Source organism: Lates calcarifer, linkage group LG2 (genome assembly GCF_001640805.2).
Source record: "Lates calcarifer isolate ASB-BC8 linkage group LG2, TLL_Latcal_v3, whole genome shotgun sequence".
Taxonomy (NCBI): Eukaryota; Metazoa; Chordata; class Actinopteri; family Centropomidae; genus Lates; species Lates calcarifer.
This window is the reverse complement of record NC_066834.1, coordinates 26,232,497-26,304,585: the sequence shown is the minus strand read 5'-3', so window position 1 is coordinate 26,304,585 and position 72,089 is coordinate 26,232,497. Positions and strand designations below refer to the sequence as shown.

At 39.7% G+C, this 72,089-nt stretch overlaps 4 protein-coding genes across 4 annotated transcripts in view; 1 reads left to right on the top strand and 3 right to left on the bottom strand.

The window, feature by feature from the left end:
* Positions 1-24,022, bottom strand: part of tspan15 (tetraspanin 15) — a 28,242-nt gene extending 4,220 nt beyond the window's left edge. Inside the window, exons 1-7 of the mRNA XM_018666986.2 lie at positions 23,830-24,022; positions 15,398-15,583; positions 14,548-14,622; positions 11,830-11,925; positions 3,813-3,929; positions 900-950; positions 219-335 (exon numbers count right to left, since the gene is read on the bottom strand). Of these exons, the coding sequence (XP_018522502.1) occupies positions 219-335; positions 900-950; positions 3,813-3,929; positions 11,830-11,925; positions 14,548-14,622; positions 15,398-15,583; positions 23,830-23,919 (732 nt within the window). The 5' untranslated portion in view covers positions 23,920-24,022. The remainder of the gene's footprint in view (positions 1-218; positions 336-899; positions 951-3,812; positions 3,930-11,829; positions 11,926-14,547; positions 14,623-15,397; positions 15,584-23,829) is intronic.
* A 4,891-nt stretch (positions 24,023-28,913) lies between these two features.
* tacr2 (tachykinin receptor 2) lies at positions 28,914-38,024 on the top strand. Its single transcript, XM_018666801.2, has 8 exons — positions 28,914-29,191; positions 30,033-30,184; positions 30,655-30,950; positions 34,065-34,259; positions 34,920-35,070; positions 35,234-35,353; positions 35,440-35,516; positions 35,614-38,024. The coding sequence occupies exons 2-8, from the start codon at positions 30,050-30,052 to the stop codon at positions 35,948-35,950; spliced, it is 1,311 nt and encodes a 436-aa protein (XP_018522317.1). The 5' UTR covers positions 28,914-29,191; positions 30,033-30,049; the 3' UTR covers positions 35,951-38,024.
* Positions 37,635-56,818, bottom strand: LOC108876951 (hexokinase-1). The gene is made up of 21 exons (XM_018666800.2): positions 56,412-56,818; positions 50,264-50,426; positions 46,807-46,955; positions 46,589-46,708; positions 46,182-46,277; positions 45,908-46,007; positions 45,577-45,760; positions 45,032-45,187; positions 44,820-44,907; positions 44,406-44,551; positions 43,953-44,145; positions 43,720-43,831; positions 43,411-43,559; positions 42,682-42,801; positions 42,389-42,484; positions 42,197-42,296; positions 41,930-42,113; positions 41,585-41,740; positions 41,262-41,349; positions 40,650-40,795; positions 37,635-39,685 (listed from the first exon to the last, which is right to left on the bottom strand). Exons 1-21 carry the CDS (start codon positions 56,472-56,474, stop codon positions 39,538-39,540), a joined length of 2,757 nt encoding a protein of 918 aa, XP_018522316.1. The 5' UTR covers positions 56,475-56,818; the 3' UTR covers positions 37,635-39,537.
* Positions 56,819-60,945: 4,127 nt separating this feature from the next.
* LOC108876950 (hexokinase HKDC1) lies at positions 60,946-71,839 on the bottom strand. Its single transcript, XM_018666799.2, has 21 exons — positions 71,562-71,839; positions 69,798-69,960; positions 69,548-69,705; positions 69,246-69,368; positions 69,038-69,133; positions 68,617-68,716; positions 67,272-67,455; positions 67,003-67,158; positions 66,690-66,923; positions 66,131-66,272; positions 65,880-66,036; positions 65,463-65,611; positions 65,045-65,164; positions 64,734-64,829; positions 64,156-64,255; positions 63,534-63,607; positions 63,150-63,316; positions 62,788-62,943; positions 62,581-62,668; positions 61,590-61,735; positions 60,946-61,432 (listed from the first exon to the last, which is right to left on the bottom strand). The coding sequence occupies exons 1-21, from the start codon at positions 71,622-71,624 to the stop codon at positions 61,297-61,299; spliced, it is 2,808 nt and encodes a 935-aa protein (XP_018522315.1). The 5' UTR covers positions 71,625-71,839; the 3' UTR covers positions 60,946-61,296.
* Between the last annotated feature and the right edge of the window lie 250 nt (positions 71,840-72,089).

The following is a 72,089-nucleotide window of genomic DNA, read 5'->3' as shown; positions in this document are numbered from 1 at the left end:
ACACATGCCGCAATCATCACGCAGTTAACAATAAATGAATAAATGGACTTCATTTTTAATCCTATATCACATAATAAAGTTTTGTTTGAGCCAAACATTAACAGATCACCTTTCCTTTTATATATGAGGAACAAACTGTGCTGAGAATCCCAAATATTGCAAAGCATAGTGTGACAAAAGTTAAATTTGTGTGTGTATGTGTGTGTGTGTGTGTGTACCTGAGGCAGTAGGATTCCTAACAGCAATCCAGCCATAATCTTATAGTTGTCCATCAGCCAGATGAAGAAAGCATCAGTGCAGCCTCTGATGTGAATGATATCGATCAATTTCAAACGCTATAAGATACAAAACACCCATTGTCAGTTTTCACAGTTTCATAATAGTTACAGCCAGCACCTGAGAAAACACAACAATCAACGACTTTACCTGTAAAACTCCAACAGCACCTCAGATATGAAGGATAATGCATCCACATAAAGTTATTTCTGAGATTTGGTTTTTACTTTCTGTAAGTTTCCATACATGAAATATAACTAAAAATACTGTTGCTGTTTTTACCTCTGCTTAAATTAGGGACGAAGATACCTTTATTTGTGAGTTGTACTTTGCTCAAGGGCTTTGTGACAGTAATGGTGACTACAGAACAATGCACATGCCAGCCACAAACACTACAGTCACTGTGTCACTACTGGGAAACATCCTGCTGTGAGGAAAACAGCACACTACTCACAACACTACACAAATGCACAGTAACTGTCCAATGTATTTGAAACAGCCAGTTTAAATTATTAAACTCTGGCTTTTAGCAGGCAAAAACAGAGGAGCTGCATGTTAATGAGGATAAAGAGACATCTGTCTTTTCTTGATTCAGTCATGTGAGTCAGTCTTCGTGGTCTTACCTCTTTGTCCAGCACCTTATAGCCACACAGGGTGTTGGCCACTTCTTTAGGCTGGAGAGGAGAGAAGCAGAGAGACAGAGATAAAGTTAAGAGTTCGAAATAAGAGGTAAGTGGGAGACAGACAATAGCCAGTTAACAGCTTCAAGTACCAAGATGAATCAACAGCAGACAGGAGAAGACACGCTTTCAATAATTTATCTTTAGAGGTGGAAACTGTACAAAAACCAGAGCTAGACTGTCACAGAGGCACACACTTCACCTGCTTGAGACTGTAAGAAGTGTCTGTGCGTGTGTGAGCATGTGATCCAGGCTTTTCCATATTTAAATATTGAAATATATTCATATATTCAAATAAGATAAGATAAACTGCCAATCTCTCATGGCTGTCTGGCACAGGAGGAAGAGAAGGGAAAGAGTGATCACCCTTCTTAAATTATTGTACAAGTTTCAACTACGATGGCATTCAGTAGAACACACACCTCCACCAAGGACCAAATGGCGAAAAAAATGCCCAATCTCGCAACGTCAAGGAAAGTGAAACCGTCATTAACCGGAGTCGCAACAAAATTTGATGGTTTCTTCCCTGGCCCATCCTCAATCCCTCCACCAAGTTTGGTGCAAATGGCATGATTAGAAACAGGACTGTGAGGGTAACTCACAATATCACACTGTCACTATATTTTCCAATGATTCTGCTAAGCTGCAATACACTCTTCTATAGATCATGATTCCTTATGACTGAAGAGAAAAATAAACTACTGTAAGCGCAACAGTCAGAGTACAGTTACGTCTAAAAAGAAACACTATGCTCGGTCAAGTGGAGTTAATTACTGCATCATGTTAACGTGAACATGCAGGCTTGCAATTACAAGCATAACTGTAAAGACTACAAAGTAGGCAACTGAACTTTTCAGCGACTGTCGCCTGACATTGACCAGTCACTGAGGTTAATACTCACTGACTGTTAGGTCATCAATAATGAATGTGAGACTACATATGGACATCATAAATTAACTAAATGATATGCAATGTTAAGCCCAATTTACATGACCATTTTGTCCAAATGATTACACAACTGATTCAACAAAAAAACAGCACTGCTGCTTGCTATTTCTGAAGAAAAGTATTATAAATACTTCACAGTTGTCAATCAGGTGTAACAAGACATGCTTTCTACTTCTGAGCTTCTCTTGCTTAATGTGTGTCATCTCTGACACTTCATCAGTTTTTCCTCATCCATCACCTACCCTGTGTCAATACCAAATTGAATTTGTTGATATCTTATGATATGGGAATTTTGTCTTTATACACTGTGAATGACAAGAAACCACGCAGAGAGTTAAAATTAAATCTTGACATTGTGGTAACAGCAGGCCTGACCACAGTAATAATATTACACTGGCTGCATTTAGGCTGCTTAACAAGGTTTCCTCTACAGTTAACAGAGGTGAGCCACTACTGCAATGAAAAGCAATGTCAATAGAGAAGATAGGATATTAAGACAGGGGAGCGAAAAATAAATTAGAACGATTGAAAAGTGACAGACATCACATGATGCTGGTTAATAGGAAAACAAATACTTGACAATTTTGTCGCTTAATATACCCTGTTATCACAACTGACTCACAATAATGCAGAATTGTGGATTAAGAAAATCTTAATGCATTGCTATGGCCACTGAATTTAATATTGAGAATACAGGATGGGAAGACTGGTGGTTTCATTTTCATGAGTTCAGCTACAAGGGAGTTTAAGCTTGTTCATCAAACTGTTGCCTGAAAAAAAATTTTGTTTGTTCTCTTGTTAGAAACTGAGAGAGTGTAGGTGTTTAAATTAAAGGGAGCACATGTGATGTTTTGTGTGGGAGAAATTGCCTGTGACTGTGTCTGGCATGGCACAGGCTTAATCACTATCATAAGGATGATGAGATGCATTTTAAATGTAACGCCACACTATTACAACTTATTACTATAATGACATACAAACTGAACTCTGAGTGTTCAAGGCTTCACAAACCTGAAATAAATAAATAGAGCCAGGGATGATTAAATGTTTGCTTTAGGTGGTACTGACAGGCACAGTTAGCAGGGACTGTAACAACATTCATTCATTTAGAAAGAACATTTCTATCCAAAGGAAATTCTGATGGTTGCAGCATTTAACACACATGAAAACTGCATGTTACACTTATTTTATATGATGAACAGTTAAAAAATGAGTGCAGCAGAACCACAGGTCTCGTCTTTTTCATTCCTTTTAAAAACTTGGTGCCTACATTACCCACAATACAACTTGACCACCAACAGTTCTGTTGAGGATTCAAGCATGCTATGCTAGTGGCAGCCTTGGTCCTCTAGCCTCAAGGACAGACAGGGGACAAGCTACAGAGGCTTCACTTCTTTTTACCTCCACACCCTCAGATTTTTTTTCATTTTCAAACTTGTAGATTTCAGCCCAAACTCATAATGTCTCAGGTTACATCCCTTGAGGCATTTTATCAAGTTTTGTGCTGCTCCCTCTGAAGCCACAAGAAGCTTTAAACAACTTTTAAACAACTGTTTTCCCCTATCTGATTTTAATGCATAAAGGTGGTGCACCTTCCTTTAATGTTTAGTGAAATCCAAACATGAAAAACACTCTGAACATTATGTGTGCCTGTAAACATTTAGCGCTTTGACCTCATGATGACACTGATGTTTATACCTCATTTTCATGGCTGTGTCTTGGACCTGAACAGAAATACTGACCATAAGGTATTTCAACAAAAATTCATATAATTTACCACAAACTAGCATGTAATGCAATAAAACAGTAGCACTGACAGATAGATAACATGCAACTATATAACAGAAACATCATTATATCAGTTAATGTTGCAATAATACAACCAGTGAAAGTGATGATGATACTAACCTTAGTAGTAACGCAGCAGGTATATGGGACACCGCAGGCCAATGGACCGGGTGCAGAACAGTTGTGGTACATGTTAACTGCCCAGTCTTCATACTCTTTACCTCCACAACACTTAAACTGTCAGAGATGAGAAAAGTAGCAAAGGAGAGACAAGTGCAGAATTTGGAGGTAGGAAAAAAGTAAAAAATAGAGATAAAGATGATGCATAAGGTGAATGAGAGATAGAGAGCCAGTGGATGGGAATGAGAGGGAGGGGAGAGATAAAAAACTTTGTAAACAACATTATTTCTGCTGTGTGCTTGCAATGCCAGTAACATTTTGCAATGAAATGAACCATAATTAACGATAATTTGCATGTAATTATGAGGCTTTTTTATAAGTGTGTGTTTGTCTCTCCCTTGCTTTGCAAAGCCCTGTATACAGGCAGTGGTAAGGCTGGGCATCATGACTAAAATCAATATTATGACACAAAAAAAATCTGTGAAAAATCTCTGAATCATTAATTTGAACAATAATATTAGACAATAATAGACTATTTGTAAATGATACATTATAAATATTATTATGTCACTATAATACAGTCACACTTAAAGCAGACAGTAAAGAAAACAGTGAACACCTGAAAATATAATCCAATTCAACACTGCAATGAACCCTATCTTTGTATAATGCTCAGTTTTCAAGTCCATGGTTGTGTGGTAAGGATATGGTATGGACAAAATAACAAAAAATAACATGTTACCAAATAAGTACATAAATAAATACTGTTTTGATTTTTTAAGTCTAGATTAGGACCACAAAGTACCATGTGTCTACTGATTTGAAAAACACTAAAATCCAAAGTCAAACTTTCATCTTTTCCGATTAAAGGGTCTCTCTGGTGCATCCTTCACATTAAGCCGGCATTTGAAAGCAGCAACCTCACAGACTGAAGTGTGTCTCCCTGAATCAATAACACTTGCAGCCCCAAGCAACAAATTGATAACTGCCAACCTCCATGCTGTTGGCTCTTAGGCACAAAATGGTGTGACACCAGCCAATTATCTTTTATTGCCATCTATTTCAGCCATAACTGAGAAACCCTGAAGAAAACAAAATATCATTACTTAACAGTGACAATGGATGAAGTTTGATAAGCTATCTATAGAAAGCTAATGATTATTGCTGGTGGCTGAGAGCTTTGAAGTAACAATTAAAACGCTGCTTCAAACACCTTCATTATTAGGATTGATTGTTTGTGTCACACCATTCGAAGGCTGTCCAGCAAATATGATAATGTCCATTTTAACTGAATTACTGAACTAAAACATTTATTGTGTTGGACATTTGACTTCTCATGGTAGTAAGGCACAAGTGTAACACATGACATTAATAGGAGATAGTTGTTATTAATATTATTAATTTTGCCTGTTGGACAAGTCAAAATATGAGAAACGTTTGTTAATAGAATAGATATGACAACCAACCTGAGACCAAATGCTTTTTGGTATTTGAATAAAAAAAGAAAAATGTACTGCCTCAAATGATAGCACTCAAAACAAATTACAACAACCCTCTAACGTCTCCATTCAGTAATTTCTCTTTCATTTATACTTTCACTGGGTAGATAGCGGCTGCACAGCTGCCGCGGAGAATAAGCCCTCAAAAAAAAAAAAAAACAAACAAAAAAAAAAAAAAAACACACTGCTAGCTAGTCATTTACTGAAACAAATATTTTATTGGGAAGGAGAAAGTGAGTCAGAAAGGCAGAACGAGAGAAAAAGACAAATGGGATGGAGGGTCAGACACCAGGGGAGACAGTAAGAGAGGATGAGACAAGAGATAAAGAGAGAAGATGAATAAATGAATAAAAATGTGGCTGATCTTTGCCAGGCAGTGTGATCAGTATGCTAACACGATACCAGTGTGCCAGGAAGTTAGTCCCTCTTCTCGAAATCCCAGAGCACCAGCACTGGGTCAGGACCCAAACAAGGGTCGCAGGAAGGCAAAACAATTATGATGTGATTTATGTCTGCAACAGGAGTATATAAACCAAAAAAAAAAAATTACAAGTTCTCACTAAGTTACCAGTTTAGTAGGTTCAGCTGTGTAGTACAATGCAAGCCAACAGTCCTGCAGTAAATCCCTCTCCTAGGAAGATTAATATCGATGGCAAGTGCAGTTCAGGGGTTTTAGCATCCTCAGGGGACCGACCTGAGGCTCCAATCTCTCAAAACACCTGTCAACACCAATGAGACTGAGATGAAACAGATGAGTGAGGTCCCTCCATCCTCTCAGACTATAAAGAGACTCTCACCGCAGTTCAAAATGATGACTGATTACACAACAATTTGTTGACATAAAGTAATGACTAGTTTTTCATGTGTTTTGCTCTACTGTTATCCCTGTCTCAATCAGACTGTTCTGCTTGTGTCACTAACCAGACTAACCTTTCTTTACCATTTCCTCTTTTTCTTTTTCTATTCTTCCTGTGGTTTTCAATCCTCTTTTTCACTGTTGGATCACAAATGTTCTTCAGATGTCAATTAGCAGGAGAAAATCCTCAGAGTCAGAAGGAGTGACTGATTTTGTTGCCAACTGCCTAACTGATTGATGACCTGCTGTTCACTGGCAGACTGACTGACTGAGTAACTGGGTGGCAACTGGCCAACTGAGCTGAATGCTCAAAGTGTGGGCTGCAAGACACAAGTCAGACCAACCTGTGCTCCCTGCCTTCATTATTACATGGCACTCATGCAGTAACACTGTGACATGCATTATTATAAGCAAATTCAAATGTGTTTTTTTAAGGCTTAAACTAGCAGGCTCATTCACTCCCCTTCCACAAATTGTTTATAGTGGCACCATAAGGTATAAGAATAACTCTGGAGGATTTCCCACTACAACATCAGTAAACAGGGTGTACACCATCGTAACAAAAACTTGGCCATTTTTTGAAAGATGTTCTTTATATTAGTGTGCACTGATTCCTTCTAAATTGCAGCAATGATGAAAGTGATGACTTTAGTCCCATAATCAGGAACCCGTTTTCAGTATAAACAGTGCTTCACATGCACAAACTTGTCAGCTGTGAAATGTATTAACTTTGCTGCAGCTGCTTCACCATTCAAAATCAGACTAACATCAATTGATTTGCATGAAATGTGACATTGCAAGACTGAGTTTCGTAAAATTTCAATATTTTTTATGGCTATAGTTTCAACCTCTGTGAACTAAAAATTATTATTTCTTTATCATGTTACATTACCACTATTTGATGTAACCTGATTCCAGGTCATATACTGGAAATGTACTATCAGGCTTTGGATTCTTAAGCATACAGTGTGTTTCTGTCTGTAGTCGCCTCAGTTTAAACATGGCTCTGACGCCTGCACATGTACCTTTAATTGCACTCTTGTCAGGCCAAGTGAGGTTGTATTTTCTGGGGAGTACTAACAAACCATTATCCATCATCCTGCCAAATGTCACCTTTCTGTCCTGTGTATCCCACAGCAATTAGAGCGACCGCGGAAAAGGAGGCAAAGGGATAATAAACCACCAGAAAACAAAGGGGTCTCAACCCCACAAATACCTGACATCACTGCAACATCCGCTGATCAATAGAAGATGGACACACTGGAGGTTCTGGTCAGAAATATATCAAAGGAGCGGGTTGTTGCTTTTTATTTTACTGAGGGTGTTTTAAGCATCAAAAACCACCATTACCACCATTGTACAATGTGCACATAGTGTAGCTATGGGTCTATCTTTGGTGTCTATTTCTTCTATTATTTATATATATATTTTTTATCTTTATACTTTATTTAGTCTATTTAGTTATTGTGCAGAATTTCTATCCACGCATCCATTTATCTATCTAATGTTCTCAGGTCAAGAGCCACTTCAAGGACAGCTGCTACTGTAAGTGGTGTTGGTAAAAGAAAATAAATAAACAGAAGAGCTGTTTGGTGGACACAGGACAATGTTTCTTTCAGCAGAAAATACGCACAGTGTACTTCCCTCCATGTCTCCATCCATCTGAATTGCAGGCAGAGACACATTCCTTCTATTCCTGCAGACAATCATACCCACAGTTTCATTTCCCTCTCTTAGTTTCATCTTCTGCCCACCCCCACCTCCCACCCATTTACTTTATGTTTCCCCTGACAGGAGTTGTGTCTCACATATTTTCGGCTTTATTCCTCACACAAATGAAGAGTTCAGCATCTGGAAACCCCAAATGACCTTATCCATTGAAACAATCAAAGGTAATGATAATTTGATCATTAGGGGGACTGTATATTGGTTGAATTTGCTGATGTTTGTGCATATGGTTCTTGCAGATACCAGCACTATCAGTAAAAAAATATATATATATTTCTTTCAAATGCAGCTTGAGAATCTTCTCAGTTCACCTTCACCAGTTTGAGCATTTATGGTGTCAAAATACTGATAATATCCCCTGTGTTCTGGAAATGCACAGATGCAATTACTGTAGTTTCAACTAGTTAAATACTGGGTGGAGCCTTGGAATGGATCATCTGGTGCTGGACAAAATCACTGAATTAAACATATATAGATTATTTTTTATGTAAATCCTCAAATTCCAGTGGTATCTCCAAGTTAAAAAGGGGAAAAAAGTATATACATAAGATCTATCTCATCTGTGTTTATGTTCAAAGATAAACTTTTCAACTTACATATTGCTCTGTGTGTGTGTTTTCTCTTGTTTGTCTGTCTCTTGTTCCTTTCTCTGTTACTGTTATTGCATTTTCATGTATCCATTATATTGTCATACACACACCCACACACACCCACCCACCCAAACACACACACACACACACACACACACACACACACACAGCTTGTTGGTGTTTGCATTTTAATGTAAAGAGCACTGAAATGTGCTATGGAAATAAAACTGCCTTGACTTGCTTTGCCAAAATGCCAACAATGCTGCCTGCAATGAATCTTAAATGAACTTATAAATATGTATGATCATATTACTTTTGCGTCAAACAACCAACAACCCCAGCACTGGGGAAATGAAGTCAGTGTCTGTCCAAATGACTGAATGGCTTTGTTGTTTCCAGTGCTGTAAGACTTGTTGATATAAACCACAAATCTTGGCTGCAGCAGTTGTACGAATACTGATAGTTGTGACTGCAGTGTAAATTGTGATTAAAAAACAGTCTGAAATATTTAAGCTGTGTGGTGTTTGCATGGTCAGATGTCTGCAGCTAAGGTTTCCTGAAAAACTGCAACTTGCACTAAGACACAGCAGTAGTCAGCATTATGACTAGTGTTATGATTAACTATGTAATGCAATTGCATGGGAAAAAGGGCCATCACTGTCATTCCCAGTGTTGAAGACACAGGCGGCCATTTCTGGTGGAATAAATGTCACATTTCCATCAGAATACTGAGGCACAGTACAAAGAAAGGTCAGCTTGAAATGAACTTAATAAGATATGATATGACCTGCCATTAATCCATGGATTTGTGCTGTAGCTTCACAATGAGATTTTTCTCATTTCCTGTTGCTGATACAACTACTGATACAACTACTCATTTTACAGCTGTTACAGCTTCAAACAACCCTCATTTGGGGCTGCAACTAATGATTATTTACATTAATAATTAAATAGACACATATTTTCTCAATGAATTGGTTAATAACTGAAAAATACAAGTTTCTAAGTTGACATCATCCAGTGTCTTGCTTTGTCCGACCAACAGTCCAATTTACTATCACTTAAGACAAAGACAAGCACCAAATGTCTAAGTGGAACCACAGACTGATTGATGTTTTTGCCTCAAAAAATTACAATTTATGTATTGCTTATAAAAATAGCTGCTAAATTTCAAAATTCTGTCGATCAGCCAATCAATGAATCATTTCAATTCTATACACATTCTTATGGAACGTCTCCTCTCTCCTACTCAAATTACAGTTGTCATTCCTGGTCTGAATTTCATGTACTGTAAATGTTTTCCACTGGCTGGAATGACTGACAGGAACACTGTATTACAATACACATAGCACATTAAAATAAGAAAACAATAAAACCAACAGGGAGAGAAAAAGAAGCACAGGTTCACTGACTGCTCGCAAACAAACACACCGTAAATTTCCATGCAATCACCAACCCACACACAACAAAGAGATTTTTTCTTATCGTTTAGTTACTACAGAGAAAAAAAAAACACATAAGCAAGGCTGAATTTAGGCCATTGTCCTCTGTGTGGGAACAGCCTCAATCTGCATGGATTTCTTAAGGTTTTTCATCCAAGTGCTGCAGGAAAACACTTAAATCTCTCGCTACAGCAGGACACTTGAGCAAACCATCAGGAAAAACATAGAAGTTTAGCACCGCTGCTGCCAAATGGCTTTCGACCATTACTGAAGCACTGTTTTGTTGTTATCAGAGCAGGCAGATCACAGTGCCAGTTAAGATCTTCAAGCACATCACAGGATAAACGTAGAAAATATGCTGCCAAAGCAAGCTGGCCTTCTTCTGTTTGCAATGATACCGAAGTGGAGCTGCTTTTGAAGTTAATAAACAAGTGGAGGCTGACCAAAGCTGTGGAGTCATGCCAAAATAAAGATGACAAAGTCATATTTTGACATAAACTTTGAACTTCACAAGCATAATCCTCTGATGTCTCTCCAGCAACTATTCATGGCTGCACTGAAACAACTGGCATTGAAGGCAGAGTCTCTTAACCAACTGAGACATTCATGAATCTCTTAATCTTGCAATAAATCATTTTAACTCCTCAGATGCAGTGGAGACATAAAATCCCATTATATGTAGAACCTGTTAAAAAATCATCACGGAGTCATTGTGGTTGGCAACCAAGAGAATTTAAGTCCAAATTTCACTCTCTTTTAGCTCATTTTTGGTTCTCCATCAAATGCCAAATGCTCCACTGTGTTCACCAGCTAGTCACTAACTGCGTGTGTTGGTTGTTTTGTGCTGAGCAGTTAGTATACAGTGGATTTTTAGACCTCACTAAGTGAAAAGAGCTGCTGCTGTGGTCAAAAACAATGTTGTTTAAGTGTGTTTTGGTGAACCAAAACGGTACAGTTGTGGGGCCAGACAACTAAACAATGAGCTGCAGCATAAAACTCAGCGAGGACGTGAGGAGCTGCAGATTCTGATGACAATTCTCTGTATACATATATATATATAAATGTTGATCATTTCCAGCTGAGCCCAGTCAATGAAACAAAGTAAAAATTCTGGAATCTTTAATGTGAAATAATCAGAATGGCTCTAACTTTGACAGAAAATATTGTGCTCTTGCAGGACCTCACTGCTCACGGTAGCTAATGGATAGGAATGTTAGAATTAGTTCGCCTTGGCGCACTGGACATCAGTGGAATGTCTGCTGAAATCCACAAACAACGCGTGAAAGTTCCGACTTTTGCATTCAAATATTTGAAAGCTGACCAGCTCCACAGCGGTGGGATTTGAACTGAGGCAGGTGATTCAACCTTCATTTGCTAAACCACCAAATTAGCTGTCACACAAACTAGCTAAGTAACTACTTAAGCACCCAAAATATCATTTAATCAAGTCTCAGTCTTGCTCCACTGGCACAGATGCTGGTCACTCTGCACAGTGCATGAAGCCTGCAAACTGAGGGATCATTTGTCTTTTGTTTTCTGTTAATCAGTGAGTTTGTTGCAGGCTGCTTCTTAATTTCAATGTGCGATCAGTCTGCTGCCCCCAGACACAGCATCCCCATGCGCTTGATAAAAGTGGGTAATGAGATCTTGAGCTTCAGGCTGCGTGCGTGGCAGCATGATGTTCTCTGGGAGCAGGTGCACGGCGATTGCTCGGCACAGCTCTCTCATTATTTTGGACACAACTTGCTGTGATCATCCAAGTTCACTGGTGGGTCTTTTTACTGAGATCTTGAATCAGCCTTGTAATGCTAAACTTGGTTGCTGGTAGCATTTAATCATGTCTTTTGTTGACAGGAATGTTCCTCATCAAATGACAGAAAACGAGCAGTGGTACAACCTTACCTTCTTCTGAACAAAGTCCATGATGTTTTTGAAGTCCAGGTCATCATAGTAGTTCACTATGCCCCTTCGGATGTTCTTGTTCACCAAATCCACCGTCTGTAAGGGCAAAAATAAACAGAACAGTTTGGGCGTGTTAATGGGAACGGAGGGGAGTTGTGTCACCATGTTCATTTTGTCAATGACACAGCTGATCTACCATCAATGTGTCAGGCAGGCAGCTCTGGAGAGGAAATGCTGTGATTAGTCAAGGTGACTGATCCACTGAACTGGAACATTAAAATATGACAGCTCACATCTGTCAGTCACAATCTGGTGTGGCGGGGTCACGCTAAGTTAATGTATCAATCTATCCGGAGACTGGGAATAAATATTTGAAACTTCGAACCCCACTAAAGACATTCATGGAGAGTGATATTGAATGTGATATTTTCACTCATTGCCTTCCTCTTTTTTCTGATGAATTAGTTTTATTTATAGTTTTTTGAGAGGGCATCAAAGCTTTGGGCTTTCTTCCTCATTCAGGCCTGTCAATGCCCCGTCATGTCTCTCTTTTAACTGCCAATAATAATGAATTGAGACCACTATCCTCATGAGAGTCAGATATTAAAAGGGACTGAGCTTCTTATTTAATGCCTTTCATTCATCCCCTGAACATATCAAGTCTTCACAGTGAATCTATAGGGGCAAGGCAGCCACGCTTAAACCAAATTATGACGAGCAGATTTATAGACTTGGAGTTAGGGAGGCGTTTCCCTTTGAGACAGACGACACTGGGCCATTATTAAAGAACTCACTGTAAGCTCTCAACGCATTATCATCTTAAACATGGTCTTCATGGAAATGAGATACCAATGAAAAATCCATCCATCTTTATAAAAATCTACTTATACAAGCAAAAAACAGAAATCTTAATTAAAATGCACACATTTCTCATGCACGGCTATATTATTTTAATATCAATGTGAATGAGATAACAGTAAAACAAGGAAATGACATATGAGAAGCTGGGACTGGATTGTATTCTAAATAAAACTGCCATTAACATCCTAAAATTTACAACCATAATGTTGATAATTTAGCTTTTCTTTTGTCAAACAGTGATAAACATTAAAATGCACTACATGACACTGTTGAAAATGTTAATCCAAGACAAGCACTTATTCTGTTTAATGTAACAGTCTTGTAAATTAGATGATTAAAAAGTCTTAAAAAGAAGCAAAAGGACATTCTCAAATCCCCACAGAGCCACAGGAACGATATTCATGAATGAGAGAGCGTTTTAACAAGATCTCTGATGTAATAAATATCTCAAAGAGGACTGTCAGTGTTCTTTAGTTGTTCATGGGGATATGACCACATGAGCCTTAATCCTCCACCAATGTCAACCTCAACCTCAACTCGAAAGGTGTCTAAATATACATAAATTTCACTTTAATGCCTCATGCATCATCAGTTGCAACATGATTGTCGTGTCAATGAGATGGACATAAAATCATAGAAGAGAAATTGCATATTTTGCACCAGTAATTTTTTTTAAGGCCTTCAAGTCGCTCACCATGAAAGGCTTTCAATCTGAAGCAGTAGCAAGAGTTATTTTGTTCACATAAATAGTAGCTTCACAACAGAAGTTCATTACAGCAAGAGGACCACATGGGAAAGTTCAAATCATGTTGCCTGATGGAGATTCTCTGGGAGGTGGTCTAGACTCCCGTGCTGGTTGCCTCTATGGTAGGCATAACAGAGTATTTTGAATCACTTACTTGCAGTGCATCATTGAACAACTAAAATGGTTACTACATTCAATGTAGTAATATCTGACAATGAAAATATCCAAGCAATTAGCATCTATGTATCTTTACATGTCTGGTAATTACTTAGGGTCACCTTGAAAGTGTTTCCTTCTTTTCTTTTTTACACAAAGTATTGTTCATGATCACAACCAGTTCTGGAGGAAGCTGCTTGCTGAGTCACGACGGCATAAAAACAAGCGATCATGCTGTGTTAGTACGCGCAGGAAGGTTACTGGAGTCTATTGTGGGGAGGGAAGTGAGACCAAGACAAGACAATAAGAGAAACAAAGAAAAGATCTGAGAAGGGATTACGAGTGAGATATTAAAAGTGAGAGAGACAGACAGAAGAAAGATTGACAGAGAAACACAAAGACAGGTCAGGGAAGCAGAACCTGCCATCAGCACACTGATATCACACAAGTGATAATCCTAGCTCCTCTCTCAACAGATTAACACTGATCAAACTGTCCCTGTACATTTCCTGACTGGGAATATGAGCAAATAAGGTTTCTGGATGGTGTCAGTGAAGTCTCCATTTAATGAAAGATATCATACAATTTCCATGGTTAAGTGCATTATGGTGACTGTCACTTCTGAAAAATGAGAATCATTATATATTTTTTATATATTTTTTTTACTTTATCCCACTAAATTGGACCATTCTACAAGAAGGATCCCTCCTCTGTCACTTGCACTGAACTTTCTTCGATATAATTTTTCTGTTAAGCGTTTTTTTGAGGATTTTTTTCCCCAGTTAAAATACAGGGGGTGTCATATTCTGCACACATTGTAGAGCCCCGTGATTATTTATGATTTGTGACATCAGGCTATTTAAATGAAACTGACTTCCCTGACAAATGCTCAAACTGCCCACATGCTGTCTCTAGCAGGTTTTAGATCAACACAGATTATTGATCGGACAGCTCACCTGGTTGCGGAAAAGTAGTGCCAAAACTCCTCCCAGCAGCTCCAGGATCAGACACACTGTCAGGGTGTACATGAACTGTGATCGAACACACAATAGAGAGAATAGTCATTATATACTTACAGAACATATTTATCTTTACAATAATGTCATACAATAAATCAGGCTTTGACCACTGCCTTAAAGGTACCAGTCTGGATGCATACCATGCAATCCCATTGTTTTCTTGTTACACTTTGGGCCCCTTAACACCAATCAGTCATCGTTTGAATGCCACAACCTATCTGAGTATTGTAGCCAGTTTACCATCTTCTAATGGCAAACTGGTTTCATGAACATGACACTGCGTTCAGTTTGCTTCAGTGGCCAGATCAGAATCCAATGGAACACTTTTGGCACTTATGGTAGAACACAAATTTGGCAGCATGGATGTGCAGCTGACAAATCTGCAGAAATTATATGATGCAATAATGTCAACATATAGCAGAATCTTAACGGAACATTTCCAACATCTTGTAGAATCCATGAGACAAAGAATTGAGGCTGTTTTGAGAGCAGGCCCTAACCACTATCAGTATGGGTATATTAACAGATTGCTCTGAGAGTGTATGTTTATCTTTGGACCTTCTTTCTTTTTCTGTTTGCAGTTTTCATAGTATTTTAAAATTCATTGGTACAAATGACAATGAATAGTAACACACTGGTTATACATAAATGATGCAGCTTTATAAATAAGACAATAAAGCGCACAATGAAAGTACTGTTCTTATAGTGCTTCACTATAAAAACAAAAAATGAATATTAAGAATCCTAGCAGCCACATTGTTTATAAGACACATTACTTGGCACTCACCACTTTCAGTAGAGTTAGATTATCCCTGAGTGAAGCCAAGACTCCAATGAATGAAACAATAAACATGATGATTCCCAGGACGATCAGGATTATAGCTGGGGCCAAAAACACTCCCTCCAATGTCTTGTAGCGCTGTCTCTCCACCTCAGCATAGATACCAATGGCCAGAATAAATCCTCCTATTAACTGGAAACACAAAGGGGAAGTAGATGGGATGGGTTAGTCATCAGCTTGAACATAATGGAGAATTTCTGAATTCATATAATTTCAGCAGCTTTAAATATGACTCAAAGAAGAAAACACACATTGGACCAAAGACAAAGGCCCATAATTGTTCTGGACTCTGGATGTTAATGTTGGCCTGTTGGTCCACTGAGACCTGGTCCAGCTTCAAACATATCAGTGACTATCAACTGGATTGACCTGACATATTTGTAGATATTCATGTTCTCCAGAGGATGACATCAAATGACTTTAGCAATCCTGACTATTCCTATAGTGCCACCATAAGGTTGACATTTGTGGTTTTGAGAGAAATGGCTGAGCAACTCTTGGATCAACTGAAATGAAATTTAATATGCACATGTTCCCCTCAGAATGAAATGCAATAACTTCAAAAACTAATGACATATCCATCAGCCTCAGTTTTCTTTGTGTTAGGGTTAGGGTTGTGTCAGTTGTACTAATTAGCGAACTGTTGACATGTCAATATACTAATCTAAGATGGTGAAAATGGTAAACATGATAACAGCTTAACATCAACTTGTTAGCATGGTCACTGTGAGAATATTAGCATTCTGACTTTAGCCTTTAGCTCAAAGCACTGCTGAACCTACAGCATCACAGATCTGCTAGCACGGCTGTGGACTAGTCTTGTTTAATCTTACATGGACCAAATCGAACTATCAAAAGTGGACCTCCATAAGCACTGTGATGTGCACTGGAATCTCTACAGCTTCAAGAGTATGAAATGTGTGCTACTGAACCCAGTTTGCCTAATTAGAGTCTAATTATAATCTGTATTTTCACCACACTGGAGTGGACTGCAGTCACAGATAATTCAGCATTGTTTTTGTAAATGACAGCTTTCTTTAATTAGCTGCTCTGAAGCACTTTAGTTTGGGATGAAGTGAATCTACTGGGAACAATCAGTGACGTCTGGAGTACACACACACACGCACGCACACACACACTGCATCTTGGTCTAGGAGGTTTTCTCTCCAAAATACTTCAATAATCAATTCAAGCCTGACTTTAGAATTTTGAAGAACTACCAATGGATGAAGTGGATAAACCGTCTAGACTGTTTACACAAACACACATCCCAACACACACACACACACACACACACACACACACACTTATCCCCACACACTTCTCTCTATCACATTATCTCTGTGATTTTTAGGACTTCATGCATCCATCCATCCATTTTTCTACAGGACTTCTCTTGATCAGGTGTCTGAAAGGCTGAATTTAGTCAGGTGAGAGGTGGGTGCACATGAAACTCCACCTGTGTATCAATGAATTATAGACTGATGATTGCAGACTCGGGACTGTCTTCCTGTGAGATCACAGTATCTGAGACAAAATGTCTCTGTATTTCAGAAACTTAACAGGCTCCCTGGCTGAAACCTTACGTACACTATAAGAACAAGATGGATCATCACCATCATCAAAACACTAGACCAATCAAATAAAAATCATGTTAACAATACCACAACCAGTGGAAACTATGTGTTGTCTTCTGTTCAAATGGCAAAACTAAAAAGAACAATTTCAGGGATCTGATAACAGGTAAACAAACCTCCATTTAAAGGATCTTAAAATAATTATAACACAGTGTCACTGCATTTTTTTGAAAACCTATAATGACAGTCACATGGCTTTTCTAGTGTTCAAAAAGCAGTTAACACCAATCACCTGCCTAATTTGTGTTGGATGGTAATTGTAGTCTTTATTCTCAAACATGGAGTCAGTAAACATGTCAGCCACAAGTGACTCCTCTATTTGATAAGAATCCTCATGTGTTTTAATTAGCCTGGGCTGTATGGTGAAATATTCTGTTATTCAGATATTGAACTGAAAACTGGAGAAATGAATGAATACATCCCACCAAGGCTGATTTATGTAGAAATTAAAATTGTTAATTTGATCTCTCCTTAAAAGGTCAATTGAGTTAACTTATAACAAACCTTTGCATTTAAGAACAGCAAATTTAATAATGCTTTCACACTGATTTTGTTAACACTGACGTTTAAACAAACCTGAGCTCACTGCACGACAGCTTAATGACTAAAGCTTGATTCTCCAGTCAGAAAACTCATCTGCACACCTTCAGCATCACCTTAACATTCAACAGCATTCATAATCTGCATAAAATTTGTGTCTGGCAGTAGCTAATTAAGAGTCTGCAATTAGCAACAGCGGCTGACAGTTCCTGCCATGGACATATCTGAGAGTAAGAAAAGCTTAAAGGGTCAGTTCATCCAAAATTACAAAGAGAAAAATCATCTTTTCCAGTTAATATTATCTAGACATGCAGATAGTTCTTGGTTGATGATTTTGCTTTGTTTTCTGTTGTGGTTGTGAGATATATTTTTGACTCAACCAGAGGAAGGAAGGAAACTGCAAAGGAGGAGAGGAACAAACAGAATTTCACCCACCTCCATATCAGTAAAAAATAAATACACAAAAAATTACAAGCACTTCCAGAGGCAATATCCTAGGTACAATGTTGAAAGACACCACAGTTCATAGTTTTCATTGGAATTACCTTTTGCCCACAGAAAAATTGCTAGTTTGGATGATCTTTGCACCTCACCATCTTTTCAAACTAACATCTCAATAATTACTTTAAGACACAGCTGCATGAACACAACGGTAAGGAGGCACTGAGCAGGATTTTATGTCCAATTTTCTTTGGCTCATGTTGATGCTTAACTGGTCCCTGATGACAGCATCCACTGAAATCATGCGCTTAACAGTCAACAATATATAGGCTGATGGTAAAATGCTGTTTGCCAAGAACTCAAGAATGAATGTCTATACAGCTTCATAGTGATAGAGATGCTTCTCTTATTGTTGATCCTGAAGGAGGCTTGAGAGCTGAAATGTTATCAAATAAAGAGAAAAATTCCACAGGATTAGGAGTTTGAGACACATTTTCTCTGCTCCATGTCAATATATTCTAAAGACTGAAGTAGGAAATAAATACATAACAACAAAGTTAAATGAGCAAGTCTGTCCCTACAATGTGCTTCAGGCAAATCTAAAATTAAAAAGGCCCCTTACATAGATTCAATTACTGCCAAATAGCACATGGGTAAATGTAGGCCTGTAATGTGATCAGGCAACTGACGTAGTGACTGGCCAAACACCAGCGACCCATTTTTAGTAACATCAATTATTTTGTTATCCTTTATGTATCCAGGAAAGGTCAAGTGAGTGTGCTTCCATGCAATATTTAGCCTCACTTGTATATCTGTATACATTTACCTGTAGACTGCCAAATACAATACAAACAATGCTGGAGCTTATGCCTCTTGCACAAGGAGGGGAAGTGGAAGACCTTCATTTAAGTCATAATACAATTTAGCACAACCTCAGGTCTGTTTTTGTAGCACAGGCCGGCCAGTTTTCCAAGACACAGCCATTAAATCATTTTCATTTTCAAGTGGTTGCAATCAGTAGATTACATTTTATTTGTCTTCACACTTCACACTCTCTGTGTTGGTTATTACTCCTCACCAGCAGTCACTCAACAGAAAAACAATTAAAAGGTGGAGTCAACCTTTTCAATTCAACCTTTTCCCTGAAGCAAAGATAACTTCCAAGAGAGAGAACACACACACACACAAATACGCACACGCCCACACTTTAACTGTGGCAAATGTTAAATCACAGCATGTTGCCACTGAAAACACCTCATTCTTTGACAAATGTATTGCTAATTGCTGTCAGCCTATCTACAGCCTTTCCAAATTAAGACAGACAACATGTCAGAGACGTGTAGGAGAGGAGGGAGCAACGGAAGGAGCAAAGGAAGGAGGGGAGGAAGGAGATTTAGTAGTCACTCAGTTTTGAAGGTCCAAGCACTGTTTATACTCCACCATGATGACTTTTCCTTACATGTCCCTGCTTGCTGTCTGTTATGGTATCTTGCTGCTGGCTGGTTGCCTGCCCACCCCAATTCTCACTTCCATTCAGCCAAGAGCATTTTAAACAAAGCAACTCTAAATTTCTGCCAACAATAAAATATGTCAACATTCAAGAGTGATAATCTTTACAGAGAGCCTTGCTGGTTTGTGAATCACTCTGGTTCATGTAAACAAATCTTAACTAAAATAGCGTTGCTAATATAACAACACAGGCAGTGCTGTGTTTATCCCCATGCACTTAGCTGCAGATGACTTAGTGACAATATCAGGGCATTAGGCCAAGGTTAAGTTGGATTATATAACCTATTACACTCAGCTAAAACTACTTCACTGTGCTATCAGTGCACTCGACTAACTGCTATGGGGGCATACAGTGCTGAAACTCAAATGTAGCTTTGAAACCCCAGGATACACGCTTGTACAACCTCACAGAGTTCCCAGCATGGCTGTAGACATTTACTCTTGTTTCTTGTCTAATCAGCCAATTAATAATTAAATTAAATAATTCTTAATAATTAAACATTATAATAAATGTCCTTACAACATCACAGGGCACGCCAAGAAAGGAGTTTTATAGAGACTTTGTACATCTGTGATTTTCAGAATTCTGCAGTGTTGCTTGGAGACTGGGTTTACACAGAAAATCAAGAGAAGGTTGTACTGATGCTTGTCCTAAGACACCAGTTTGCCTTGGACTTCACTTCTTGGACTTTCTATATGATTTTTCACATGAAGCAAACAGGAACATTTTTCATTTGATACATGAACAATAACAATAAAGGTCGCTGGAAGGTAGAGGACTGAATGTAATGATTCTCTCACACAACAGCAGTTGTGTCAGTCAGTAAGGCACACTGTCCCATACTAAAGTGCAATTACAACTGCTCACTGGTCAAAAGTCAAAGACCGGCATTAAACTGGGAAGTCCCAGAGTGTGAAGGTGTTTTAGTGTGTTATCAAACTGAGCCACTACTAAATAAACCTTCACTGGGTAAATAAATGTTAAGAGAAGTGGATAACCTCATACAGAAAAGTGAAATGTGAAACGAAAGTGCAGGAACAAGATGTTCAGGGCTTAGAAAGGTTATCTTTAAAAGAAACTCCAGTTTTTGCATTACTCTATGATTAAACTGACAGGAATAAACACATTATGAAAAATTACAGCCAGCAATCATAACTGCTGACAAAATCCTTTCACACACCTCCAATCATGTCCTAGTAATCAAAGTAATAACCTCTGCTCTGCCTACCAAATTCCCAGTTTGCATTATGTGTCTACACACGGTCTTGGAACAACAATTTGAATGGCTTTAAAAGACTGTAAGACACGAGCTGGGGTATTCTCATCACCTACATGTTTTGGTTTTGATTTTAGTCTTTACCAACCCTGACCCATTTGGTCATACATGATAAAGAAATTAAAATGTGTGTGAGTGTGTGCAGTGAGCAAAAAATGACTCACTTCTCCTGTACATTGTTCCTCCAGCATATGCTATTTCACTTAGCTGTTTGCAGCCTCAGCAGCTGATCTCCAGCACACAGACATCCTGTCCTCTGGGACACTGAAGCAGTGTGAAGAGCAGGTCATTAGAAAAAAAAAAATCTGAAAACAAGACAGCAGGAGCCAATAATACTCTTCAAGCATCTTTTTAGGCTGTTTAAATGGTCAGTTGAAATATGAGAGAGCAAAGATCTGTGGTCATGCAAAAACACACAACAGAAATTTGTTTGGCCAACTTCCCAATAAATCACTACCAGAGTATTTGGCTGATGCCTCTCTGTAATGCTGCCAATCAAGCTGCCTGCTGTTGTATCACAGTCCATGGTTGTATCAGCATTTGTTGTTTCATCAAATGTGGAAATGTGTTACTGAGAACTCAACTAAAAGTAAGTCCCACACACCTGTTTCATTAAACATTACAGCAGAACCACTGTTTATAATAAAACAGCACCACTTTTAATGCTGAGTGTGTGAACACTTGCAAATATCTACACTTCCTAGAGGATGTGACAGTGTGACCTAAACTGCTCTTTATTCTTGACCGTATCACGCTGAGATAAACCAGTCTTCAGAGGCAGTGTGCTGTGAGAATGCCTCTTTAATATGACTGAATCAACAAGCTGTCAGAGCAAAGTAAATATAACTGATTAATCTGTTTCACCCCTGATATCAAGGCAGCAGTCATTCTCCATAATAAACCCATTACTGACTCCTTCGCTACTCTCTGCCACACCATCCCACTCTCTCTGTCTCCATGAATAAGCATTTCAAATAAGTGATTTTCTTAGCGCACTGAGTGTCGTCTCAATCAGCCATCTGTCTCCACAAATATACAATCTGTTGTGTTGTCTATGAGACGGAGCGGCAGCACGGTTTGGTTATGATGCACAGAACCTTTATTCTTAAAGAACTGACATAATGTAAGCTATCAGAGCATCTTGTTTCAGTTATATCAAAGTTATATCAAGCCATGAAAGGAGACAAATTATATTACAGCCTGTAAAAAAAGTAATGAATAAACTGACGCAAGCAATTTAAGGCACTCCTTGATTTTAACAAATCACAGCATCTTAAAACATATTTAAGCACTGAATGACTTGAATTGGACAAACACTTTGACAATCCTTGCTTGCAGCTGAAGATGTGTGCTTCTCAAATACATACTCTATTATGTATCGTTATCAAATCACTTCCTCTACTAGGATAATGTATGTTTTAAGTTTACTTTTTATTTACTCACTAATTCATGTAGTAAGTCAGTAAGTTAGACAAAGAGTACTCTTCAAGCAACATTACAATTCACCTCTCTACAGGAAACACTTAGTCCTAATTCCCCTTGAAGTCTCTTTTAAATTAACAAAGTCTGTTAGACATCTGAAAGGCAACATATTCATGTTCATGCCTAACTGTGGGCTCTGGGGGTTTAAATGGTCCTCAGCCCCCAAACATCTTCCCACTGTGCCTGCAAGTAATCCAGACATGCAGAGGTAGCAAAGGCTCAAAGGGACCAGCAGATCCCTTCATATTCTTGGTACCTTTATCATGTACCTTGTCATCTATGAGCAGTGAATGAAATATGGTTTTAAATATGCTTGCTTTATTAAAAAAAAATTAGAGGAGATGAACTTACTCATGACACAAAACTAAGGTGCAAAAAGGCCCATACTAATCAATTATGAAGAAAAAAGGCCTTGACAGACTATTATGTAATAGGCACAGTAATGAGGCCCAAATCAGTTGATGGGTGTCTTTCAATGGCACTTCATCTATATTCATTAAAAAATTCATCAAGCACCTGTGGCTTACACTACTCTGATGCAAGTGGTGAAGCAGTGTAGTCCTGATAGTGCAGGTCTATCACACAATTAAAGTACTGAATATTACCAGGAGCAAGGAGCTGCCATCTCATTCTCCTTATCCATTTAAAATCTCCTTTTCACCCTATTACCCATAGTATTTTACATACTTAAAACACACCTAAGCATAAGACACAATTTTAGTTTTATCTATGTTGACACACAGGCTTTACCCAACAATGTGAGTATCGCTGCACTTAGACTTAATAATGTGACTGTGTTGATTTCCTCGATTAAACTGCACTTTAGGTCACCATGTAGATAAAATCATGTTAGCAGGCTGAACGGATGAACTGGACCAACTGTGACAGAGCAGGAAAAAGCTGTCTTTTTTCCTTTTTTTCCAGTTTGTTATTTACTGAAAACATTCTGCTGATCTGTGTTGTGGTGGCCCACACGTGACTCATACCGTGCTTCAGTGTGACCACAGCCGGACTCAACAAAACATGTACACTCAGTTTGTGGAATCTCCCTGATTTTTTTAAGCCTGGTTGTGCCGTTCCTCTTTATCTGCTCTCTCCCTGTGTATACCCAGTGCACATACTAGACAGGTAAGAGTGGGGTAAAGGTGCACAGGAGGGTGTGGCTAGCTTGCAGCAGACCGACGGTAATGTGGTGTAATTCCAACATTACTCCAACAGGTACAACACCTGTCGCTTCAAAGCTGTAAATCACAAAACTGAAAGCTGTTATGTGAAAAGGAAAAGTCTCGTCTCGATTTTTTTCTCGCCATAACAACGTATATTTGTATTTCTTCTATGGATTCAAACACACACAGTCCCGGCTGAAACACACACACACATATATATATATACACACACACACCCTGTTTGCCTGTCTGTCCTCCAGCCGGAGTATCTGTCCAAACAAAGCGCACGCTCCCCTTTAACAAATGATAACCGTCACCGTACTCACCCACCAGACGACGGCATAGGAGAAAAGGATGAATTTGAGGCAAATGTAGGAGAATCTGTGACAGTATCGGATCTCGCTATTGTTAGACATCGCGTCTAACCGGGGACAGTTGACTTGAGCGGCTCCCTCCGCTGCCGTTGACAACACACTTCCGCGTTGTCTTCGTCACCACACCTGGAAGCGCGCGGAGGAGTGATGGATGGGTGTATGGATGTGAGGTTTATGGCCTAAGTGGGGGAAATTGCGTTAAGTCCGTTTGTATGTTTGATGAGATTTTTTCTCGAATGAATGATTGGTTTGCTGCAGTGCAATTGTTTTTTTTTGACCGCTGAACCTCAAAATTGATTTTTTATGCCTCAGACTCCCTCTGTCCAGGGGCGTAGCCAGGAATTATTGGCTCATTATACGTCCTCTTCTTTTCTTTTATTTAACCGGATAAAAGTCTCACTGAGATTAGGTTGCAAAGCCGCTGGCAGACAGGGCAGCATGAAACAACACATTATTCACCCCCTTCCGCTTCCTACAGTTGGTAGGTTTAACACGTCCTTAGGTGAATTATCCTGCTCTGTGGATTCAGGAATGTGCCACTCTACAAATAATTGATAAGATTTACAAACAGGCTTGATACACAGCGGCCATATCAAATAGGTTTTTCCTTGTGCAATCAGATCCCAACTGTCTTGTGTTTCCAGGAAGTATTTCTACTTAATTATTAATTCACAATATGAGCCTTAGATATGACATGGTGAAGTGTATAATCATACAGAAACATGATAAGTGAACACAGTAGTCTACATTTTCAACAACGTATGTCAGTTTTTTTTTTTTTTTTTTTTTTTTTTTTTTAGGAATAATGTTAAAATCTTTTCTTTGCCTAATACAGCAACTACTAGCATAGACTTTAGACTTAAAACTATATACAGTCTTTGTATATAGTCAAAAACATGTAATTTTGCCCCCTAGTGGTGTAGTATAATAGGGAGACACACAGAATGGGATACTAGTGTTGTGTTATGTCCCAAAGTTGGAAACAGCCAGTGAATCCATCAGATCACTCGCAAATATGTGAACTTTAACAGCTTTTATGGGGCTCATCATGTAGTATCTTTGTTAAAGCCACATGCACTCACTGCCAGACATACAAATCACACACATTCAGACATATTCCATACACATTACCATTAAAACAGTTGGCAGTGTGATCTGAATTTCTGAATATGAGAGCGCACAAATCTAAAATGTTTCTATATGTTAGTTTTGAGAGGGTTTTTTTTTGATTTGACTGCTGTTAAGTTAAATCATCTGTGTACAGATTCAAACCTAGAGCATGTGGACCACAAAAGGAGACATGGATTGCCGTTTCTCTATGGAGTGTTTCCAGTAACATTGGCTCTAGTTGAGTCTTATCAGCAGCTGTTCAGCTGATAACAGATGTTGGGCTGATAGGAGGAAACTGGCTGTGGAGTGACTGTTCTGTCAAATGAATTGCTGTTTTCACTCAGTTAGTGCAGTTATTCCCAATTTATCACCTCCACCTTTTCTTATGTTCTTCCACCAGCAAAAGACCTTGGGCTGACAACAACAGTGCAATGCAAAGTAAGAGCAGTTTCAGGTTTCATCAGGCATATTCTTAATTTGTGTATATATATATATATATATATATATATACACACAAATTAAGAATATATATATATATATATATATATATATATATATATTCAGTTTGTCTTTCACTGATGTTTTTCTGGAGTAGGAACACAAACTACTGACTAGTGTGTACAAAATGTCCAGGGGTTGTCAGCAGTCAGATATAGTCTTTGTGCTGTGTTTAGGTGCATAGACATAGGTGCAACATAGGTGCAATAGAAGACCTGAGGCAGTGTAAGTTGATGTAGTCATTTATCTGCGTTGGTGCTAATCAGGGGTAAACTGAATATGTCATCCCTTCCTCATCAGGCCTTGGATATTCTCCACTGTAACTCCTTCATCCACAGTGCCTCAGGCTCAGATTCATTCAGGAGACCCCACAGATTCACCTGTCTACAGTTTATCACACAGTGGTGGAAAATCAGGTCAGGGGCTCGCAAACAACAAACAACGACATGCAACCATGAAAAAGTCAAATGAAATCACAATAAAATGCAATACTTGCATAAATAATTAAGAGCAGGTGTGCAAAGCTGCATTAAAAAGTAGTGACAGTCTATTAGGCTTTGTTTAAAATGGATATTGCAGTGGGAATGAGTCTTTGTACATTCTTTTTTTGGCCAGAGATGCTTTGGAGCATGGGAGTAGCTGAAAGGAGTGGTGAAGGGAGTGTGGGGGGTACTCAGTGATGGAGTCTGCCATTCTCTTTACTGTGTGATTGCAAAGGTCTGAGAGTTAGGTTTGAGTGGTGTCTGTGATTTTTGATTGTGTAATGCTTGATGATTCTTCTGAGCTTTTTCTTGCTTTTCTCTGTGAGAATGTAACACTGAATGTGAGGAGTGATACTGCTGTTAAAATGTCCTGCCTGGCACAAAACCTTTCAGCTTCCTCCGGGGAAACACACCACTGTTGCGCATTTTTGTACACCCTGTCCGTGAGGGACAGATGGTGGTCAATCTCAGTACCGAGGTGCTTAAAGGTCTCAACCTGTTCCACCGTCTAAAAGCATCTTTGGTGTTTTCAATATTTGTCTATATCTTGGCTGCAGTCCTTTTACATCATGGTCTGAGAAACCAAGAGAGGACAGGCTCAGAGACACATGCACCGGGTAAATATCTGAAACATAAATCCAGCGTTCTGACCAGTCACATTGGAGATGTGGCACGCTCCTGCTGTGGATGTAATGTGGTGACATCTCAACTTTTGAAATCCAACCAGTAATCCCCAGCCCTAGAGAGTTAGAGCAGTATACAATGCACTCAGTTTCAAGTGCGCTGTCAGGTTGAGGTACACAGGCAAGAATTACAATCAGTTGTAAGAATCTTAGTCAATTGTATCCCTTTCAAGTACAATTACAAAAACTTTCTGTACCCGTCAATGTGCCCTTCACCGGGGCCTGCTGGCCAGTAAGGATTTGTGAGCATGTGAAAGAACACACATGGAGTACATACTGTACACACACAACAGAAAAAAAGACAGAATGAGTTCAGACTCTACCGCTATCCGTTCTTTTCTGTGCAAACACATACAGCTGATTTCCCCTGAGTGGGAGGGAGAGTCTCACATGGCAGGGGGGAGTGGAGGCACAAAAAAAGCACAAATGTAAGGAATAATAGAAAATAAAGTGGAAGTTATGAGAGAATAAAAGCATCATGAAGCACAAGGAAAGATATAACAGTAGGAAAGAGAGGTATAGAAGCCATTACACAATTGAAGCACATATGCCACTGTAATTTCTCAGACCACCTTTTGTTTCCATTGTAGAGCACTTTGTTTCATTGTGTCAGAGAGGGACAAAAATATAGTTACTGCTGTCACCAATATAGCTGCCTTAGTGGCAGCTTATGGTTAGTGATAAGTGGTAGGGATAAAAAAAGAAAAAGTACAGTACATATTCATACTGTATAATGCTTTCTAAATAGGTGAAAGCTTCATTCAAAAAGTTTGTGGAAAAAGTACATAGCTAAAAATCATATGCAGGGATTTTGATCTCAATGCACCTGTATATTCTCATACTAATATGTTCTAACATAAACCCTTAAATGCATGTTGCAACGCAAAAATAAACATCATCACTTAAACCGTTTTTTCCAACTGTCCTTTTTCCACAAACTTTTTGAAGCCCCATCACACATAGAGTCTCAGTGCATGTGTTTCACATGAAGAGAAACCAGGCCAATGTACATTAACAGAGACCAACAAATGTCCCATCCACAAACACACAGCAAATCACACACACATATTTTAGATATTTTTATTTATGTACATACTCTTAAATGAGCAACACATAAACACTGACTCATCCAATCTCCAGAGTTACATCCAAGTGTTTTGTCATGTTTTGCTACAGATCAAATTAACAGCACAGACAGCAGCAGCTTCTCTACATGTGTGACTTCCACTTTAAAAGATGTCACTCAGCAGAATACCTCTTTGCAAATTAAAGCTTATTAAATGAGATTGTGATCAACAGAAAAGGAATGATGAATATTAATAATGTACTGATTGTGAATAGTGAGAAAAACATGAGGCACAACCTCAGAAAGATCCACACTGATACACTTAGCTGAGAAGATGTTCCTCAAAACCCAACCATATGGAGAGACAGAGCTCTTATAGAAGGTGTGAAAGACGTAGCTCCAACAAATGGAGACACTCCCCACTGAGAGGCCATCTTGCTCCACCAGCACCAAACCTCCGTGCCTGCACTGACATAGTTTGACCTCTTCAAAACCCAGGATCGCTCCTGGGGAGGACAATCTCATTCAGTACTGAATGACTGTAGATGATGATTGTGGATTACCAAACCTACAATATAATGGAGGAATGTAGGTTGAACACTTCCACCACTAGAATGGAGAGTTTTTGGTTTCAAAAACCCAAGAGATAGTACATATTGAACTTATTCTAACCTCCATTAAGCAAGCATTTTAGAGTCCCCCATCTGTTCACAGAAGACCCAGAGGCACAAAGCTCTAACCCTGCAAATGTTGCCTTCTTTGTATGCTGTAGCAAACAGACATAGAAGACAATAGATAATGACTAGTTTAAAGGCAGTATCATGGGAAAGCACCACAAAACGTGTTCAGATTCCAGGGGAATTCATAGCTGCAGATGTAACAGGCAGCAGGGGAGGTCTCATCACCTTTCTCTCATCATCTCGCTAATTTGGTGTCTATTTTACTTACTATTTTACTCTATTCAATTCCCTTTCAGACAGTCATGCACAGCCAACACTGTCTTCAATTGTGCCCTTTTCACCTCTCGCTTTTTCAAAATTTCTGTTTTCATTTTAGGATTTTTTTTTACAACTGAAAACCAAAGTTAGGACCAGAACTATTCTCTCTCTCTCTCTCTCTCTCTCTCTCTCTATCTCTATCTCTCTTCCCTCTGTACATGTAGTTGGCGCAGCTCCACGCGCACAGTCGCGTGCCTCCTTGTCTGTGTTTCTCAGTCACGCTCGGCAGCCTGTGCCGTAATAAGCAAGTTACACATTCCAGGAGAGAGAGACAGAGTGTGTGGATGTGTGTGTGTGTGTGCGCGCGCGCGTGTGTGTGTGAAAGAGAGAGAGAAAGAGAGAGCAGCAATGTTTAGATGGGTTATTGGATGGACCTGATTGTCCATTACGCAGAAGGAGTCTAATTTTCGGACATAAACAGCGATGGATTGGACAAAGTGTTGTTAAAACTGAGCGCTCAGCCGCGTAAATGAAGAGGTAAGCCAGATGAAAGTAATGATCTGACAGAGATATTGGCTTATTTTTGAAGGGAACATTCCCGGGGTGGTCCACTGCATGTATCCATCCCTTATTCTATAGACTGCTGCGCTCACTGTAGCCAAATTACCCTGTAACTGTGTGTGTCCGCCAAATGCCTGAATTGTCTGCATGTTGGCTTATGAATTCATTTTGCATCAGTTCCAGCTATTAAAGCCTTTAAAAAAAACAATCATGGGCTAAACCCAAGTGTGGTTAGATTTATCTAACGCACAAAGAAATAGTGTATTAAAAGTAACATATGCTGCTGTAAGATTAGGCTATCAAGGGGCTGTGAAACTTGCCGCAAGAGCGATATGATGCATGATTATTAACTCGACTCTGCAAATGCTCAGCGAGCCAAATGCCTTAACAGTCAAAATTGAATACTTAACATGTTTACTTCAAATCTGAAATGTTTAGAAGAAGACCTGATATAAAAAGATAGAATAGAATTAAAGCAGTTCTAACGACAGTTGACTATTGCGACCTAAAAAAAGAAATATTATTTAACACTCATGTTGAAGAATTAAGTACAGCTAAAACGGTGCACTAGTGGGTGGGTAAATGTTTTTGCCCATTTCCTATAGACGCAGTGGAATAAGATGTCATAAAGGGGTGATATAACCTACTGCAATTACATGAACCCTTTTTATGTTTGCCCCTGAAAAATATACATTACGTGGACATTGTTATCAATTTACAAGCCTCCTTCAAGAGAGTCCATCTATATCTCTCACTTAGTCTCATTACGCATGGCGCATAACGCACATACAGTTATACATTAAGTTTCCGTCACCAGGTGAACGGGGAGAAAATATGGACGCCGAGAGTCTTATTCAACACATTGAACGAGACATGGAGGCCACTTCATGGCCCTTATCAGTGACCGCAGACTGGCTGGAGGACGGAAACGAGACGACTGAAAATCAGTTCCAGCAACCCGACTGGCAGGTGGGAGAAATACAGCGAGATCAGAAATGAAACACACTGAAATCAGCGCCAGCTCGTTTCTTACCGGGAGAGTCAGAGCCAGCGGAGCCCGGAGGCATTTAGAGGAAAGTTAGATGACAGATGAGAATGAATGAATTAAACTTGCACTTACTATTAACGTCCTATAAAAGTATTACAACCAAACAGAAAAACATGCTTCTTGAAATTAGATGTTTGAAAATGTAGTCTTGGGATAACAGAGACAGTCTGTAAATATCTATGATCTAGTTGTGAAATTGGACACTCAAGGAGAGTAGTGAAGTTTTTTGGAGATAATTGGAAGTATTCTTATCATGATCTATTCGTTTTTAGTTCAGTATCTTTTAATCAAGTCTACTGGAGGCTTTTAACTCGTTTGGACAGTTGATTCTTTTCATTGTCCTGCTGCCCTTTGGTTTTGCTTACTGTAATGCGCCTCCTCCTCTCCTCAGGTGGCTCTGTGGGCTATAGCCTACTCCCTCATCATCCTGGTTTCCATCACCGGGAACGTCACAGTGATCTGGATCATCCTCGCGCACAGACGCATGAGGACCGTGACCAACTACTTCATCGTGAACTTGGCCTTCTCTGACGTTTCCATGGCAACCTTCAACACTCTTTTCAACTTTGTCTACGCGCTTCACAACGACTGGTACTTCGGCCTGGGTTACTGCCGATTTCAGAACTTCTTCCCGATCACCGCAATGTTTTCATCAATATACTCGATGGCTGCCATCGCAGTGGACAGGTGAGGCAGCTCTCTTACAAACCGTGCAAACAAACCGTGCAAAGAGTTTAGCTTAATGAACTCGTCGTAATTGTCTTAATGTGTCGTAGAATTGCAGAAGTAGAATTACATTATGCTTAAGCTGGTGCGCTCATCCAAAATGCCATTAAAACGAGCAAGTCAGCGCCTAAGAAAGTGTTCTAAACCAACAATTAGACACTAATGGAATGACTGATCCTCATCTCCTACAACAGCCCATTTAAGAGCTGCATTATGCAAACAGTCAAAAAGGGATGGATGGCCAATTACTGAAACAGTCAACTCAGCAGTACAGAAACTATGTTGTAATAGCAAATAGCCCGTTTAACTGCTACATTACACAATCTGTAATATATGAATGTTTCTTTCTTTATGGATTTTAATTGTGGTGTACACTGTGAATGTGGTTAACATACTGGTTGGGTGAATACTAGATATCCTGAAAACTATGTGTATTTTGGTCTTTAATGGCAGATGCTGGCATGGCCCACTGCCATGTTTGTCCATCAGTTAATTCTGCACTGACACATTCTCAGAGCTTCAGTGTCAGTCAGTGGTTTGTCATTGTCGATTAAATGGCATATCCCGCAGATATGACAAGTAATTCAGATACAGCACTTAATAGCACCATCAGCTGCAGAAACTGCTCACCCAATACAGATTAAAATGCTGCATGAAGGAGATATGGGTCAACAGGCAGTGGAGATACAGATGTCATTAATGCTTACTGGAACATGAATGCTCAGTCTGTTCTTAGCATAAAACTGTGGAACTCTAACACAGGATCTGTATACTTAGTCACCACTTTATTAGGTAAAACTGCACAATCCAATGAAATAAAATAATAATGACAGTTTTAGTATAAATTTTCCATATGAGAAGCTTATGTTCATTGTTGAACCTGTGGCTAGTGGTGTTGTTGCAATAAACTACAGGTGTTTCTAATGTTTTTCCCTTCATTTTCACACGAGGGGGACCGAATGTTAATACATTCCTGTCCTGTACAACACCACCAGTAATTATAGCCTCAAAAATAACCAGGGTTGACTGCACTCCTCTCTGACACAAACTGAATGTAATAAACTTCATAGGGCTGTTGTAAAAGACTGCATTTGATAGTGCAGCTGCAGCTTATAAATTCATAACTGTACGTACACTGCAGTGCAGTCGTTCCAGATGAGAGAGTTTCATTAGAGCATTCATTAATCCCTCATACGTGTAGATATGTGATGCATGGCTCTCTGGCTCAAGACAGGTGTAGTGATGAATGAGCCATATGCAGGGATCACAGCAGGTGTAAAATCTGCCAATAACTCAATCATTCCTCCTCAATAGTTTCCCATTTGTGTAATCATCAGTTTACGTGACTTTCTTTCGTGTCATCAGCTGCAGCAGCAGACAGAAAATGCATCAATTACACATTAAACAGATAAACTGTGAAACATAATCTACGTTCATAAATGCCTCCACATTGCAGCAACAGCCCGAACAGCACGTTTTCGCTTTTCAGAGGTGGGTTAAAGAGCGAGGCCACTGGAACTGAGAAAGTGAGAAGAGAGAGCTGAGGTTGATGTAAAGGCAAATAGAAGACCCAGGAGTGGGAGTCCAGAAAAACACTCTTCATTTTTCCTTATTTACAGATTGTTTCATTCATGGGCTTCATTATTTACATTTATGGTTCACATACATGGTTTAAATAAGAAGGTTGCAGGTTTGTTCATGTCATTTATTATATATTTTCCTTTTCATTTTCATGCCACTGGGCGTAATTTTTCTCAGTTGTTTTAACCATAACAGCAGAATTCTGTACTTTGACTTTGAAATCCAATCTTTAATGCAAATCATTTATGCAAGATCACACTGTTATTATCTATAAACATAAAAATGAAAAAAGAGGCACAGCCATTCAAATGTATTCACACTGTTAGTCCTGAATAATTCAGATGAATGATTCATAGCCATAGTTGAATCATTTGATCATTTAATGTTGCTAAGCAAATGATTGAAGTACATTGTATAAGATTGACAATGGATTACCATGGCTATCAGGATTACTGGTATCATCATTTCACCTTTATTAGTATTATTCTACTTTTGTGTCATCATGACATGGTACACTGCTGCCATCAGTGGACTAACTGGGCTGATACAGCAGGGGGCACTATTTGTTTTCACTGTAGTACATTTCACCTCCTTGTGTGTGAAGGTTCTTGTTCTTGCAGTTCATACATGCAAATATGTACAGTGGCTTTTATCCTGGATCTTCATTTACATACTGCGAGTCTTTGCTGCAATTACTTTATCTCTGTTTCAGTAATCAGTCTTTCCCTCATGCAAGTTAATACAGTTTTTAAAAAAGATTAATGACACAAAGCCATATGCATAAGGTACTATATTTTTGTGTCATGAGAAACAAGAATTGCCCATAATTACTAAACACTCTGTCACCACAATGAATACTGTTTTACACGGGCAAGTAAGGAGGAACAAATCACTGTCATTATTACTGGCAGGTGGCCAGGACATAACAAGAGACAGAGACAAACACACAGGCAGAGAAACAGTACATAAATATTCCTCATCTTTAATCAAATGCAGATTTATGTATGATCATCCCTCTGCCTATAAAGTGCACTGAAATAATTTAAATAATTCCAAATACCACACAAAATATAGAGCTGTTCATTTTGTACAGTGTGGCACCTCCCTGTAGTGTAAAGCTATCTTTCATTAAGCAGACCCCCCTACTCTACAGCAGATATCAAATCAACAGAATCTGTGAAATTATTTCATGAATGCTTCACACAGAACAAAATATGAGGTCTGTGCTCAAGTTTCAAGTGAAAGTACTGATTGAATTTTGTCTCATACATCAACATACAGCTTATTATTATTATTGTTCATCCATTAGCTCATATACTGCATGTTTCCAGTTATTTCACACCTGATGGTTTCATGAATAAATGGTTCGATTTTTATTGTGAAAAGAGAACTCAACCTTTAACCACCTACTACACAAACTTTAACTGTGTATCCATAGGTAAAGATACACACAAATATACAGTACATGAATAAACCCATGTTTTCCTCTTTCAGGTACATGGCCATCATCCACCCTCTGAAGCCCCGCCTCTCCTCCACTTCTACAAAGGTTGTGATTGCTCTGATTTGGGTTGTGGCATTTTCATTGGCTTTCCCTCAGTGCTACTACAGCGTGACGAGATTTTATTACCCCAGAACCGTGTGCATGGTCGACTGGCCGGATGATTATGGAGGAAAACATCAACTGAGGTGAAAGATCAAATCAAGATGATTGAAAAACACGGGTATAAGGAGTTAGTGACATTTACAACAAGACAAATCTATAGATCTGTAGTATAAAATAACAGGTGGTCGGGTTTTTTGCACATGTGAAAACACTTGCACATACATGTACATATGGCATATTTTAAGTACTGTAAGGTAACACACATGGCATACAGACATATTCTATCTGTGTGACATGACACATTTTACAAAAAAGCGTTCTTACTGTAAAAAGCCTTTTTAAGAGAACAGCAGCAATTTGCTGTATCAGTATACAGCAAATGATTATGATGAGCAAATTTCAAAAAATCAAGCCTTCATTTATGTGAAGGGTACAGTTATTTTATTTGAATGGTTCATGCCCTTCACTTTGCACACTTAATGTCTTTTTAAACTTCTCTTAACAAATCCTTCTTAACTGGCAATTCAGTGCAACAGCTGGTTAAAGGTACAGCAAAATATTAAAACAGGGGAAATATATCATTAACCAGAAGGACTCTTCACAAAATGTGGGCTTAGAACCTGACAATATCTTAACCTATTAAGTAATTATTCATGAATGATTCATGTCAGTAGGTTACATTACAAGAGGAAGTCTTTAAAAGCTTTGGTAGTATGCAGCTTTCTCTCTTTTTTCCCCTGTAGTTACCAGTATGCAGTGATATTGCTGATCTACTTGTTCCCTCTGCTGGTGATGCTAGTGACCTACAGTTTGGTCGGCCGGTCGCTGTGGGGTGGACACATCCCAGGGGAGGCGACAGACCATTACCACAGTCAGATAACAGCCAAGAGAAAGGTCACACACTTTGATTTTTTTGTTACCATTAACTCTGAGCAGCTGTGCTGAACTGAGCTATGCAATATTAAAAAGAGGTGAAGTTTAAACCCAAAATAAAACCGAAAGTACAGCTGTAATGTGATATGATTATATATCATATATAGTATGTGATTTCTCATAGGTGGTGAAGATGATGGTTGTGGTGGTGGTGACCTTTGCCCTCTGCTGGCTGCCCTACCACATCTACTTCATACTGGGATCATTTAACAGAGACATTTATAAACAACACTACATTCAACAGGTTAGCAGCCGCCTCTCTGCCTCTTATTATTTCTATTTAGTCTGAGTTATCATTTTATTTGGTATAATGTTTTCTTTCTATGTCAGGTGTACCTAGCTATATTCTGGTTGGCGATGAGTTCGACCATGTACAATCCCATCATTTACTGCTGTCTGAATCAAAGGTAAAAAAAAACAAAAAACATTTCCACACCCAGAAACTCCTTCAATTCCACATTTTACAACGTAAAGCAGGAAACCACGTCTAACTTCTTTCTACAGGTTTCGTGCTGGTTTCCGTCACGCATTTGCTTGGTGTCCCTTCATCAAAGTGTCGGAAGAGGACAAGATGGAGCTGCAGCACACGCACACCTTCAGAGTCACCATGACACGCAGCCACCGCAACGAAATCTCATACGCTCACACCTCCATCAAAACAAACAACACCTTTGACACTAACTCAGCTGTCAAAAATGAGCTAAACACAGAGACGGACACTTGCATGCAGCTTAAAGAACTTACACCGTTGAGAACATACAGCGCACACAATACATATGCAGTGAAGAGGCCAGATGGCACAAAGTCACCAGCTGCCAAACTTATGGAGTACAATCACTGACAACTGAAACAAATCATGATGGGGACATTCTTTGTGGGAAGGCAACAGGGTTTTTCTGCAGCTAAAACAGAGCTGACTGAAGTCAAGACTGCAGCTTATGATGACAAAGATAAATGAGTTTGCAAACAGCCAATCAGAACTGCTCAAACAATGGTGACATTGATCCATGTGGAAAGGAAAGGAGATGTTAATTATATGTGGGACTTGGGACCATTAAGGGTTTTTGTTACAGAGGTACTATAAATGAATGAATGTGACTATGTTTTGGTGTTAATGCCAAAGTGATCATGTGAGTGTGTGGAACAAGAACAACAGCGACTTATTCTGGCATTGTTAGCATCTGCTGCTAGCGGGAATGTCTGAAGAAAAATCCATCCATCTTTCTTTTTTTTTTACTCAATGTCATTCTCCTTCCCCCATGCTCCATCTCAGAAATCCTCTCTTCCATCACTGATGCTTTTCTTCTTCTCCTCTTTCAGAGAAAAGCTGCAAACTATGATATTTTAGTGTAATTGTAGAATTTTGATCTGTGGTTACTGGTTTTCTAGTGCATACAATGGATGAACAGTCCACTGGCATCAGCACCGAGCCTTAATGTTGTTGTTTTCTGTATGTTTTTTTAACTGCCCCGGACACATGACATCACTATCAAAAAGGTATGTCCATTTAATTCCTTTTCTTCACCAATCATCATGCACAAAGTAATAATTAAATCATTCGCTGGTTACTCATGTTAATGAAAAAAAGTCTTTAACCCTGCCAGCATTCAAAATTAGTGCAGATTAGCTCCTATAGCTACCCTGGGATTGACTATATTGATGACTTTATAATAAATGCCATGTTATGAAAAGTGGGAAGTGATACATACACTGTGAAACTTAATGTGGTGCAGCAGCACCGACCTCAACATTTTCTGAAGACAAGAAACTGTACCCTGAATGAAAGTAGAATTGCCAGTTTCAGAAGCACCTCCTGTTTCTAACATTCATTTAACAGTAACACATTAACTTATCATTATGTACTTTAAAAGGAAAATCATTCTTGAATTTATCTCTTTATTTCACAGGACTGCTGAATCTTCCTAACATTAATTTTATTGTTGGCATATATTTATTACTGTACAGTACAATTCCTTTGAAATCTCAGTCACATTGTGTGCAGTCATGCAGTATGTTGCTCATATGTTGTGATTTCACTGGTGTAATATATTTCATGGTCAGTGTACAGTAGAGTCCATATTAAAGTGCTGCTACTTAGAAGAATCTGATGTGAAATGTAACATTAACATCTATTGAGTATATTGATGTAAAATACGCTAATGAAGTGCAAATGTAAATATGCAACATGTGTGATGGTCGCACATTTACAGTCAGGTCATGATGTTTAAATAATGTAACCTGTCAGCGTTAACATTTCAGAATGTAGTAAAAACCTTTTGATTCCTTGTAACAACTTTTTAACTTTTAAAATACACACAGTGATGGTATGAAACATCTGTATTTGTTAAAGTGAAAAAAAGTCATTAATATGCTAGTAAATGTGACAACAGTAATAAAACTGCAGTACAATAAGTACCTATACACTTTTTTACAGACGGTGCTGCTGGAGTCAACAGGTCTGGAGTCAGTGTGTTGCTCAACAACACCTCAGACTAAATCTTTTGTGCAAAAACCACAACATCAGATTGACACAGGTTTGTTTTTATTTAGTGACAAGTTGATTGACAGTGTTGGACAGATACAGTCTGGGTTTTGTGAACAAAGAGGCAAAGAGATTAAGGTGTCTGTGTGTTTTCATGTGCTGAGATGGCTTTTAGATTGACTTCTGAAGGCAGGGGAGCTCAGGATCCTCCTGGAGAGGCTGGCTGTCTTTATCCTGGTCGTAAGTTAGGAATGGAAATTCAACTAGCTAGCAGTTTTGTTGATATGATTTGTTACCAGTATTAGCTTCAGGTTGGACCGGTGCTTATTTGTCCCCATGAGCCAGAATTTAAACTGTGATTCACAAAGATGGCAGTAAAATGTTATGTAACTTCTTAAAGGTCCATCTGTGCACCACAGCTGCCTCTGAGTGATGGTACCCTGTTCTAATTGAACATCACTGACCTGGTGCATGAGCACCACAAGTGTAAGAATGCATCTTCATTTTAAAAACATTTATCTTGTTATAGTCTTGAATATGTGTATGTGGGATCAAAAAAGGCCAGCCTTTTTCTCAGAACTGACAGTGATCAAATAAACCCATCTTTCAATGAGTATCATAAGTAGCAGTCATTAATTTGTTTATTTGCTTTAACTGAAGAGAAAAATAAATATTGAACTGTGCTACTTGAATGAGCCATACAGTAGTTCACTTAACAGCCTCCTGAGCTTTCAGGAGCATATGGAGAACATGGAGAGAGTGTAGGAAGGAACTTAATTTCCAAATTATTTCAGTTCCCCTTAAAGTTTCAACAACTTTAATATTCTTCTTACACACAGTTTGGCCATCGTTGTTCGTCTGGCATCTATGTTAGCACCACATTCCTGTTTCATGGCTGTTGGTAAGTAACTGGTCACCCTCACTGTGGTGATGAGGGTAGCCGGCACTTCTTAAGACGACAACAAATTATCAACATCTGTTATTAGAACCAACAACAGGATTTCTACTTAGTAAAATACAAGTGCTCTTTGGACATATTTTACAGTAGAGTACATTAGAGAAGAATAGGATTGCCGTGTTGATTAAAACAAATCTTCACATTCAACAAGTACGTGACATGGCTTTCCCTGCAGATCAAGTCATGGTAAAAGTCCCTCTTTTGTTATGTTTCTGCCCTTGTTCACACGACAGGTACCGTCTGAGGGATTTTGCATGATGGCTTCCTCTGTGTGCATCATTTTCGCAATAATAACATTTCTCAATATCTCCCAATATAAAAATAAAATAAATAGCTACAATATATGTATAACATATTGTATTATGTCTGGGTAAGATATTAAAAACAAAAAAATATTCCCTTTCATCTCATTACATGTTAATATATCATACTCCTGGCCTACAGCAGACACACTCTGACTTTGGTCTAAAACACTGTTTTAACATCTTCTGAACATGTTGCAAGGATTTTTACTGCACGATGTTGTATTGAAGTGGCCCTGCAGCTGTTGTGTTTGTTGTACTCCAGACTTCAGTTATCATTGGAGTCCTCCAGACGGCGACACAGGAGCATTACAGGAGCATGTGAAATCTTTTTTCTGCCCTGCACATTTTCTCAGGAGTTGAATGTACATGTTTTTTCTTTATAACTTTAACCTCATAAATCAAAAAAAATTAAAAACCTTTCAGAATTTGAGCATTGTTAAAATGGTTAATCAAATATAATCTAACTACAACATGGTGCCTGACTCTCTGCTACTTTACACAGCAGAGAAAGCTATCTCCTCCTCCTCTCTCTCTGTCACGTAGACAGACTAAGGCAGCTACTGGAGCGTGATACATCGACTGGATGGGTTGGATTTACAATGGGTGAGAAAAGAGTGAAAGACAAGAGTGGAGGGGGAGCCCAGAGAAGTGGGGAGATAACAGTGAGACAGGGGAGATGTTTTCTATTTACTGTTCAGCTCTTGTCTCAGTCGGCAGCCCACGGCTGTGATGAGTGCAGCTCCTTTCCCACTGCCGTCCTCTGACAGCAAGAAGTTGACATTACACTGAGGAGCCAGTTCATTAACTGTCTGGTGCATGATCCGGGAGAAACTAGAAAGAGACAAAAGATTTGACAAAATGTTATTCAGTGAGGTGCACTGAAAAAAACAATATTGTACCAAATCAGAGAACCAGTCTAAATGTAACTTTGAGAGGAAGCAGGGTATGGCACTCACGCTTCAGTGAGTTAGATCATGATTTAATAGCATTGGCTGAATCAGCCTGCAGGTGGATGAGCCAAAACTGGTCACCATCCGGATAAACGCGCCTCTTACACGTTTAACAAGCCAAACAGCAGTTTGTGTATGTAGGTGCCAGAGAACTGGAACTCTCTAATTTGAATAAAGGACTGCCTCTTCTGGCTATGTTAGCTTGGCCACTGATTATAAATTGACAGGATTAGGCAAAAAAAATAAATAATCATTTTTCATTAATAGAGCTTTTGAGCAGACACTAGAAGACAGGAGGTCGATTGAGAGATCTCTTGTATTGTGCAAAGGGCAAAACATCTCAAACAAAGATGAAATGCACAGCATTTAGGTACTCATATTGTATCATAAAGTCACTTGGTGGGATTTTTTGCCAAATGCTTTGTCAGGCTCGACAACAACACACAGTTAAATGCGTCATGAGATGGCTACAAAAGAAAACTGTTCTGAAAAATTTTAAAAAGTAGCAGCAAACAGGGACATTTGTTTATTCAGGTATAATGGCCTGCAGCTTTTCACATCACTGTTGCCGGCAACAGGTTGAGCCCGCTCTTGTTTGTATTTGTGAGTCTTCTGTACAATAAGTGCACGTCAACACCTTAGGGATGACGTAAATCGAATACAGCTGTCGTGTAAATAAGGTGAATGTATCATTAGCTGTACTGGAACATAAAGCAAGTGCTTTAAACTAGTCAATTCAGCACATGACCAAATGGCCTCATCCTAAGTTTTATCTCTCACTGATGCCTTATGCACATTAGTAGACAATAGTTTACTATGATCAGTTACTGGTGAATTAAACTCACTGTGGATGAAGTTTGTAGAGCGTTCCATCAACCCCTACAGTGATGTTGAGATGGTCCAGTCCTCGGTTCTCTCTGATCTTATCGACCACGGCCGCCATTCCTGCCCCACACAGCTGAGCTGCACGATGTGACACTGTTCCACATACCTACAATGGAACCATTATCATTATTGCAACAGTTAACAAACCAAGCCACAAATGCCACAAGATAAATATAACTCTACAAGTCTGGCTCTGACTCTTGAATAATCACATGTCTGGCTCTTTCATAAGTCAGGTTTGATAACAATGTATTGTGGGGCTCAGACTCTTAGACTCTGTTGACTATCCAGTGTATACACTCTGTTACCATTTTATTAGTTACACCTAGCTGAAACTCATGCAGTCTAGTGCAACAGCATTGCAATGCATAAATCTTACATTCTCTCCAAAAACTGTTCTGTTGCAAAAAAAAAAGGTCAAGAGTTTGCGTTGATAACTGCCTGTGACATGTTATCAAGGTTTGAGCGTGAGACTGGATTAGCGACTACACATGCTGGGGTGCTAACATTTGAAAAACTTTTTGTAATATAATGGTTTCTTACTGTTTGAAATAAGTATCCCAATATCTTACCTCTTTGACAATGATACTGTCATCACAGGTGCTGTCCAGTCCTAAGTGTTGTAGGATGGATCTGACTTGCAGCAAAGCCAATCTGTCACTGGAGAGAGACACACACAAAATATTGAGCAAGTATAAAAGCAGAATGGGAATAAACTTAACCAACAATGTAAATACAACCATAAAGGATAAGAACATCAGCAGCCTAACAATGAAATAAGGAAAGATCATTTGTTGCAGATGCTGATCAAAGTTTGTCGGCATCTGAATAATGCCTTGCCACTCTCTCACACACACACATAAAAAAACAGAAATAAACACAGTGCATTTTTTACCTCTCTATCTGTGAGAGGAACTTTGTTTCAAAGATGCCTCTGGTCTTCAGTGTCTCAGAAATCTGTCCTCTAAACAGGAATCCTCTCTTTGTCATGTCTATGAGGATGTTTCGCACAATTTCACCAAGGTACATGCCGCTGCACATTTTCTCATATCTGTAGATCACACATAAGCACAAAACATAAATAGACACACACTGTACATGCATCCACAAACACTGGAAGTCATTTATAAAGAGGAGTCTGGGAAAAGGTTAATAGACTAACAGGTGTTTCTGACTTGAAGAGCATGAATATTATATATATATGTGTGTGTGTGTGTGTGTGTGTGTGGAGGATTTTAACCTTTGTTTGCCTGGATTGAGTGAGAAGTCATCCACAGCGCGGTCATATTCCGTCCTAATATCATCAAGGCATCCGTTGTCTCCGAAAGCCCCCCATTCCATGTTGACACACATCCGTCCCTCATCTCCCTCAATCATCTCGATGTTCCTCATCTCCTCCATGTAGCACGCATTACTGCCAGTGCCTATGATCAGACAGACACATTAGACATATAGATCACAGAAAAATGAATATTTATCAGACAGAGTCAATGTAAGGTAAACTAACCAGCAATGAGTCCGATCTCACAGGTGGGTTCCTCATAGGCACAAGTCATCATGGTTCCCACTGTATCGTTGACTACAGCCACTACATCCAGGTCAAACTCCTGAAGAGGAAACACATAAGGTGATGCAACATCACTGTTTGCATTTTTACTCACAGTGCCATGTTAACTGACTCCTGCTCCTCATATCCTACCTCTCTCCTCTTAATTGCCTCCCTCAACAGTCCCACCACATCTTCTCCTTCACAGTCTGTCGCCTTGAAGCCTTTGGTCCATGTCACCAGGATGCCCTGCGCGTGCACACACACACACACACACATTTGAAAACTGTGATACCCTGCATAGGATGTGCTTCTGTGGGCTCATGAAACACAATGTTATCAAGCCAACAACAAAACTGCATCCTGAAAAGTTGATAGTATGGTGTTTAAGATTAAGTAAGACAAAATACAGTATATCAGAGAAGAAAGAAGAAGACTACACTCACAGCGTCCAGGCTGGTCTGCCGGCAGGGGAACGAGAAGGTGAAGCCCAGAGGAAGACGAGCGTTCTTCATCCCCATGTAGTCCAGGAAGTCACTGATGCACTGCACAATGTGATCAAACAGCTGGAAGAGGAGGGAAGATATTTTCGTCCCGGGATTGCAGTGATTTGTCTTTCACCAACAACGCTCAATATGAAGTGTTTATTACTATTATGTGAGGTTTGGGCAGAGATATGTTGGGAAATGTGTAACATCACCAAACTACATATGCATATAAATATATTATAGAGATTGAGTTGTCCCATAGGAGAGTGTGCAGAGGTCTAATCAGGCAAAATAAGAGGAACCTCCTGTGAAATATTACAACAAGATAGTGAAAGGCAGAGGAGGCAGATGGAAGAAACATAGCAAGGTTGAAAAAGCCAAAAGTAAACGGGATTAACCTAAGCCTGTTAAAAATCTATGTTTTAAAAGACTGACAACTCCTCACTAACCTTGACCAATAAGCCTCTCTATCTATCTACCCCTAACCTATCCACCCTCTCTATCCTATTTACTTAACTCTGAGCCAACGAGCATCACACCCCTGACCTCCCACCTAACTACCCAAATCTTTGTAGTACCACCACCAAGGTCAGTGGAGGTTAAGTTCAAAGCTTTTCACCGCCTCTGTTTGCAGAAATTCTGCCAGTTTAACATGGATTATTGGGTCAAATGACTAATGGACCTCACCTCCTCTCCTGTGCCCTGCATGACTTCTAGAGGAATAGCGTAGATCTTGTTGTGCATCTCCACTGTTCTCCTCTTGCCAGAGCGAATCTTGACCAACAGAACTCTGAAGTTGGTTCCACCTAAATCCAAAGCCAGGAAATCACCATTTTCTGGATGACAAGAGAAGGAGACAAACAGATAGATTAGTAAAACAGTAACCATATTAAACACGCATACACACTCAGAGATCTTAGCTGCTTTTTCTTCTGACCAGACACACATATGCAATCACAAGTTGCCAGCTTGAATATGTGTGTGTTTGTGTGTCACCTGTGCCATCCGGAGTGCTTCGTACAAAGGTTGGTAGCATTTTGACAGTAGCACAGTCCTGAGTGCTCTTTGAAAGGCCATTTTGGATCTCTGTCTTCATTCGCTTCTTTACCTAAAGAGATAAAGAATATTTCAATTAGCAAAGTAACACACAGGAAATGATGCACATACACACAAATACACACACACACACACACACACACACACACACACACACACTGAGTTTCTCTCACCTCCAGCAGCTGTTCGGTTGTCAGGCGGAATTCGGACAATGTTTCGGCGATTTGTCGTGATTGGTCGGCGAGTCTGTAGGCCACAGCTGTCACCATGGCAGCACCCTTTCCACTGCCACTCTCTGATAGGAGGAATCGGACATCAGAGTCCGGGACCAGACGACGGACTGTCTTATGAAGACGACGGGCATACCTGAAATTGACGTAGAGTTGAAGTGCTGAAAGTTTTAATAGCAATTCTCCTCTTCATCAGACAGTGTATTACAGAGTGACAATATTATGTAGTTTATAATCCACTTTTGAACCTCTGACAGTAGCTCTAAATTACTATAGTAGAAAAGTGAGGAGCAATGATGAGATACATGATATCAAATGGAACAAATTAAAACAGTTCTGACAGAGTATACAAAAGAAATACAAATGAATACACATTTGTATTTTACTGTGACTCACTGTGGATGCATCTTGTAGAGAGATCCATCGATGCCTACAGTGGTCCGAAGTCGTGACACACCTTTGTTCTCTTTTAGCCTTGTCAGGATGCCAGCCAGCGTGGCAGCTATCAGGTTGGCAGAGCGGAAAGACACAATGGTGCAAACCTGAAGGAATAGGAAAGAAGAAGAAAGAATGTCATCAAGCAACACATCCAAACTCAACAAACTGTAGAATAAATATGATGCAAGTGGTTTTTACAACACAACCTGCTTTAAAACCTCAGATATGTTACCGTTCGAAATTAAAAGCATTTAAATGCTTTTAATGGTTGAATGATGACTATATTGACTATGTATTGTTTCCCTATTTTAAGCGTCTTCTGTGTCAAGAGGATTCACATGATTCATGTGATATTTCAGAAACGGTACACACATGCTGCACAGCGATACAGTCATCAGCTGAAGGCTCCACGCCAAGTCTGGTCAGAATCTCTTTGGCTTTGGACAATCCTTCCTTACTCCTAACCAGGGGAGAAACAGAAAGAGATTGATATGATTGAATTTTAAATGATTGTATAATGTATAACCACTTGATTAAGCTAGTGCATTTAAATTTACAATTTGTAACCCTGTAGTTTGACTTACTTCTCTATGGCTGAGACGTGCTTAGTCTCAAACTTCCCTTTAGTAAGCAGCTCGGGGGTGATCCTTCCCTCAAACAGCAGGCCTTCTCTGGCCATTTTCACAAGAATGAGACGAACCAACTCCCCCATGTACATACCACTGACCATCTTCTCAAATCTATGGCATAGTGGAGGAGAAAAGAAGTGGGTCAAACAAAAATCCACAAACTTCTGGTTAAACATCCTGAGATTTGGAGAAATACAGTATAATTATATCATACTTTTCTCCAACAGATTGCTGTACTATAATAACTAAAGTGTTAAATGTGCTAATTCAGATGCCTCGAGCCTCATGGTGAGGCTACAGGCATCTCACAGTTTTAGAAAAAACAAGGGCAGAGGGCCAACAAAGAGCATTGCCTTTTTCTCTGCTAGTCAGTCACAGAGCCATCAATCAGCTACATTTATCCAAAGATTAAACATCAGGGTTGGAGGTGCATCACTGCTATCCCTAAAGTTTCTATTAACTATTTAAGAATAGATGATAACAGTTTTGCTTTGACATACAGCTGTTTGCCAGGGTTGAGAGAGCCTCGGTCTATCTCTCTGTCGAACTCTGTCCTGATGTCTTCCAGCCTGCCATCGTCCCCGAAGGCTCCCCACTCAGTGTTTACACACATTCGGCCCTCATCTCCCTCCACCAGGTCAATGTGACGCAGCTCCTCCATGTAGCACGCATTGGTGCCTGTACCTAAAAACACAGGCATACACATCCTTAGTACGTCATCTAATTTCTATTCTACTTGTTCGATTTATCCATTTAAGGTGGAACAATGGCAAATGCACTCTTGAACCCGATTGGTCCGTTAACTATTTAAATACATATAGTTTTTATTACCAATGATGATGCCGACTTCACAGCGTTGGTCGTCAAACCCACAGGTCATCATCGTTCCAACCGTATCATTTACTACAGCCATGATGTCAGCATTATAGTCCTGAAATAATAAACACACATACATAAGATGAAAAAATGTTGTCTGATTTTCTGTCATCTGTGCCATTCTGCATCCCACTTTGGATTAAACCAAATGCATTAGGATACAACAACAACGAGCTGATGATTACAGACTACGGAACAGAAGTGTGGCATCAAATGAGAGAAGACTCACTCCTCGTTTCTTAATAGCTTTGTTGAGCAGCTTGACAACATCCATCCCCTCCACTCCACTAGCCTTGAAACGCTTTGTCCATGTTATCAAATATCCCTGGAGACAAACAGAGAGAGAGAGAGACAGAGGGAAATGAGAAGGGAAACAGAAAGATTTCATCCTTAATAGAGATTTGGTTTTGCTGGGCAGAGCTTGGTACACACATTACTGTGGATCAGGCCTCCGTCACAGCTGTGGCAACTTGTAATGTAAATGGACTAAATGATAATCCTCATATATTTGACTGAAAGATATCAATAGGAAAGAGTCATGTGTCACAAGAAAGTTGACTACACAGCAAACTGTATAAGCAAGAGAAGTACTTTCTAGGCTGGCTACTGCTCGATAAATCAGCTGATCAGTTTTACCTCGTCCAGTTTAGTCTGCTGGCAGGGGAAGGAGAAGGTAAAACCCACTGGCAGCTTCTTGTCTTTGATGCTGTGTTTTTCCATGAAGTCACCAAGACATTCTGCCACATGGTCGAACAGCTGAAACAGAGATGGAGAGACGATGTTTCAGGTTTAGATGAAGAGAGACTCTGTGGGTTTGTGTGTGTGTATGACTGTGTATTTCAGAATAAACCTACTCTTGTTCCACTGCCGTGAATTATGTCCTCTGGTGTGTCATAGATCTGACTCTCCATCTGAACAGTCTGTTTCTTCTCATGGCTGACTCTGACACGCAGGATCCTGAAGTTACTGCCTCCCAGATCCAATGCAATGAAGTCTCCTTTCTCTGTCGAGACCAAAAGAGGGAAAAAAAAAGGCAGAGAGGGAGAGAAATGTCATTTTCTCCAGACTTATACACTGATATTTTCATTTGTAGCACATATATCCCTTTCATTGTGAGGGGCAATGTTTCAGTACTTAATAATTAATAACGTTTCCCTTTCTTAATAAGGAAAGTGTTGACATTAGTGAAGAACATGCAGCAAATAACAGCTCTGAACTGGGTTGTTACTCAACAGGAAGACATGCATTATCAGTACATGTTCCTTCTATTTGCTTATAAAACAAATATAGCACTCATTATGCGTCAAGTGTTTCTTCCTGTGTGTGTGTGCTGGTGTGTTTACTGTAGGTTTGCTTGACTCTCTATTCTGTCCTGCTGTAAGCTCACCTTCCTGTATATATATTAGTTAATGATTTTCCAACACCACCAAACGTATTATGGCCGTCATACCATCTACTCGAGACATTATCAGTGATGATGCTTGATGAGTAGATTTTCAGAAGTAAACTGTTACAGAGAAGGAAAAAGGCAGTAAAGCCCAAATATAGTGTTTCCTTTCAATTGACACTGTTTACGCAACAGAGAGCTCTGAGATAAATATTGTTTTAAGCACTGTAAGGTGTTATTTTGTTCAGCAAATATTATCTGTAGGAAACAATACTAGTGTGTTAAAATGTGGTTTAGCATTGCAGTTACAGAAAGAACCCTTGATCTTGATCTTAGCTGCCATCTTATCCCCTAAGAATACACATCATGTGTTGATGGTATCTGTAACCTGTGATTAAGAACACTATTACTTATTTAGAGGATTAAATCCCATGAAATTCTGTTATACAATTAGTTCACTTGGCAATAAGTAGTGATGGTAGTTAATTCTTTCTCTCTGAATTGGGAACATAATTGGTTTATAGCTTTCTGATTAGATAAACTGCAATAGTGTTACGCTGTTTATCACAACTGATTAGTAATAGCACTCAGGGAGCGTATTAACCATTGATAAGAGGCGATAAACCAGGCTGTGCCCCCAAACTCATCACAGATATGGTCTCCTCCCTTTCTATTACTCCTATTTCCCTCCAGCTCTTATTCAGTAGAGGTCCAATGTAAACAAATCGAACAGTAAAACTTCACCTCAAGTGCACATTTAGAAAGTACTAACAGGATGTCCTACTACAAGTCAGAAAGTTCTTGGTGTTGCTGTTGCAGACTGATTTGTGTACAAACCGATTTAGAAACAGTCTATCTTTGCCTGCTTTTAGAAGTTTCCTTGTAGACTGATTTAAAATGTGGAAATGCAGCATCATGATATTTCTGAGTAAAGGGTTAAATCATATTAGAAACACACTGTAGTTTCACATCATCTGTGCTGCAGATTAGAATGCAAGGTCAGGTCAGTGTAATTCACTTGGGGCAGAGTGACTGATAATTTATCTAAAAGGAATGTAAATTCATTAGAAACAACCAGAAACCAGTTTTAAAACTGGGTGTCAAGACATCAAAGGATATTACAGTCATAGTTTTAAGATGATAAGAAAACACTCTCTGTTGGTAAGTGGGAACAGAGAGGAGTGAACCATGGCTGTTCACTGTTATTTTTGAAAATATGCAGATAATTAAACATCTTGTGGTGGCTTACAGTGAGACGGTAAAACATGTCCTCTCTTCACAGCCAACACAAAGGCTAATTCCTGCTCTCTCTAACCAGGCAGAACAATAATCCCATTCTTTTGAATAGCTGCCAAACACCACAGTAGCTCAAACAAACTAAACAACCAAAAAGTGTAAGAGGTCATGACTGACATGCTGAACAACCTTTTTACTGACATGTTGACTGACAGTTAGGAGGTTGCATCGACTGTGATGTAACACGGGCATTTCTCCATGAATGCCTGCTGGATCATAGAAAAAGTGATCACGGCGTCTGGTCAATGAACAGTAGCAGCAGGAAAAGTTAACTGTATGAAGCCAGGCTTTGAAATAAACACTTTGTTATATAACTTTGTGCACAGGCCTTTGCAGTGTTGTAACTTATGACTTTCACTGTCACTGTCTTCTCTAACAATGACAACAGGATTAGTGCTAATCTTTGAAGTGTGTGTGTGTGTGTGTGTGTGTGTGTGTGTGTGTGTGTGTAAGTAATTGCGTGTGTTCTTAGATACCACATTCACAGACTAAAGTAGATTTAAGATTTCCTTTGTAGCTACCTGTGTTTACTTGTATGGTGGGGAGAGAGAGATAGTAGGCTTTGCTTCAGCTGACTAAGGTAATAAAATCTGTCTCTCACTTCAAGTGGACTGACACTCATTTCCCAAGGACATCATGTACAAGATATGAAAAAAATTCTGACTCATATTCACCTGAATTACACGGACAGAATGACTGCAGTACATTAGGATTAGACCACACGCAGCAGACAATGACACAATGACAATATTTGTGTGCATAGTGTCTGTTACTTTATGAAGAAGAAACAGAGATGGGATGTACCAGATATGTGGTATGATGTGGTACTTTTTGTCACCTGTTTCTTACAAAAAAACATTTTATTGGATTTTATTGTTCTCAAACCAGATAAACAACTTCAATTGTTATCATCACCAACTGTCACAAGTAGCTCTGCTAGTAATCTAATCTGACCACACACAATGTAGAGGTCGGTACTGTTGACTCACAGCTAAAAGAACCTCGGTTTAGATGTTTGCCCCATATTACTGTGGTTTCCTCCTACATGCCAAAGACATGCAGATCAGGTCAACTAGACACTTTTCATAAATGTCAGGTACAGACAGGGCCCAGCTACTATGAAAAATAAATAAACTGGCCTTTTCCATTTCTCCCTCCATTACAATACACTGTCTTTGTCACTGCATGACATTGCTTAACATTGCACATAGTGAAGTATTATGTGTTTTGTCTGTAACTCTACAGAGCTGAATGGCATTGGTCAAAATGCATTGTACTTAGCTGTCGTTTCTGTAGCATCAACATCTTTATTGTTTAGATGAAGCAGAGTTAGATTACATTCCTTTAAAGGCCGAGCAAAGGGGACACAAAAATTGTAAAATTGTCATTTTAGATCATATTCAATTTATAGGTTTCTCTGAAATTTAGACCAGGGTTCAGGGCTCCATGTTCACAGACACTTAATAATAATAATAATAATGTTCAATGGCTGATTGTGCAGCCAGATGTTTGTGGACACTCATTCTTACAGAGATAAAACGGTCAAACTGGTTTTGACACAGACAGTCCATGACCCAATGGTGTACAGATAATCCAACCATGGTTACAGTGAGGTATAAGAAACTAACCTGAGCCATCAGGGATTGACCGCACAAACGTTGGCAGCATCTTTAGTGCGGCGGTGGGGTTAGTGTCCCGACCCAGTCCTTTGGCCAGCTCCCTCCGAAAGCGATGCATGATGTCCAGTAACGTCTCATCAGAGAAACGCATGGAGTACAGGTACTTATCGATCTGAAATGAAACATTAGACAAAAAACAGAGGCATTAATCTTCCTTATATTGACTATCAATCAGCCACATATTGAAATCCACGCACACATATACACAACACTATGCTGTGACACTGCTGCTGATTCACTCTGTTAATAACTGAACTAACTGAGATTTACTGGATTTGCTAATCATATAGCCCCTATTTTCTATAATAATGCAGTGGGTATGACTAACTCCCCATCCCATAATGTTTTAGTCATCCAAGAGGATAATCTACTTCCTGGTTGACTGAGATAAAATTAAATTGACCCCAGCCCTGCTTAACCCAGAAATGAATCACAGCCATATAACATAATAACATGACTATTTTTATGTTGCTTTATTGCAGAACAATGAAATGAGAGTCATTGAATGTACCTATTGTAAGGTCAATGTATAATGAAAAGCACACAGCAAGAGCAGTACATTCAAGATGTTAACACACTCACTCAGCCAAGGCAATATTATACAGAAAAGAATTTTCTTTGTGACTTTATCATTTATATGAAAGTGATGCTGTTAAGTAAGGAATCAATTACATCAAAGTCACAAATTTTCCTGGTCAATAATTGTATCAAATCCACAGATAAAGCACAGGTTTAGAAATCATATATCTTGACCTGTTTTATTTTCTCAGTCTGTCGCTCAGTCTGTCGCAGATACAGCACACATCAGCCTGAGCTGTGTGGCCTTTCAGGAACAGGATGTTAAACAATCCTGGTGAAATCTATTGTTGCATCACTCGATGAAGCGAGGGCCTGCTTTATGATTTGAGTGTGACAAACCAAGAGTGGAATATGACTCACACATAACTCTGGTTAAATGTCACGTTCATTATGTCTCACTCTGTAAAATGACAGGGGAGATTAGCAGGAATAACTCTTCCAGTGGTCAGCAGGACTCCTAACTAGATTATCGTCAGTCTGTTTCATAACACTGACTCCCAGAATATGTGAGATACATATACCTGTATACATAGTAATCACAGGGTCAGACTAGTTCACACAAATACACTCACATGATTCAGTATCCACACACTAACAATTCTTGGATGTACTGTGACGTTCACTGTGGCCCAGTGTGATAATTTACTAGTACTACTCATTGTAACAGGCGTCGGGTAGGAATTCTGTAACTTCCTGTTTTAGGAGTCACACATTAACTGTATTTCCTGTATAGCTCTGGTCTGTGGTAACATGCTCAGGACAATGCCAGTTTGGGTGTGAGAGAATTTATAGGAAGGAATTTGCATCTGCTGGCCACAGAGATGGACTTTATGGAAGAGAAAATGTGTGTGCTGACACTAAAGGACAGATCCAGTGCTTTTGACATAAAGGCTCCAGTCAGCAGATATTTACCTCAATGTACACAAAACTATAGTTTGTTTGTTTCTTTTACTAGATAGTAAAAAGAAAAGATTTTTATGCACAAAATACAATAATAAAGATAATTAAAGAAATGTATACAGGGTGAAATGAAATATGGCAACAATGTACCAGAAGTGACTGAGTAAAGAGTGTGAGATTCTGGCTACTTTCAGCAGTTTGTCTTGCTTTTATCATTCAGTAGATGGGCGTTAACAGGTCATTTGAATAATATAAACAAGTTGTGAGCCAATGTGGCTGGAGGGTCACATACATGAGAACAGCACTATCCAACTGTTAACTACTCTGTAGGTGTTACATTCCCCAGATTCTGTCCAAATGTGGAATCTGCCTCTGAGATGAAAGCTCATTAGCACATGCTCTTGTCAGACTGCTGGAGCCCACAGCTGAGAAAACGTAACCTCTCACCTTCATAAGCTCAGTAACATACATTAGTACTGTGAAACTGCTAGATGGCACCATAAATGAACCCACATCCTATCCCCAGTTGTATTTTACACTGAAGTCTAGTCTGTGGTTTGAAGAGACATTTTAACAGCAGTGACATGTTGGTGCCTGACAACGCCCTCCCTTCATGACCCTACTACATACCCTCAGCGTCTGTTATTTCACTTACACACTAAACACCTCTACACACACACATACACACACACACACACCCTCTCTCTTTCCCTACAAACACATACTACCCTTTCTATTTTGTACAGACACATTTGCAAAAACATGCATAGAAACAAAACATGCATAAAAGTATCAAGGGAAAAAAAAGATAATTTAAAAACAAACTAAATAGCTACAGTTTGGATATAATATGCAGATATGCAGGCATGCAGATATATAGGCAGCATTACCCAACAAGTTTTGTTTTTGCCTTGTCAGCATATAACAAACTGCAAACCTATAGAGACTGAACAGTTACGGGTACGCTAACATCCTGCTGATTTGTCCTGATGTGACACTGTGTTCTCATAAGGGTAAGGGTAAGACCCTAAAACAGCTTAAAAACAGATATAAAGAGGTTGTTACATTTGTGCATGTATATTAGCATTTGGTGTGTTTGACCCTGGTCATCCATCTAACATGAGGAAATGAAAGCAGATTTGAGCAAGAGCTGCTGTACCACAAATGTCTACAGTTTCCAACAACAATATCCCATACAGAATGTTGATGTGAAATGATTTATGTTATTGCTGAATATGAGGTTAAAAAAAATACACAGCCAAAAAGCCTTTCCAAACTCTGCATGGTTCTGTACTCTTCTCTTTAAATGACACCTTGTTAAAGTTTCATTTATAGAGAATAGTGAAATGGTTGCTCACACTGGTGATTCTATTCACAATCAATACTCAGTCTGCAGCTCTGTCCAGCGTGTAGCGCATTATTTTCGTTCAGTGGTCCTTGTGGTTGTGTCCATCCAACTCTCTCCAGCTCCTCTGACTTAAGCCGACAAACACTGAGGCCTCATGTCAGATAGAGACCTTCACTGAAGGTCACAACACCCTAAATTAATTCTAATTCAAGAAAATAAGACTTTTATTACTTCCACACGACAGACTGCCTGTCAGACAGTACACAGTATTATATCTCAAACAGAAACAGATGTGTTTTTGCTTCTGTGAATGAATATATAAAGTTCAGATGAGTTTAGCACAGATCATGTACACCACCATTCTGGCTGTCAGCTGATGCAAACAGATCCATTCAGGTTTGGCGCTTCAACATGGTGATCAATTGCTGCCAACACATTCTGCTCATGCCAACTGCTGCTACACACTGCTGCTGTCTGCCAGGGCTGCTGCTCCCTGCAACTCACTGCTCATAATGGTTATATCCTCCATATCACCACCCAGCCTCTTCCCTCTCCTGGTTCTTTGTTAATTATCAAAGATGATGGACACTGTACTGCCAAATACAGCAAATACAGCACGCATTCATACATGATGGTTTGCTTCATGGCATGGGTGTTCTTCCCTGTGTTCTCAGTGACCACACCAGCTTATATACAGGATATGTGCACTCGGGTGCCTTGGATTCTTATTCAAATGGCCTAGTTAAAATAAGAATGTGTTCCTAATCAGCTAATTGAATCAGAATACATTCTTAGCCAGTCTACTTAAATAACAATGTGTCCTAGCTGACCGGCCAGGTCTGGGTTACAATGGGGAGGATTAAAGGCAGGCACATTTCTCCATGGCAATTTAGATAAACGGGAAATCTCTTGAACCCCAGGCTAAATTCAGTTCATGCTGCAGGAAAGAAATGAGCATCACTGTAGTATGACTCAGCACTCTGCAGCAAGAAACCATGTCTAAGCATTTCACTATAGCTGGACATCTCATAGCTCAGATAAATGTCTCTACTGTGGCCTTTATACCTCACATGAATATAGAAAATGCTGGGCTCAACAAATATGATTCATCTTCATCTTTCACAATTAACTGCACTTTCTCAGTTTGTCAGGTTTTTCTGACCAAAAAAGGAGGGTCTGGTTTTTCAGTACTGTTGAGCAAAGTGTCATTTCCTGGCAAGGTGACACAGGGGCCTCTGTGGTCTGGACACATAAGTCTATAAAGGCCATGTTTTTCCCTCAACACACCTCTGACACACAACTTTCTCTGATACCGCCTGGAGCTTGGTTTAAGTTTCAGGAAGAGATTGCACTCTCTCCCTCCCCACCCCCCCCCCCCCCCCCCCCCACCCCCACACCCACACCTCCCCCACCCCACCCCACTCCTCTCCCTTCTTCTCCCTCTCCTTTCTGTTTGCATTCCTCCTCTTAACAATGTCCCGTTCTCCTTGTCACTGCAAGGTGATTCAGGGAAGCACTGAAACCTGACTCCGCTGTGTATGTACGTGTGCACGACGTTGTGCGCACACACCCTCGCAATGTGGAAAAATACTGTCCTCCACACTGCTCCCTCCTGCACCTTGAGGCTCTTTGACAACCACATACACAACCCGGTCTGCCTAAAAACACAGAAGTGATGAAATAATCTGTACACTTTTGCTTGCAGCTGCTTGAATCCTGAGCTGCGTGTTGGAGTTGTTGTCGAGGTACTAGACAAGCCCTGCTCTTTGAAAAGCTACACAATGGCTACACACCTAGCACTGTGTGCGAGTGTATTTGTGTGTAAGCCTTCTCCTCCTGTCACCTATGGTCACATGGTTCAAAGCTGGCCTATTTTAGGGAGGCAGGGAGAGGCAGAGAGCAGGAGTAAAGAGGGAGGGTGATGCATTGTATTACATCAGATTCTTACTGCTGATAAGGATATTTTATCTTAATGGACTGTGATTTGACTTTGGCACAGCAGGTACACCTGGGAATAACAGCTTTGTGTATCCTTGTGTGAACAAAGAGTGTATAGTTTAAGTGAAATGAGAGTGAGGATGTGTGACAACTTTTTTCCACTTACAGAGGAAAAGCACCAGCGAAAAAAAAGATCTGCGTTGATGCAGAAACTGCAGTTGGTGATGACGTGGGAGATCATCAGAGGGAGACCTTAAAGGGACCCTGAGTCTTACGTGAATTAAAAAGCACATGTTGAGAGATGGCTTTGGAATAACCTCAAATTCAGGAAACGTTAAGTGATCACATTCCTACTGACAAATATTATGACACAACGGGGTCTGGAAGTATTTTAACCTCCACTGACTCAGGTTTACTTTATGGGGCTACAGTAGATTACAGAATACAACTGACTGTGTTTGTCTCCTGGCAACATGATTTTATGGCACACATGATCAAGAAGCACTGGGAATCGTTGAGGTCCGAGTGACTGGAAAAGCTCCGCTGGCACACTCACCACTGTAAGAGCAACCAAAACTGGTCCAGTCAGTTTTACACCAGAGGTTTTACAGTGGGGGCTGCTCAGCTGAGGAGTAATGAAAGACACATTCATGGTGTTCACCTCATGCCATTCTTCTGCTTCAAGCTGAACTTTTTCATATTCAATCAAGCTTGAAAACTTAGTAAAAGAAGCTACAAGAGTCAGTTGTCAAAATTGGCTTTTAAATGGACACAGATCATATGAAAAATTTAGCTTATTCTCCTCTTTCTACTCTGCTGAGAATAAGTATTGTTTTAACAAGGTCATAAAAGAAGGTCAGTGACCCCTAAAATGACTTTTCTCCTTCCTGTCAAGTTCCACCACCTTCTCATCCCTCCACTCATCTGTCCTTTCATCCTTGCCTCTGACTTCCTCTCTCCTCTTCGCCACACCTCTCAAAACTTACATCACGGCACTAATCACACACCCATGTGTCATGTATCCTTACACATCTTACTACACCAACACGCCCCTGTGCAGTTTGTCACGTCTCACAGAGCCTGGTTGATTCAAATCTCGTTATAAAAGTCAAATCTCTGTGATTTTCTTGCACTGCTCTCCCGGCATGATGAACATTTTTCTCACTTCCTGAAAGACACATGTCAGCATTTCCTTACATGTTCTGCACTTAAAAAGACGTTCTTTGATTATGAGAGTATGAATAAACTCAGTGACCTCTACACTCCTCTGACCACTCTCCTCTCTTCTCAACTTCATCAAAAATAGATGTGGAAGAAACAGAGAGCACTCACCTTTTTAACCTGGTCATCCTTGAGTTCAGTGAAGTAATAGGCTAGTAGTTGGGCTGCAATCATCCTGGTCCTCTTTCTCTCTCACACACACATGCAGACTCGCACGAACACACACGCTCTCTCCCTCTCTGTGTGTGTCACACACACGTTCAGACTACAGTCAGATGGAGAAAAATCCAAAATAAAAATGTAAAAAAAGATAGAGAAACTCTGCTCTGGCTCTTCCTTTTACATACAATCTGTCACACGCCACAAGAGATATAAAAATATCCTGAATCCAATCTGGTGAGGTTTAAAATAGACAGAGCTGCTTCATGTGCGGCTAAGACTCTTCAGCTCTTCCTCCTATGTGCATGTGAGTGAAACCAGGAAGCATGAGTGAGACAGCAAGTTCAGCTGCAGGAGGCAGAAAGAGAGAGGGAGGGAGATAAAGAGAAAAAGAGGCGGGGAGGGCCAAAACATGAGCCCTGCCCACTTCATGTGAGCTCATTGGATAGACAGTGTGAGTGGTTTGGGGTGGGTTGAGTGCCACATCCTCTTCTCTATGATTGGCTGGTCTGCTTACGCCTTGGAGGCAAACTCGGTGATGGAGGAAGAAGAGGGGGACTGCCTAATTACAGAGGAGGAGAGGCAGGAAAAGGGAGGAGGGACATATAAAGAAAGAGGGAAGTAAGTAAGTTCAGGAGGGAATTCGGGGTTTACTGTCTCAGGGAAGTTGTAAAATTAGATTCTGTGTCTCGCTGTGTTAGTGAGAAAATGAGTCACACAGACGTGATATTACTCAAAGCAATGTTACGCTCTTGAGTCAGTTGTGATCTGGCTTAGGAAGCAGGGAGGAAAAGGGGGAAAATCCACATTTATTTCTGGGGAACTTCTGAGGAACTTCTGGGGAAGGAAAGATTTTATACACAGCTTTAGTAAATTTTAGGAGCACGATGGTTGGGAAGTCAGGGAGCATCAGTGGTGTGAGTTTTGTGGAGCCCATACATCATAGGTTTTATTTTCCTCCAACTTGTATCCAAATGTGGGGTAGGGGTTATCCACTCTTAGGCAAATTGGTCACATGGCTCACAAGGTACATCAAGTTCAATTATTTTTCAGTGAATGACCATTGTTTCAGAATACACTGTCCTACCTCTTAAAAAATGCTGAGTGATCTGACAGAGGAGCAAACACCTGCCGCTCCAGTCCACCTGCTTTTCCATAATTTAAGTAGGAAGAAAGCCACTCACTCATTCACTCAACCATCCTGAGACTCAGCCCATCAGACAGCCGCTTTCTCTGGCTCTACTGTCCTTTCAGACAGCGGTGACATCATCATCACAACAACAACAGCTGCCTGTTGTCTAGGCTCTCTACAGAACAACCACAGAGGATCTGTAATCCTTCAAACACTTAATGTGCAACTAACTGTGGAGTTAATTCCACCTTAATAGCTTATCTAAAAGGCAGCAGTGCAGCAAAGTGAGTAGCCAGGCTCTGACCCAGCTCTACCGGAGTGTCCTCCAAGACACTGCACAGATAATGAACTAACTCTGACTTCTAAATTCATGATGGAAAGGTTTCAGCAAAAATAAAAGTAAGACTCAATTGACTCAGTACTGACTGAACTTAAATATGTCACAGCTTCCAGTGCTTCCAGTATAAAGTAGAAAACATCATCACATCCAAATCTACAATGTCCGATCGCTCAGTATAGCAGATATATTTTCTAGTGCAGTGATTTCCTCCTGGGCCAGGATGCCTCTCAACTTCCTCCCTGCCAACCTGTCTGGGTTTGTTGTGTTCATGTGTGCAGTGAGCAGTAGTGAGAGTTGTGCTGCTTACACATAACACAAACTGCCTCGTCTGTCATTGTAAAGATCGCATTCATGACCACAGTTTTAGCTGTGCCAGTAAAGTTTATACTCCAGATCAGTCCATACTAGCCAGCCGCCTTGCTACAGGCTGAGATGTATAACAGTAAGTTAACAACAAGAACAATGCAGTACAGAAAATTATCTGCCAGTATTGTGGATCTCTCTAGCATCAGGTTGTGATGTACAGTATTTCCAAGTTCTATGTAGTTCAACTTTACATTCAAACTTTTGCCTTTTCCTTCTTCACTCTATCATCCATTTCTAGAAGATTTTTGTAGCCTGCAGCAGCAATAAACATATCACACCTAATCCCACATTTTCACCGTCGAACCTGCCATTGCACTTTTATAGATAATCTCAGTCCCAGCAACGTTAGCCCCCACAGATTATTATACTATTTATATGATTCAATTACCATCAAAGTCTTCCCAGGATCAACAAGAGCCGGTATCCGACAGTTGTCAGCACAGTGATGTTTTGGGGCATTGAGGTGCTTTACTCTCCGACTGTCCACTCCACACAGAGGCTCGGATCCAGGCTTCATGCTTCGATTCATTCTATCTCTGGAGACAGTGTGTGTCAAATAAAATTGAAGGCCTGTGCGTCCAGAAAATTGCTGCATGTAAATAAAAACAAAAACAAAAAACAAACAAACAAAAAAAAAAACAGTGCACAATCCTACCAGAGCCGGAGCTCGTCCCTCTGTAGGTCCTGAAGAACCAGCGTCTCAACTCTGCCCATCTACTGGTGACCATTTGTGTGTCCATGTGTGTGTGTGCGTCAAAGCTCTTATTGTTGCTTCACAGGGAAGACAAAGACACACACCCACATATTCATGGCCACTTGGACACACACACACACACACACACACAAAGGAAGTGAATATATAATAACACTCACACACCTTGCTCCCTGAGGAATGTCCATTCAGGGAAAATCTGAAAGATGTGTAGGGTATTTGAGGTTATTCAAGCTAAAATGAAAGCTAAAAGAAAAAGGGATGCACAGTAAAGGTGTTTAAAATATATGTAATTGATTAGAGGGGAGGAAGTTGATACATGATGAAAGAATAAAGTAGAAAGAACAAGACAGTAAGTAAGGACATAGTTACAGAATGTGAGAGGAAAAGAGAGTGTGCCAGCTCTTGCATTAGTCACCTCACTGTGCTGCAGGAGCTGCAGATTCAGCAGCCCAGCTGTGTTCGTGTGTATCACTGCATTGAAGCTGCAGTCTTAGTTCATGTGTTGTCTAACTGTGAAGCTACTAGGTCACTACTAGGACAGTGTGGGATTACTGTGCTGTGTGTGTGGGTGTGTCTGCCTGTGTGACGTAGCTCTCATCTGGTAGCATTCTAACATCTTAATCCCTGACAGATTAGCTACTGTTTCACTCCTGTTAGCACGCAGCCTTTCTCAATAGACTTCCACCCTTCCTTCCTTTAATCCCTTCGAATTTGTTTCCTTCCCTCAGTCTTTCTTTTTTGATGTTTTGGTTTTCTTTCAATTCTGCATTATTTCTCTTGCACTCTGCCACTTTCCTCCTGCCTGCCTTCATCTTCAACACATCATCTAATCTGTCATGAATGGATTATGATAAGTACACTGATCCTTGCACTGCTCATTCCCTCTACAGTATTGTCAGATCAGTAGTTCGAGATTATAATGCAACTTTGTAAACACAAACTATAGGTATAGTTTTTGCCAAAAAGGTTAATAAAAACAGCCAACCATCATATTCACAAAGACAGACTCTACACCTGCTCAAGTAATTCAGGTCCTGAAATCTTACAAAAATACTAAAACATTCCATCTTCAGATCACTTTTAACGGAAAAACTTTCAGGTCTGTCAGTGGATTCCTCCATGTTTCTGCCTGTACTCTTATTTCAGCATGTATCATGCAGACTGATAGATAAAGACACAGGCGGATGGGCAAGGATCCAGCCAGACAGATAAAGCACACAGACAGAATGACCAAAATGGCACAGATGCACAGACAGGCAGACAGAGAGCAGAGAGACAGACAGGCTATCACAAGGACACAGAGTCAGTCCAGAATGACTGAACAGAGCATCGGTTGTGTTTACTGTTGGGAAATGTGGTCAGCGACATTCCTATCCTCCTCCTGCCCTTTATCAATACTGAAGTACTGCTGACCAACACACACACACACACACACACACACACACACACACACACACACCTTTTCTTTGCCTCTCATTTATACGTGTATTATATTTTTAACAAATATATAAAAATAATTTATTCAATTGTTGTATTCTGGCTTGAAGAAGTGAAGAACTTATTAAGCAAATCACTGATACAAATTACTGCAGTGTTAAACAGAAAGGCTCCATAGAGTCAAATCACAGTATGATCACATTTTGACAGCTGCAGCTTGTCTTACTTATTTCCTAAGATGGAGTACTCAGCAGTGATATCAGAGGCCAGGAGTGTAATCAGTGCACGGCTAACATTAGCATGTGACCATACAGCTGTGGATCTGACACTTATCCCATGGCCTAGCTTGTTAATAATTAGAAAGAGAAAGGTTTTGGTTTAAAGCCCTCATGTATGTCAGTCATACATTTGAAATTGTGAGTGTGTGGTGCATCTCTAATGCAGAGCCAGCAAACAATAAAGGAAGGGCTTTTGTGGGACAAATCAGAAATAAACAGAGAAGTGGGTCAAGCTTTATTGCCATTTGCTAAAAATCCATTAATTGGGGATAGTAACATGCAACTGTACTTCGGTCTTTCCTGGATGCGTCATAAAGCACAAATAGTTGCATTTGCTGGTGGAAAGCCTGTTAGAGATCAAGAACTTTCAGATGAAGTTTCCTGTTGTCGGGTCAAAAGTAGTGGCTGCTGAATCCATTTGTTTCAGAGACTACATGTGACAGTGTGAACTTCTCCCAGACCAACAGAGAACATTAGCAGTGAGAAGAATAGTAATGCACATAAGAAAAATGAAAAAATGTGAAAAGAAAAACGTTGGTAAGCTAAATCATTTTTTCAGTCATGTCAAGTTACATCTCCCCCCTCTGTCTAGCCACAGCTGTGATGAGGGCAGCACCCTTCCCACTGCCCTCCTCTGATGGGAGGAAGGTGACATTACACTGGGGAGCCAAAACTCTTGCGGTCTCTTGGAGGACTCCAGAGAAACTAGAAACAACAGAAGACGTTGTGTTTGTAGTTTTTAATTCAAGGAAACTGAATCAAGTAAAAGAGTCAAAGTAGCTGATGAATCCAGTCACTAACAAGAACATTTTGAATTCAACTGGCAATATGACTACAGTTAATAATAACACAAATAACTTACTGTGGATGTAATTTGTAGAGTGCCCCGTCTACCCCTACAGTGACGTTGAGATGGTCCAGTCCTCGGTTCTCTCTGATCTTATCGACCACGGCCGCCATTCCTGCCCCACACAGCTGAGCTGCACGACGTGACACTGTTCCACATACCTACATGACAATGAAAACCATTATCATTAGTGCAGCAGGTAAAAGCCTGCTGGTGTCACAGTTTGCTGAACCAGACAATATCAAATCATTTCACAAAACAGTGGAAAAAAATCTTACTTAATCATAAGATGAGGTTGCAACAGAGAACATGATTTTTTGAGCACTGCAGTGGTTCATATGTTTAACTTTTAACCTCTCTCTGGAATCTGGGACAAATCGCAGACAAGAAATAGTCAGTAAGGTTGCTAAATTGTGCTATTTTACATCTACAACTCTTAGCATTATTAGTTGTTAAGAAACTTCCAAAGTTTTGTCACAGTCACCTAAATGCTCCTTGTCATTTGCTAACAGGGGTGTCCAGAGCTGATACTCTGACACACCATGACATGAAGAGCACAGTTGTAACTAATAACAGTAATGATGACTTCATTTCATTCATGTGTGGTTGTCTCTAGTGTGCATGTTGGCTCACTAGCAATGCTTAACAAGGGAGGTTAAACAGAACAGAGCCAAAATTATTGTCATGAGTAAAATCTGTGTTTTTCGTGCAATTATTACTCAAAATGTCTGCTATAAAGAAAACCTTTAAATACCATTATATACTGTAGTATGGCTTTTCATAAAACATCAAATATAATTTCTTATTATGTCTTGGTTTGTCCTGCACAGCCATCAGGTACAATTAATCCCAGAATTCAACTAAAGCACAAGTATCTTGAAGATTTGATTTTACTTCAAAAACACATTGGTCTCATGAAAGTCCATGCACTGGTTCACTGTTCACAAAAAAAGGCATCTGCAAGTGTTAGGGCTCCAGCCTTTGTCCATCATTTTCTGTCCTCTACCTGTTTTACAATGATGCTGTCGTTACAGGTGCTGTCCAGCCCCAGCCCCTGGAGAATAGATCTAACCTGCAGCAGAGCGAGGCGGTCACTAGGGGGAGACAACAGTTACACACATTAGTATACAGTATATACAATATGTTATACATCATTTGAAAATGGGACAAAGTTTCTATTCTGTGGAACTGATGTTGATGTAGTTTCTTGTACCTTTCTATTTGCGACAGGTATTTGGTTTGGAATATTCCAGCTGTTTTTAAGGCTTCAGTGACATGACCTCTGAACAGCAAACCTCCTCTGGTTAAATCCAGCAATACCTGGCGGACAACTTCACCTAAATACATCCCACTGGTCAGCTTTTCAAACCTAAACACACAAACACACACAAAGAGTTGAATCCATTAGGACTAAGTGACCACCTGACCACATTACAGGTTAGAGATATGAAAGTATGTTTATGTATATGAAAGTATGTGAGTGATATGTAGCCACACACACACACACACACACACACACACACACACACACACACACACACACACACACACACACACACAGTCAGAGTTTCTAACCTTTGCTTCCCAGGGTTAATTGAGGTTTGGTCCACCTCCACATCATAAGGTGTGATGATATCATCCAGAGAGCCATCGTCACCCAGACCTCCCCACTCTGTGTTTATACACATCTTTTGTATCTCAGCATCCCCCACCTTTTTCTCTCCTCTCATCTTATCCCCCTGCTGAGTGCAGATACCAGTGAGGTAAATTATTAATAGTATATTAATATTACATTATTAAATATATTATATTATTATTATTAAATATAATATATTATTAAATATGTGGGCTATCATCCAAACATTCACTTAACATCGCCACAGCTCAATGACTAACAAAACACTGTGAGTGTTCTTCTACCTTATCCCTCTCTCCTGCAGGTGTCCCCCCTTCTCTCACCTTTTGTCCTGTACTTTGTTCAGTCTTTTCAATGTTCTTCAGTTCCTCCATGTAACAAACATTAGTGCCAGTTCCTGTGAAACACAATCACATGCTTTATTTCTATATTACTAATAAAACATCATATATATAGTACAGCAGGAATTCAAAAATATCTATTGTGTAGTGTAATAGTGTTTGAAGAGAAAATCCAGTATATTTAGCAACAAGTTGTTGGTGAAACACACACAAACAATTACACTACACTGCACTGTAGTATTAGTATTCATTTATTTGTTATTGCTTGATAGGTGTGCTTTTTAGGTTTCTATTTTTTAAAAAGTGCATTATGTGTGATTTTGTTGCTGCTCGTGCTCTCTTTTGCCCTCCTGGGAATAAATTATGTTATGGATTGAAAAATTGCAAAAATTGTGAGGACCCTAATTGATGAATGTGTTTTCTGGCCCAAATCTCAAAATGTAAATAAAACTCTGACCTTAACTGCCACCTTTAACTTCACCCTGAACTCAGTTTTAGCCTTAATCTGTAAGCAGAGACCTAAGTGTTGAGCAGTACACTGAAAAAGTGAGACCAAAAAATGTCTTTACATTGTAAACATATCCTCACTCCTATGATCACATACCAGCAATCAGTCCAACTTCACACTGAGGGTCTTCATAGGCGCAGCTCATCATGGTTCCAACTGTGTCATTGACTACAGCAGCTATGTCCAAGTCAAAGTCCTTCATAGTCACAAACATATGAACATGTGTGTACGTAAACACCAGCACATGTTATTTATTGGGCTAATGCACAGCCAAATTACTGCAGGACATGTCCTTATACACACACATTTTTTTTTACTGCTTTTATGTTAAAGGTTAGTTGTCAAGGACAAACATTTAATGTATGACTGAACACCAAAGGAAATGTAACACAATGTAATGTCCTCTGCTGTATGTAAGAACACAGCAACAAGAGTCTGGACTTGCATCAGTGGGTTAGGGTTAGGGTTATGTCCCAAATGTCCCATCATTTGTCATCATAATTTACACTGATCAACAGTTCTTCATCTTACATATTCATTCTCACTATTTCTACAAATACAACAAATACAGCATATACAAATAGGAAAGTAAAGGCGTGCAGTATTATTATTAATCACCAAATCTGCCAAATCCAGATCATAACTATAAAAAATGCTGTTGTATTCTGACTCACATTGCGTCTTTTGATGGCCTCCCGCAGCATGCTAACAACATCATGTCCTTCACAGTCTGTGGCCTTAAAGCCTTTGGTCCAGCTCACCAATGTGCCCTACAGAACATACAAATGTTGGAAAAAGTTATAAAACTGATGTTTCTCCTTTTACTGTGTTTCCTTGTGTATTTGACTGTATAGCTACAGAAGATGCATTTGAAGAGCTACATAATTGATTAAAAAAAACAACCAAAAAAGTTTTCTGTGGCTGTAACAAACCATATGAAATAACTGAACTCATGCCCAAGACCTACTCTTTGATGTTCACTTACCGTGTCGAGGGCTGTCTGCTCGCAGGGGAAAGAGAAGGTGAAGCCCGCAGGAAGACGAGCATTTTTCAACCCCATGTAGTCCAAGAAGTCACTAATACACTCTGCAATATGATCAAACAGCTACAGACAGACAGAGAGAGAAAGAGAAAGAGAGAAAGAGAGAGAGAGAGAGAGAGAGAGAGAGAGAAAACTTGTTAATGAAAAACTATCAACTGTGTTCTTGACCTTTGGCACTGTTTTTTGGAAAATGAATTTGACCTTCCACTTCTCATTCTTACAACCCTGCATGTAATGTGCTTCCTCGCTCTGCAATTAAAATACTCATTAACTTTGCATCAGCATGTCATCTGTTTCCCTGCCACCGCTAGTCTCTCTGTCTATTTCATTTAAACATGCTGATGGTATATGTGTGTCTTACCTCTTCTCCGGTTCCCTGCATTATCTCAAGTGGTATGGTGTAGATCTTATGATGGAGTCGAGTGTTCTGTTGCAGACCTTTTTTAAAGTTCACCAGCAACGCCCTGAAGTTGGTTCCTCCCAGATCCAGAGCGAGGTATTTTCCATGCTCTGGAAAAAAAAAACACAATAAGTTAACTTACTCATAATCTGGTTTAGTTAGATCCAATTAAATGTGTTCATGCTCATGTTGGCAGTTAAAAAAGCAATCGGCCATTTGTTTTAACCAAGAAGTTGCCTCTCTTGTTGAAGTTGAAAGAGAGATCAGGTGTGACAAAAAATTGCTCATTTGGTTTACATGTGTGTCTGTGTTTCCTTAACCAACAGAGCTGTAACTGTAATTTCAGTTTTAGGGAAAACACAGTGGTGCTTCTCTGACCTGTGCCATCAGGTGTACGGTACACAAAGGAAGGAAGCATCTTGATTGCAGTGGAGCCTTTTCTCTTCAGGCCTGCCTCCAGCCCCGCCCTCATCCTGGCCTTCACCAGCTGGAGCTGCTCGTGGCTCAGTCTGAAGGGCGAAAGTGTCTCATCCACCTGGCACACAAGTGAGAGATACTGTATGTCAGACATCTTTTTATTGTTGGCAATAGTGCAAGTGAATGCGTGCGCACACGCACAGTATCCTAACCTTTCGCTTCTGTGATGCCAGTCGTTGGGCAACTGCTGTTACCAGGGCTGCTCCTTTGCTGCTGCCACTGTCAGACAAGACGAATCTGACATGGCACTCAGGAAGCAAGCGGCGCACCACTTTATGGAGACGTTTAGGATACCTGAAAGGGAACGAGTCTAATGTTTAACATTTGTGACCTCTATTGGTAATCTGTAGCAGTTGCAACTATATCACTATATGATAAATTCACCATTGTTTTAATTTCTCAACTGTAGTTTTATACTTGAGAATCTCTGTGAATGAATAGCATATGAATTTTGTCTAGACTTGTAACTTGTAGGTGTAAATAATAACATTAACAATGGCTTCATTCAATTCAGGTGTCCCAGTAAGCCATGGCAGTGCGACAGAGAGCCAGCATGTATAAGACCAGGATCCTGAGACTGAAGCAGCTAAATGGACCCCAGCCATCATTAATTATATTAATCACACTTGTGCTTTCTCAAAACATGTGAAACAGGCCTGTTATTGTGCTTCAGAGGATTTTATATGGTTATGACTTTGCATAATAACCTACTGTGGGTGGGTCTTGTACACTGCTCCATCCACACCTACAGTGATCCTCAATGCCCTCAAATTCCGGTTTTGTTTGATTCGAGTCAAGATGGCAGCCAGTCCTGCAGCCACCAGATTTGAAGACCTGAAGGACACAATGGTGCTGACATGCTGAACGGCGATGCAGTCATCCTGCGAAGGGGTCAAGCTAAGGCCTGTGAGAATGTCTCTGGTGTTCTTCAGACCATTTTTGTACCTGAGGAAGATGGACATTTCTAACATCTTACTGTTTTCAAGCAGAGGCAGCATGACACATAAAGACAATGATAACTTACTCCTCCATGGCTGCCACATTTGCAGTGGTGATTTTTCCTTTGGTCCTCAGGGCATCAGATACATGTCCATCAAACAGCAGTCCTAGTTTAGCCATCTTTAATACAACCAGCCTCACCAGCTCACCCAGGTACATCCCACTGACCATCTTTTCAAAGCTGCCATTAGGAGTAAGTGTGGGAACAGAGAAAAAGAAAAAGTTGACATTGTGTTATTCATGGTGTGTCTTTTCATGCTGTACCACCAAAAAAGACCAAGCTGCTTTCCTTACATTTGTTTCCCTTGATTGTTGGAGGCTGCATCGACATCCCTGTCAAACTCAGTGAGGTAATCGTCCAGAGCCCCGTCATCTCCAAAGGCTCCCCACTCGGTGTTCACACACATTCGGCCCTCATCTCCCTCCACCAGGTCAACGTGGCGAAGCTCCTCCATGTAACACGCATTGGTGCCTGTACCTACACACAAAATCAAACAGGAAATCATATTTATTGAGTATAATGAGTGTATTGAGTTACAGTTCTTAAAATAAACTTGCACCAGCTGCATTAATTTTCTTTCTTCTTTAGTGCGCACAAAGAAATTTTTGACATCAACAACCTTTAAAATGAAAAGTCTTGATCCTTAAACTAACCTTAATTTAACTCTAATTACAACCCTAACACTAATACTGAACCCTATCCTCAAACTGTCAACTCTTAGCCTGGTTTGTTAATATGTTTGCATCAAAGAGGTACAGTCAAAATGTTTCAAGTACAAAGTACAAGAACATGCACACATTCTCACACACACATGCAATAACACAGTAAACCACTAGAGAGAGCAGCAACTTGACTAAAGGTGCAACTTTCCACTTTTGATTATTTCATGATAGTAGGCCAAAGTTTTTAAATTCTACTTTAAAATTCAACTCTAACTTTTAAAACATTTGGAATGTGTCAGATCAATTTTATTATAATTTTCTGATTCTACAGTTTGTTGTGGTGGATTGTGTTGTGCTATAGTATATTGTCAAATGTTCCTTTTTTGTCCACTACCCAATCAATACATTGTACAGACAGCATAAAAATGATAGATGCAACTGACAAAAAATGTTTGTCACAAAGACACAACCACACATGTGAAAACACAGTTTTAGCTACAGAGCAGTATCCCTGAAGTTGGAGGAAGATTTACACCACTAGTTGTCTGCAGCACTATATAGCTACAGGCAGTGGTGGAAGAAGTATTCCATTACAAGTGAAGGTCCTGCATGAAAAATTCTATTCAAGTAAAACTACAAAAGTATTAATGACAAAATGCACACCAGTATCAAAGTAAAAGTACTCCTTTCAGACTTGTAACTGATAAGATTATTATATATGAGGATGTTAGATTCTTAATACAGATTCACTGATGCATACGCAGGGTTTTAATGTTGAAGTTGAGGTGGAGCTAGGTTAAACTACTTTATATACAGTTAGGTAGTTAAGTCCAGCAGCTCCCAACCAAGGGGTATGGCTGAGGAGTCAAGTAAAGTAAAAGTACCTCAAAACTGCACTTAGGTGGAGTACTAGACTAAATGTTTGTAATTACTGTCCCACACTGGTTACAGTGAAAAGTATTATGTATGTACTTACCAATGATGAGTCCAACTTCACAGTAATTGTCATCAAAACCACAGGTCATCATTGTCGCTACAGTGTCATTAACCATAGCTAACACCTCTATATCCATCCCCTGCAGAGTGATATACAGAGTGAAGCACCAGGCCAGAATTACAGCAGTTTATATAACAATGTAGTCAGTTATATGTGCTTATGTCTATCTGTCTATTGCACCATGTAAAAACAATTCACACTGTCCTGTATCACAGTCTACCTCTGATCAATCTCTTATTAATGGCATCTGTTTTGATAATGCCAGGCATGGACTAGAATCTCAGTTACAGCAGTCGTAAGAATCTATGAGTTTCTTAAAGTTTCTTTAAATGTAAATATCAGCTAAATGTGCCAAATGAACTCTGCATCAACAGTCAAGTATCAGAAAAATAGCTCATACCCCAGTTCTGTCAATGGCATCTCTGAGGGCCTGGACCACATCCTTCCCCTGGAGACCTCTAGCCCGGTAGTTCTTACTCCAACCTAACAATGATCCCTAAAGAGAGGAGAGGAGAGGTTAGGAGGTTTTTAGGAAAGTAAATTTAAAAAGACAGAGCTATGTCAACATACAGAGTAGAATGTACTGCAAGAACAAATAATGTCATTACCTGATCCAGGCTGGACTGTTCACAGGCAAAAGAGAAAGTGAAGGCCAGAGGATGTTTCTTATCCAAGCTGATGTTCTTCTCATGCAGGAAGTCCTTTAGAGACTCTGACACATGGTCAAATAACTATGCACAGAGAGTTCAACAGAGAGAGAGGAAAAAGGAAGAATGTCAAGAATAAGATGAAAAATATGAAAACCTTCTTACAATTTTTTTTTACCCCCATCTCTGTTGTTGAACCTTCCTCAAACCCCCCCAGCATCTCTACACTCACTCTTTCCTGTCTCTCTCCTCCTGCTTCTTACCTCTGTTCCTCTCCCCACAAGTAGCTCCTTAGGTATCGGGTAAGTCTTCTCTTCCATCTCCACTCCTCCCCTCCTAATCCCCATTCCCTCTCTCACTTTAACCTGGAGCACCTTAAACTTGGAGCCTCCGAGATCCAACGCCAGAAACTGCCCTTTCTCTGCAGGAGTGAAGGAGAGAAACAAAAATATATTACCTACTTTATACTGCATGCAAGACTGAAAAAGTTTGAAAACCCCTGATGTGAGTCACCTGATCCATCAGGGGTGGAGCGGACATGTGTTGGCAGCATCTTCACTGCTGCAGCGGCGTTGCTCTCCACTGAAAGCCCCTTCTTCATCTCAGCCTGGAAACGAGCCGAGATGTCACTTAGCTGGTCGTCGTGGAGACGCATTGCGTACAGGAACCTGTCCACCTAAAAGAAAAAAAAAAAAACAATTACCGAGAGACAGAGCAAACAGACACACAGGCAGTGGCTTGGGCTTGAATGAGAAAAGAAAGACATGGAAACAGAGGCCATGAGGAGTTTCTATTTCTCTCTTGATCTCGTGTCTTTCCTTCTTTCCTTTAGACCACAGGTTGTTTTTTTAAACATCATTTTAGCATCTTCCTCCATTACTACACGCACCATTGCCAGAGCCCATCCATCACTGTAACACCCCATTAGGGATTCAGAGACCTCGTTGTATAATATTACGAATCTAAATTCATGATTCTGAATCTGATATGTGATTCAGTTTGTGTGTATGAGAAGGAGCAGTTCAAGGGAAATGTTGGTTCTTTTGCTCTCTGGAATAATAAACAAACAGGAGGAGCAGAACAAAGATATTTGGGTCAAATTCTCTCAATTTTGTTTATATCACCCTCAATTTTGGGATATATTCATGGCATAGTTGTAAAGATTTGGACTTGGTGGGAAGAGTTATTCATATCAGCAAAAATACTGGTTTCTTCAGTCTTTAAGGTTTGATTGTGACATATGTTTAAAATGCCATGAAACTGAAATGAAACCCAGGTGCAATGCTATCAGCGTTAACTTAATCCAGTGAATGTGGGACTATAAAAGACTACACTATGTTCATGGGACAAGGTCCGTCTGGCCATGCACTGTGGCTGGGTGTCGCTCTGTATCTGTGTCTGTTTGAGTGTGAGTGTATGCAGCATTGCTAATGGGAGTGTCAATACTTTGTCCCTGTGAGAGTGTGTGTTGATCTGATCTGCAATAAGAGAGGAGTAATGACATTGCCAGGGAAGGATGTTAATCATTTCTCAGGAAAAGACAAATGGTGACACAGTAACTATTGATTGCAGCACTTTGATGATCTTGGTACAGCATTAGCTACTGCCTTATCTTTTAGATTTTGTAAAGGTGTTTGTGTGCACATTTGGAGAATCTCAGCAGCTCATGTTTCAGAATATGGATAAATCCTGTCATATCTGCCAACAGTGAATGATGAAACACCACACTAGAGCAATAACTGAGAACCACAGATTTAATCCTGCACTGTAGGTGACACAACAATGAATAAATCTCTGATAATGCATTTAAAATGTTTTACAGCCATTTTGTCAGCTAAAGCAAGGCAACAATTGTAGCAGCTGATTAAAGACTGATATCATATTAATGCAGGACAACAGCTGCTTATATAAGAATACTGTATGGTGATTCTGCAGATGAAATGGTGCAAAGTGAATAATAGCATCCTCCATGGAGAGAAAGGTTAAAGTAGATCAGAGAATACTGTAAAATGATCAAATAGGATTAATCCAGTGCATTATTACTGGTAATTTGATGAGTAACAAATTAATAATAATAATCTTCTCTTTACCTCTGCTGTTCTCACACTCCTATTTGAACATGTTATAACAATTTTTCTCATAACACCTCATCTGTAGAAAATTACATATTGAAAGTATCCCCTGTAAAGTGTAATATCACTGTTATTGGAACTCAAGTTTAGTTAAACTTGTGTGTGTTTAACAAACACAAAGTCAACACTGTAGAATAACTCTTACCTTCTTCGTGGGGTCCTCCTGGAGTTTGGAGAAGAAGAAGGAAACAAGATGAACAGCCAACATCTTGATGTAAAACAACACACACCACCATGAAAACTCCCCCACGTTGGATTGTTTATGAGTTTGTATTTGTATGTCAGTGCACGATGCAAGTGCATACACAATGAAATGTGTTCAGTGTGTACACATTAAGATGCAGAAAATCCCTTTTTTCCGTCCTGTCGCACTCTGATCGTCCAGTTTTGTTCTCACTGAGTTCACTGAGCAGAGATCAGCCTCTGCACTATCTCAATGATTAACAACAAGCCAAACCCCTTTCTACCATCACTTCCTCCTTTATTTCTGTCTTACTGCCCAACCCTGTCTTCTTTTTGTTGTCATTATAATGTCTCTGGCAACCTGTACCAGACCTTTACTGGGGTTCTGCAGAGTCCTCAGATCTTCAAAATATGTGCAATTCATTGACACTTGAGTTACTCAGCAAAGGTCATGGAAATGAGAAAGTGACATGTTTTAAATTTTGTAATT

What these genes read in the sequence shown, in the direction of transcription:
- tacr2 (XM_018666801.2), top strand. Translation starts at nt 30,050, where the DNA reads ATGGACGCCGAGAGTCTTATTCAACACATTGAACGAGACATGGAGGCC. An exon ending in GCTGCCATCGCAGTGGACAG is followed by an intron (nt 30,951 to 34,064) that starts GTGAGGCAGCTC and finishes TTCCTCTTTCAG; the next exon opens with GTACATGGCCATCATCCACC. An exon ending in GGAGGAAAACATCAACTGAG is followed by an intron (nt 34,260 to 34,919) that starts GTGAAAGATCAA and finishes TTTCCCCTGTAG; the next exon opens with TTACCAGTATGCAGTGATAT.
- LOC108876951 (XM_018666800.2), bottom strand. Translation starts at nt 56,474, where the DNA reads ATGATTGCAGCCCAACTACTAGCCTATTACTTCACTGAACTCAAGGAT. An exon ending in GTCAATCCCTGATGGCTCAG is followed by an intron (nt 46,956 to 50,263) that starts GTTAGTTTCTTA and finishes TGGTCTCGACAG; the next exon opens with AGAAAGGAGACTTCATTGCA. An exon ending in TGAAGTCGGCATCATCATTG is followed by an intron (nt 45,761 to 45,907) that starts GTAATAAAAACT and finishes CTGTGTTTTTAG; the next exon opens with GTACAGGCACCAATGCGTGC.
- LOC108876950 (XM_018666799.2), bottom strand. Translation starts at nt 71,624, where the DNA reads ATGTTGGCTGTTCATCTTGTTTCCTTCTTCTTCTCCAAACTCCAGGAG. An exon ending in AGCAGACAGCCCTCGACACG is followed by an intron (nt 64,830 to 65,044) that starts GTAAGTGAACAT and finishes TATGTTCTGTAG; the next exon opens with GGCACATTGGTGAGCTGGAC. An exon ending in AGGCCATCAAAAGACGCAAT is followed by an intron (nt 64,256 to 64,733) that starts GTGAGTCAGAAT and finishes GTGACTATGAAG; the next exon opens with GACTTTGACTTGGACATAGC.